We start from the raw sequence: 72,089 nt of genomic DNA, 5'->3' as shown, positions 1-72,089 counted from the left end.
GCACTGTTTTTACTGTTTGCAATTTTCTATTTCAATTTATATTCTGTGTTGTACATAATGTATTTTATATCTCGTCATTTATCAATGCTGAGTTTTTAAATATTGTAATTTGTTGTGTCTAATCTTTTATTCCAATATTATTTGTACTTTTATGGTTTTATTTCAAAATCAAATAAAGATTTTAAATCAAATAAACAAGATCCTTCTATGAAAATATATGTAACATATGAGTGTGTGAACATATAATAAGCCTTGATATTTGCAAAGGTTCAGAGAATTAGCCAAGTTCCGTTGATACTTGGGTCAAGAGCTCTCCTTTCACCTTCTCCCATGATCTAGCAGCTCAGTCCACAATTATGAGATACTGTGGAGCTCCACTACTACTTCTCTATGATCTAGTGATGATGAGAGAAGAGCCTCAAGGGCTCTTGTCCCTTTCCCTCATAATACAGCACTTTACCCTACAATGCAGGCATTTTGTGGGGTGGGAGCACTATGGACCTTCATATACGACCTTAATACTGGTGTGCCAAGACTAGAGCCTAAAGATTTCTGGACTCGTCATCCATAAACCTGCACTTCACTCATCAGTCTAGGCATGTTGCGACAGAAAAGAGGATTCAAAGAGCCAGATGACCTGGTGAGAGGAAATTTCATAGGTGTCTCTTGCCCTAAATCCTGTTGTGCAGGGGCAACCTCTAAAGGCCATGTTCAGAATATATGAACGAGAGATTTGTATGGTATCTCTGCCTTGCTGTCAGTGGCATGGCAGAGTAGAAGACCCTCCATCTCTGGACAATCCTGACCCTAAATAGAGTGGGGGGAACATGGGCTTGGGGGTGGGAGGACTACTGTTTTATTGAGTTCCTCATGCTCTACCAAACACTAAATAAGACAGTCTTTGTTTTGTTTGCTTCCCCTGCCCTGGGTATACCTTCCTCTTATTTCTTTATTTTAAAATATATGTGCATGAAATGGGTTTTTATTACTATTTTAAGCATGATAATCATGTTCATGATGTATGATACCCCAACTTGAGCAAATACATTTGTGCTCGTTATTGCATGAAACATAGAACTGTACTTGCTTGGGAGTGGACAAAATCTTTTTTGTGTCTCCCATGGTAAAGAGGATGTTTCCTCACCTCACATAACACTGTTCCACGAGCAGTCTGGAAAATATGGTTATAGTCATGTTACTTTACATTTTAAAAAACCTCAGAAATTGACTGAAAGGAACAAATCTTAAATGGACGTTATATTTAGGTGAAAATGTCAGTTAAAACATAGCTTTTAAACTACAAAACCACTAAAATTCACCAGCTATCTCAATCAACTATAACTCATGTCTTAAAGTAACTATAACTTGCACCCTCACCAGGGACTGCTAATTACCTCATATATTACAGTACTCATTACATGTTCTATGACACCATTGAAAACAATACTGCAACATCTGAAATGACATCAGTGATGACAGCACTGTGAATGGTGGATCAGATTACTTGAGATAACTATAGTGGGTGAAATTCATGGTTTTGTTAATTTTAAATGAAAACTTTTAACTGACATTTTCACCTATTCTAATGAAGAGTGATTTGCATATCGCTATGTCTGAACTGGGGTGGCGGAGTAAACTAAAGAATGATGATGGATTAAACCCAGATCAGTTGACTGGGGGTGAGTGCTTGCAATGTTCAACACTCCATCCATCATCCCCTTTGGTTTTGCTTTGTTCGCCCTAAGTTGGCAGGGTATGCCCAGATGTGGGTCACTAGCTCACTTTGCCACTGGGTTCAAGCTAGCCTGGCTGATGACGGCTGATTAGCCAGAAACCGGTCCCAGGATGATTGTTTCCGATCCAGGGAAGACATGGCTTGGCAGTTCAGGTTGGACTGTTCCCATGAGGCACAGGGGTGACGGAGTGAGCTAAAGAATGATGATGTATTTAACCCAGATTAGTTGACTGGGGGTGAGTGCTTGCAATGTTCAACACTCCGTCCATCATCCCCTTTGGTTTTGCTATAACATCACTTTAACCTTTCTTATTCCCAGCGAATATGTATATATATTACCTACTGGCGGTTGCCAGTAGGTAATTATATTTAGAATCATGTTTCTATTAAAAGCAGTATTTTTTGACTTGCCTATATATTTGGCGTCGTTTGACGAATCTTCAAGCGAGGGCTGAGAAAAAGGGGGGTAAAAAATATGTTTCCCATGTTCATTCCCATAGGAGCTTTGAACACGACAGCCAGAGCCACTGACCAAAAATGCACAAAAGTTTGCAGAAAGGTAGAGTTTGGTTCACAGATGACACTTTCAGCTATCCAGTGTAAATCTGTTCAGTAGTTCTTGAGAAATTCAAGGGAAAGCAACTAAGAATATCTGGGTGGAGCCTAACCACAGATTTCATGGTGAGATCTGATTGGCTGCCAACATGAAGTGTTGGCAGCAATCTTGAGACTCAGCTTCAGTCGAGTCCCACAATAAATGGTTAGAAAAAGAAAGGGGGCAGAGTAGGAATATCCTGAGACCCTAGGGATGGTGGTGGGGTACCGTGTGACCCCAACTGGACCAAAAATCACTTTTTAGAAAATATTTGCTACAAAACGCGACAAAGCTGAGCTGCGAATCCACAGCAAAAAATAAACAAACGTGGGCTTCCACGCTTGTTTTGAATACAGCTTCCAGGTGGGCCAGGACCCAGGCATTTTTGTGAAAAAGGACAGGGAGGCCCGTGGTCCCCCTCGTAAGGCTCCCTGAGCCCCAAGGGACTCCACCTCCTTGAGGATTTAATGATAAAAAAGCCGGGGGCTCATGGACCCCACTTAATTGGCTCGATAAGCCCCCTGGGAGCACCACCTCCTGAGCCTAAAGATAGATTGATGGGGGGTGTGCAGACCTCCGAGTCCTAGGGACCACCACCTTCCTGGGGCTAAGTAAAACCTAATGGTGGGACCCTGCAGTCCACCCCACGATCACTACCTCCCATGGGCAAAATATTGGGGGGAAATGGAAGAGGGGCCATGCGGCCCGCCCTCTCGGGCCATATACGGCTCCTGGGACCACCACCTCCCTGGGGTCGGCTCATGCAGATCAAAGAAGGGGGCACATGGCCCCCCTCCTGGAGCCAATAATGCTCCTGGTGGCTGCCACCCCCCAGGGCCAGCTCCTGTTCTGTCCCAGGGTGCCTACCCCCGGGACATAGCTGTTTGCTGTGACATGGTGGGAGCTTTAACAGTTCCCGCCTAGTCAGAGTAAACAATCCGCTTCAAGCAAGACAGAGCTGATAAATGCTCTTGCTTGCTGGAAGCAGAGTTTTTGCTGTCAGTCGAGCAGGGAAACAGACAAAAGGATTGCTCTCATAGAAAGGAGCAGCAGGATTAGCAGCTCTTCATCTGTGAGAGCAATGCCGGCTCCCGTAGGAGGTGAGCAGCCAGATAGAACCGTGGAGGCCTTGAGACTCCCCTCGCAAAAGACAAGAAAGAGACCAGATAAAGTTCACATACAAGCAAAAAGAGGCAGCATAAAGGTCAGGCACAAGCTGAAAGAAGTAGAATAAAGGTCAGCAAGGAGCAGAAAGAGGCAAAATAAAGTTGAGAAACAAGCAGAAAGAGGCTTAATAGAAGTGAGAAACAAGCAGAAAGAGGCAGAATAAAGGTCAGAAATTAGCAGAAAGAGGCAGAATAGAGGTCAACAACTAGCAGAAAGAGGCAAATTAAAGGTCAGCAAAGAGTAGAAAGAGGAAAAAAAAAAGTCAGAAACGAGCAGAAAAAGGCAAAATAGAGGACAGAAGCAAGCAGAAAGAGGCAAAATAAAGGTCAGAAAAGAGCAGAAAGAGGCAGAATAAAGGTCAGCAATGAGCAGAAAGAGGCAAAATAGAGGACAGAAGCAAGCAGAAAGAGGCAAAATAAAGGTCAGAATTGAGCAGAAAGAGGCAAAATTAATTTTCAGAAACTAGCAGAAAGAGGCAACATACAGGTTAGAAATGACCAGAAAGAGGCAAGATAAAGGTCAGAAGTGTGCAAAAAAGGCAGAAAACTAGGGGTGGGTGGTAAACTCTGCTCCGCTGATGGAGTTTGTGGAGTTTTACCACTCCACGCTCCACTTGGAATGTGGAGTTTGCCCAAAACTCATCCGACCTCTGGCAGAGTGGAGTTTATCGGTGCGTTTATTGGAGACTTCATCCCCTAACAGTAGTGCACCAGGAGGCCCCTCTGCAGAATGATCGAGAAAGGGGGTGGGGCCTTCAATGAGGTCCCAGCAATCCTGCTGTGGGGGACTTACATGTGGCAACAATAGGGGTGCTTGGCCCCCAACGACCCTCATCAGCCAAGGGGTGTTCATCATCCAACCAGTAGTGCAGTAGGGGGCCAATTTGCAGAGTGGTTGAGAAAGGGGACGAGGCCTCTGATGAGGTCTCAGCAATTCTGCTGTGGGGGACTCACTTGTGGCAACAATAGGGGTTCTTGGCTCCCAACTATCCTCAGCAGCCAAGGGGATTTCATCCCCAACCAGTAGAGCACCAGGAGGCCCCTTTGCAGAGCGTCTGAGAAAGGGGGTGGAGCCTCTGACGATGTCTCAGCAATCTCACTGTGTGGGACTAACTGGTGGCAACAATAGGGGTTCTTGGCCCCCAACAACCCTCAGCAGCCATGGGTGCTCCTCCTTCAACCAGTAGCGCGCCAGGAGGCGCGTTTGCAGAGTGGTTGAGAAAGGGGCGGGGCCTCCGATAAGGTTTCAGCAATCCCACTGTGGGGGACTTACTAGTGGCAATGATAGGGGTTCTTGGCCCCAATGACCCTCAGCAGCAAAGACACTTCATCCCCCAACCACTAGGGCGCCAGGGGTGTGTTTCCAGAGCCATTGAGAAAGGATTGGGGGCCTTTGACGTGGTCTCAGCAATCCCGCTGTGGGTGGCTGTGGCAACAGTAGTGGTGCTTGGTCCCCAATGATCCTTACCAGCCGAGGGGACTTCATCCCTGAACCAGTAGTGTGCCAGGAGGCTCCTTTGCAGAGTGGTTTAGAAAGAGGGCAGGACCTCCGATGACATCTCAGCAATCCCACTGTGGGGGACATAGTTGTGGCAACAATAGGGGCTTCTTGGCCCCCAACAACCCTCAGCAGCCAAGTGGAGTTCATCCCATATCCAGTACTGCACCAGAAGGCGCGTTTGCAATGTGGTTAAGAAAGGGGGCGAGCCTCCGACAAGGTCTTAGCAATTCTGCTGTGAGGGACTTACTTTTGGCAACAATAGGGGTTCTTGGCTCCCAAAGACTCTCAGCCGCCAAGGGGAGTTCATCCTCTAACCATTAGTGTGCCAGGAAGCACATTAACAGAATGGTTGCGAAAGGGGGCAGGGCCTCCGATGAGTTCACAGTAATCCACTACAGGGGACTTTTTCTTTGTGGCAACAATAGGGGTTCTTGGCCCCCAATGACCCTCAGAAGGCAAGGGGACTTATACACCAACCAGTAGTGCGCCAGGTGGCCCCTTTGCAGAGAGGTTGAGAAAGGGAGCGGAGCTTCTGATGAGGTTCCAGCTTCCCCCCTTGTGGGGACTTACTTGTGGCACCAATAGGGGTTCTTGGACCCCAACTACCCTCAACAGCAAAGGGGATTTCTTCCCCCAACCAGTAATGTGCCAGGAGACCCCTTTACACAGTGGTTGACAAAGCTGGCGGAGCCTCTGATGAGGTCTCAGCAATCTAGCTGTGGGAGACTTACTTGTGGCAACAATAGGGGTTCTTGGCTTCCAATGACCCTCAGCAGCCCAGGGGACTTCATCACACAACCAGTAATGCACCAGGTGGCCCCTTTTCAGAATGGTTGAGAAAGGGGGCGGGGCCTCTGATGAGGTCTCTGCAATCCCCCTGTGGGGAACCAACTTGTGGCAACAACAGGGGCTCTTGGTCCTCAATGTCTCTCAGCAGCCAAGGGGACTACATTCCCCAACCAGTAGTATGCCAGGTGTCCCCTTTGCAGAATGGTTGAGAAAGGGGGTGGGGCCTCCAAGGAGGTTGCAGCATTCCTGCTAAGGTAGGCTTACTAGTGGCAACAATAGGGGTTCTTGGCCCCAGTGGCCTTCAGTAGTCAAGGAGAATTCATGCCCCCAACCACTAGTGCATCAGTAGGCCCTTTGCAGAGTGGTTGAGACAGGGGGAGGGACCTCCAACAAGGTCTCAGCAATTCCACTGTGGGGGACTTAAATGTGGCAACATAGGAGTTCTTGGATCCCAGCAAACCTAGCAGCCAAGGGAGTTCATCTCCTACCAGTAGTGCATCAGGAGGCGCATTTGCAGAGTGATTGAGAAAGGGGGTAGGGCCTCCAACAAGCTCTCAGCAATCCCACTGTGTGGGACTAACTGGTGGCAACAGTAGGGGTTCTTGGTCCCCCAATGACCCTCAGCAACCAAAGGGACTTCATCCCTCAACCAGTAATGCACCAGGAGGTGCATTTGCAGAGTGGTTGAGAAAGGTGGCAGGCCTCCGATGAGGTCTCACCAATCCTGCTGTTGGAGACTTACTAGTGGCAACAATACAGGAACTTGGCCCCCAACGACCCTCAGCAACTAAGGGGACTTCATTAGGGGTAGTGGAGCAATACTCCACCGGCTCATGGAACTCTGGAATTTGGTGGAGTTTTTGGTAACTCTGCAGAATTGAGTCCAGGCCTACAGAAAACAAGAAGAAAATGAGCAGACCCCACTCAGGCACTCATGCACCCTCTCACAGACAAACTCAGACATGTACAACCACTCACAGACACAGTCAGACACTCATGCACCCACTTACAGAATCACTCATACTCTCTCTCACCCACTCACGGATCTACTCAGAGGCTCATGCACCAACTCACAGACCCTCTCTGAGACTCACACACGCACTATCAGCACTTACTGTCCTACTCATACTCTCCCACACCCACTTACAAACCTACTCAGACACTCATACAGCCACTGAGACACTCATACACTCACTCACACAACGTGTCAAAGGATTACAAAAAAAAAACATTTATTGAGTTTCCAAACACAAAAACGACCGCATTTGTCCTGCATGATCAGACACAGTATGGTACATAGTTACAGCAGCCAGCACATCACAACGTGTTCTTCTGCATTACACTTTGTGTGCACCAATGGTCCTTTTTGACCCGCCATAGCCCTTCCTCCACCCATGATAACATAACTTGATAATAGACATCCCTTGTCGTCCTGCAACAGGACCAACCCCCAACACCCCGCTCTGGGCTCTGTATATTAGTGTGTGTATGCCTGATCACAGTGCCCGCGTTTCTGGTGATCGTGTCTCACTGCAAGTGCAGATTTGGCCATTTTGTGAACACGGCAGGGTTTTACGAGTCTAGACTCATGTGAACCTACACACATTCAGATGTATTACTGTTCAGTGAATGAAGCCAACAAGCGAATGTGGCCAATATATCTTCAGGTCTGGAACTGATTGACATAAGCTCCCAGAAGCATGTTAACTGTTCTTTGCTGTATGCAACATCTTTCAGTCAGGTTTGTACATCAGGTGCGGACCCGCCGCCCCAGTGAATGGCCACTCAATCCTTTGCCAGAAGAAGTAACATTGCCATGAGTCATCAGCTAGACTTGGGAATGTCCCGCACATAACCCAAAATTGCCACCAGGGGTGACCTCGTTATCTCCTGACCAATTACGTTTTCTATTTTGTCTAAAACTACTCCAATAGCAGACAACACAAGGGCAGTCCCAGGCCACATGTAAGAAGGCCACATTAGGAGCCCCACAGCGCCAGCTCCTGTCGCCCGCATGCACTCCCATATGGTGGAGTTGTATTGGGGTGCGGTAGATATGATGCAGGAATTTGAAGTGTATTAAACGTAGACAGTAGTTTGGGGAGAGGTGCTCAAGCTGACCTCAGCAAAAAGCCCATTGTGAATCTTGCATGGGAGATCCAAATCAACGACCCAGGAGCAATGTGATTTAGGAGTAATAATCAGTGATGATTGCTGTGTACTAGTGTAGATGCCTGTTGTTAATTTCTGTGCAGATGATTCTGTGATCATGTGCTCTAGTGCCGGTAGTGGCTGGGGAGTATCAGGGAATGTGTCATGTAGCGCTCTGCAGGCGTCTCACAGCTGGCGGTATAATAGTGGGTCCAGCGGTGTAGCCTGGGGAGTTTTGGTTAGTTGTTGTAAGGTGAGAAACTTGCCTTCTGGGTAAAGATCTGAGATTGTGCTGACGCGCAGCTAGTGTCCGCGAGCTACCACACCGCACTCCATCATAGGGGAAATTTGTGGCTTGTGGGCTAGTGGGATGGATGATGCATATAATCTGCCCAGTCTCGCCCGCTTCTGCAGTCCCTCCCATGCCCATCTCAGTGCCTCTGTTGTGTCTATTTCTTGTCTAGGGTGTTGATAGTCTTTATATAAGGCCATGGATAGTGGCAGAGGAGCACTCCTGTTAATGTCAATTGCCACATGCGGCTGAAATGGCGTTGGGTGTTGCCAAAAATGTAGGAACTGGGCTTGTGCGCGGTATGCGTATAATGCGAAGTCTGGGGCGCCCAGACTGCCCTGTGCTAGTGGTGTTAGGAGCTTCCATGACACTCTGGGTTGCTTGTTTGCCCATACTAGCTCTATAATAGCTGATTTAATGTGTTTCAGAAAGCGTGCAGTGAGTGGCATGGGGATATTGATGAAGAGGTACAGCAACTTAGGGAGGATTATCATTTTTATGAGAGCAATGCGCCATACTAGGGATATGGGCATCCTCCTCCAAATGGGGATTCTTTCCTCTGTCCAAGGCATTACTCTCCCGTAATTTCCATTCCAGATTTCTTGCACATCTCTGCTTATACAAATGTCTAGATATCTCATTGGGCCATTTGCCCATGGGATGTATGTGGGGGGTCTGGAGGTTCTCAGCAAGTTCACCAGTGTCTTGCCCGGCTGATCGCCTTCTCCGTGTCACTGAGCTTGTGCGTGTTTGTGTGAGAATTTAGTCTCTCTCTCTGCTTCCTCATGAAAGGCCGTTAGTTTCCCCTTGATTTTGGCTAACAGGGCAGGACATTGGGTTAGAAAATATTTGCTTTCTAATTTGCAAATATCGCCCTCTAGCTTTGTTAGGTGAATATCCCTGAGAACCCCGGATTGCGTGGCTATACACCCCCCGTATCACAACCTTGAACGCCTCCCACAGCGTGCCAGACAAATCCAATGAATTTTCGTTTAGCTCAAAATATTCAATAATATTTCTTCGTATGTCTGCATTAAATGGGGCGTCTAGTAGCGCAGTTTGGGGCAAGCGCCAGGTGAATGCTCTTGCGGGGAATTGCGGAATTTGTAGTGTGATTAATACCAGCACATTATCCGACAGCGTGCATGGTAAAAGTGAAGCTGCTGTGGTCCAAGAGTGTATGTTGCTGGATGTCAACCAGAGGTCTAATCTGGACCAGGTTCCATGTTGATGTTTTATGCAGGTGACCTCCCTATCTTCTGGGTGTAGTGATCTCAATGTATCCACTAAATGGTGGTCCTCTAGCAAAGCACTGAGTGTAGCTGTCACCTGCTGGTGGTGGCTTCTGGATGCACCTACCCTATCCATCTGGTCGGACAAGGTTACATTGAAGTCCCCTCCCCAGAGCATGGCAGCATTACCTAGTGACTGTATCCCAGCCCCTTCAGTAGAATATATCTGCCGTCTGGGTCAATGATATTGCGGTTGAGTTTCCATGGGAGATCCTTACGGATTAGTATAGCCACCCCCCTTGCATAATTAGAATAGGCAGATGTGTATATGTCCCCCCATTTTCCCGCTTTTAGTTTTGCCACGGAGGTTTCTTTCAGCTGCATTTCTTGCAATAGACAAATATCCACTTTGTGCCTTGCTAGGTATGAGTGAACACGCCGCTCTTTTCTGTGGTCATTTAGACCTCTAATGTTCTGGGTGATACAGATTAAAGTTGCCAGGGTACTAATCTAGAAAAAAGCAGGAGGTGCCGTACATGGGCCTGCGGTCTGTTGACCAATTGCGTACATTGGGTGTAGGTTGAGCGGAGGTGTGCATGGCAGTTGTGAGGGCAGCCGTGATACATTACACCATTTCTTGTGCTATGAGGTGTCTGTGCTGTGTTTTCGTGCATATAGAGACAATTTGCGGTGTGAAATAACAACAACAATTTCTCTTCCCTCCCCCCACCCACTCCAACCCCCCCAATTAGGTTGTAGTAAAAGCCCAGCCATTACACAGAGCAAGTCAATGGCAGTAATAAGCCCTAAGGCAACAAGGGAATTATCCCGGGAGGGAAGCTAGGTTCACTGGCGAACGTCCCTGCCAGTTACGGCTGGGTGGCCGAGTCATAAGTATTTTGGTTTATATTTGCAGCTCAAGATATGGATGAGATGGTACAGGTATATTGCTGCGGAGTTGTCATATCAAGGCCTTCCATGTGCCCAACCTGAAACTACAGAATACATAATATAACGCATGAGCTAGCATTTCTTTCTTACAAAGAGGAACTCTTTAACAATGATAAGAGATAAATAACATTGCACTTAGGCATTGTCACTAAGATGGGACTACACTGGGGTTCTGCCTCCTGGCGCTGTAGACTTCCTGGAGCCTTTGGCCTGCTTGGCAAATTTAAGAGTGACTTTTGCATCTGTTAAGAAGTGAGTCTTGCCTTCAAGAGTGATGCGAAGTTTCGCCGGGTATAACATCGAGTATTTTGTCCCTTCTTTTTAAAATAGCTTTTTAGCTGGTAGGAATTCTGTACGGGCAGCCTGGAAAAGTGGGTAAAGTCTGGGTAAAATGAGACCACGTTGCCCTGGTATTGTATGGAGTCAAGTTCATGTGTCCGTTTAAGAATGGAGTCACGGTCACTCTAGTTTAGAAGTTGGGTGAGAATTTGATGTGGTGGAGCCCCCACCTGCGGTTTTGGATTCAGAGTGCGCTTCAACAGGAACACAGTGGAGAGATCCTTGTCAAATAGCTCACGTAGCATATTTTCCACAAAGTTCTCCATATTAGTTATGTTGGTCGTTTCTGGTATTCCTGTGATCCTGATGTTGTAGCATCTGGATCTGGCCTCTAAATCTTCATTTTTGACTTTAATTAAGTGCAGTACTTTGTCCATCTGTAACATCTGCTCTTTTGACTCTGTTTGGCGGTCTTCTACATCTGGCACTCTGTTCTCAAGGACATCAATACGCGTTTCATCTTTTTCTACTCATTGCTTGATGTAATCTAGGCGAGCTGTGAGGCTGTCGATGTTGGAGTCGATTGCTAGCAAGCTGGCCCTGCCCTCTTTCAGCATGGTGCGTATGTCTTCCTCTTGCAATGTGTTTCCCTCCATATCTCCTTTGTCCTCCATTACAGGGTCCACCTCAAGGCCACTGTCAGCATGACGGGTGGGTCGCTTGTCGAATGACAGTTTAGCTTACTTAGCGTTGTTTTTCCCCATGTCTCCGATGCTCAGACAGCAATCTACAGAGTATAAGTAGTTCACAGCTTCCCTGTAGATGCAGCACCGCGTGCAGTAGGCTGCTCCTGACTGGCCATGGGTATTGGGGCTGAGGACTGAGTGGCACTATTTGTGCTCGTTATCTGAGCCATGGCAATAGTCCATATGAGGCCAAGAGGCAGCTCGGACTGCTCTAATATATTGATTGCACCTTTGTGAGCTGTCCGTCACCATGCTGTATATAGGTATTTTGTTTTGTTAAAGTGATTTACGTTTTTGTGCGCTCACTTAGTGTAAAAGTAGGGCTGTGCATCAATTGAGCTTATTTCCTCTGCATATGAGTGAGGATGGCCCAATAATTTTTTGCCCACAGCTCGGGGTACAGAGACTTCATGTTTTCAATGGGACTGACATGCCCTGCCATCCACTCCAGGTGTCAGGCAATACGTGGCCTGGCCGTACAGGCCCGACCCGTGTCTGTTCCCTTAGGGCTGCACGGCAGGTCCTGCAGGCCTCCCCAGGGCATGGGGAAGGGCATGGGGAAGGGCAGCTCCCAAGCACCACAGCTCTGTGGGAGCCCCCCCCCGGTGAGGACGCAAGGAGGAGGTAGTCATGGCCGCACATCGGGCTCATTGGTGCCACAGGCTCTCAGCCGCAGTAGTTCTGCATGCCGTCCTCAGTCTCGGTCAGTCCTCTGATGCACCGGGGGTCAAGTACCACAGGTCGTGTCCGGGACCAACGCCTCACCCCTCTGGAGCCATGAAGCGCAGTAGGTAATCAGCCATACAGCCACTCACACATCCACTGTGTATTTTTGCATAGGTTCTTCTGTCTGGGTAGTTGTCAGCAACCTTATGGGTTTCACTCTTGATCCTATCAACCTGGGGGAAGTTGCTGGAAATCCCTCTTCCTTTCAGAACTACGTTCATTTTGGCAATGGTCAATCTGTACCACCAGATCTATCAGCTCAGAAATTTCTGTGGGTCGACTGGGAACTTGTGCCAATGCGTCATTTAATTTGTCTTTCAATCCACGATAAAAAATTGATGCTCTTTTTTCATTTGGCCAATTAGTCTCTACAATCAACTTATTAAAATGGGCTATGTATGCCACAAGATCTCTGTTTCCTTGTCGAAAATCCAGCAATTCATTATCCATTGCTTGTGAGGCTGTGCAGCGATCGAATATTCTCAAAAACTCTGTCTTAAAGTCTTGAAAGTTGTACAGGACCGGGTCATTACTGTTAACGATGGGCATGGACCAGGCTGCTGCATCCTCGGTCAGATATGACAATATGAATGCCACCTTAGATTGATCTTCAGAAAAAATAACTGGACGGCACAAAAAGTGTAGGGAACACTAAGTAAGGAAGATTTGGGCCTTATATGGATCACCTCCAAAGCGCTCTGGTTGGGCCAAGGGAATAATTGGGGAGACTGCATGTATGACTTGGGTAGATAAGCCTGCAGGTTGGGAAACACTGGAAATGTTCGCTGCTCCTCCTGATTGTGACCCTGAGTGGTCTGAATTGGTCTAGACAGCAGAATTTGCATGCAATAACTCTATTCATAGTTCAACTGGGTTCACCCCCTTTTATTTAAATCATGGGTGGCATCCAAATGTTTTTCTAGGACAAGAGGGTGAGTCAGTTCCAGCAGCAGAGGAGTTAGCATAGGAATTACAGAGGTCCTTTTTAGCAGCCAAGAGAAATTTAGTGAAAGCAAAGGAAACTTTCAAAATTCAGGCTGACAAGAAAAAAGAGTCCTGTTTTTCAAAAGGGAGATAAGGTTTAGTTGCCCACTCGTCATTTAAGATTAAAAGGGAACAGAAAATGTCAGCCAAGGTTTGTAGGGCCCTTTAAGGTGGATCAGATGGTAAACCCAGTGGCAGTTAAAATTCAATTACCTTCCTATTTTAAGATGCACCCAGTGTTCCATGTGTCATTATTAAAAAGAAACCCTTCAGATGTCAGGTTGAGCTCTCCCCCGATTCCAATTCAAGTAAATTCTGAAGAAGAGTTTGAAGTCAATCAGATTTTAGATTCAAAATTTTAAAAAGGTGAATTGTATTATCTAATTGATTGGAAATGATTCAAGCCAGAAGAAAGATCATGGGAGGCCAGTTTGTATGTTCATGCACTCAGATTAGTTAAGAAATTCCATGAGAAATACCCAAACAAACCAAAAAGAGGGGACCTTCTCTTGGGAGGGAGTACTGTCAGAAACCAAAATCTTGTTCGGCTACAATCCAAAAGCATAAGAAGAAAGGAGTCAAATACCATTGGTTTAGCCGCTACCCCAGGTGGAAGAAGCTGTACCCGTTCCAAAGGTTGCTGGACAAGGTTTTTCTATAGACCTACCAAGCTCTCGATCGTGAGAATTACAAGATGGCCGCTACCGTTCGAAAAAACGATGGTGAGCGGTCTAGTGTTCCAAAATTTAGAAGAGACAAGTGTGTGCGAGTGACTAGCACTCCTCGCACTTCAACTGTAGCAGCTGAGGAAAAAGCAGCGTCTCTTCAGTGCGCCTGTCAACAGTAAGAACATTTGTGAGAGACACATTATAGAGTTTGCACAAGTGTCGCTGAGGAGTTTTAGAGTTTCTGTGAGTAGCGTTTCAGTTCCTTTACCGAGTGGCAGGATTTTGATAATTTCTTGAGAGGAAATTCAGTCAGTCAAGTTTTTGGAAATAACGAACTTCAAAAGACTGTTCTGTACTAGAGTTCTGTTTGTAGCAGTGATAAGGTTGTACATAAACATCACATTATCTACCTGACAATTTCGAATTGTGCCAATATAAGACGTACTAAGCAATTATTCAAAATTACACTACCAAAAAGGGGAGAATAGAAAAGCATCAAATATTTAAGCTGAGGTTCATCAAAAGGAAAAAACTTATAAACTTCATAAATCTGAACCTCATTTGACATCTGGAAATTCTTCACTGTAGGATTGAATCTCAATCTAAATATATATATATATATATATATGTATCTAGCGACACGCAAAAGAAAACTAAAAACTGAAAATCAGCAGCAAAGCCTTCTTAACGGAGTTGAAAGAACTAAAAAAAACAATTGTCTGTTATTGACATTTTACTCTAATATCCAGGCAGATCCGAAATCCACAAGAGCGAGGATCTCCTCCAAGGGTCAAAAGGTAAAAGGTTCAATTTAATGATAGAGTAAAGGTATTTGGGAAAAGGCTAATAGAGGGTGTGTCCCTAATAATTCTTGGGCTAATTCATTACAGGTGCCTCTTTATCCTAACCAGAAATAGAGTAGGAGAAAATCCCAAGAAGCACCAGGACTGGAGGAGTCTCTCTTTTCTTCTCATTCCCCTTTCCCCTTTGGTTAGTGCTTTGATTGAGGGTACTGACGAGGGGGACTGGAGATATATCTTCTGCTCCTGACGAAGTCGAATTGAGGTACCTTGACAGAATGTCACTGACCATGTCATGAGTGATGAAATATGTGAGGTCATAAGCAGTACATGCTGGGGGTGTAAGTTACATTTAGCTCAGGTAACTATAACTGCTGGATTTGACTGGTTTTGTATGAGTGAAATCTAAGCCTAACTATAGCATCCCTGTAACCTTTGGTTTTTTCCAGTGAATAAATATTTATATACTTATACATACTCTTTTCAGCTCACTAACCACACAACATTAGCTATAACTCGCCACTCTACAATGCACTGTGTTGTGATAAATAATATAATTTGAGAAGTTATAGGTGTTGGTATGAATTCTATCATTTCACATGCTAGAAGTGATGTAGTATGCAAGGGTAGAAACAGTGCAAGGAAAAGGCATGTGTTATAGGTAATGTGAGTGAGGTGACAAGACTGTGTTCAGAGGTGTGCGACATAGTAATTTGAAGGTAGTTCGTCAATTATACATTGAAATTATAGTTATAACATTACATTATTTTGCCCTCAGTTCGGGGCACAGAGACTTCATGTTTTCACTGGGGCCGACATGGCCCGCCACCCACTCCAGGCCTCAGCCATCAGGCAGTACGTGGCCTGGTCGCACAGGCCTGCCCACAACCCGTATCTGTTCCCTTAGGGCTGCACGGAGGGACCTGCAGACCTTCCTGGGGCACGCAGGAAGGGCAGCCTCTAAGCACCACAGCTCTACAGGAGCCCCCCCCAGTGTGGATGCATGGTGGAGGTAGTCGAGGCCACACCTCAGAACGCACCGGTGCCGCAGGCTCTCAGCAGCAGTGGTTCTGCCCGCCGTCTTGAGTCTCGATCAGCCCCCTGATGCACTGGTGGTCCAGTCCCACAGGTCGTATCGGGACCAATGCCTCCCCCCTCCAGAGCCATAAAGTGGCCCAGGCACTGCGACAGTCCTGCAGCCAGCACAGTAGGTGCTGAGCTGCTCAGCCCCCAGCCGCGCCACTGGATCACTCCATCATAGGCCGCTATAGGCCCGATTTAGCACAGCAGCAGATGTGGGTACTCTCTGGCCTCAGGAACATCACCAGAAGCTTTCGGCCAGTGATGGTTGAGTGAGCCGCATGTTTATGTTTGTTGTGCATCAGTGAGCTAGCTGTTTAATGCATTATTTTGGACTTGGCCGGCACAGCCCTCTTAAAGAGTGACCATCTTGCTGCACAGCTAAGCCACGCCTCCCCTCGGTGTCAAAGGTTAGTGGTTACAGTTAGTAAATATAAAACACCTCACAAATTCACATACAAAAGCAAAGGTTACATGGACTTTATAGTTAGGAAATAGAATTGAAAAAAAAGCTAAAATTCACTGAAAAAAAACAAAGGTTACAGGGACCTTATACTTAGGCTCAGAAATTACTCGTACAAAACCAGTGAAATGTAGAAGTCACAGTTACTTAAGCTACCTGTAACTTATGCCCTCAAAATGCACTGCTTAGGACCCCACATAATACATCACTCATGACTTGGTCAGTGACATCACTGATGATATCCCAAATGACATCTCTGATGACACCATCCACAGAACCACTCACACGCCCACTCATACCCCATACAACCTCTCATACACCCACTCACACACCCACACAACCACTCACATACCCATTCACAGTCCCATAAAAGTACTTACACAACCACTCACTTATCCATAGAGCACTCACACACACACTCACTCATGAAGCCTGATCATACAACTAGTTACTCACCCATACAGCCACACACTAACCCATACAGCTACTGACACACCCAGTTATTCACCTATACAGCCACTCACACACCCACTCAATTACCCATACAGCATCTCAACAGCCCCATGCACTTACCCATACAACTACTCACACACTCATTACACACCCACACAATCACTTACATACCCATTCACACATCCATATAACCACTCACATAGCCACTCACTCACTCATACACCCAATCCCACAGACACTCACTCTTCCATACAGCCACTCACACACCAACTCACTCACTCATACAACCATTCAGACACCCACTCCCTCACCTATACAGTCACTGACATACCCACTCATTCACCAATACAGCCTGTAACACAGCCACTCACTCACCCACTAATATAGCTACTGATACACCCACTCACTCACCAATACAGCCTCTCACACAGCCACTAAGCTATCCACACAGCTACTCAGATACCCACTTATCAACCCATACCCACTCACACATCCACTCACATACCTGTATAGTCACTCAGACAACCGCTCACAGTATATACATTTATAGTACAAAAACATTTGGAAAACACTCACAATCACTGGATGATGCCATTAGTGATGTCATTTGAGATGTCATCAGTGATGCCACTGACCATGTCATGAGTGATGTCATGAGTGATGTAATATGTGAGGTCATAAGCAGTGCATTCTGGGGGAGTAAGTTATAGTTAGCTCAGGTAACTATAACTGCTGGATTTGACTGGTTTTGTATGAGTGAAATCTAAGCTTAGCCTATAACATCCATGTAACCTTTGGATTTTTCAGTGAAGAAATATTTATATACTTATACATACTCTTTTCAGCTCACTAACCACACAACATTAGCTATAACTCGCCACTGTACGATACACTGTTGTGTGACAAATAATGTAATTTGAGAATGCTATGATTTCACATGCTATAAGTGATGTAGTATGCAAGGAACAGTGCAAGGAAAAGGCATTAGTTATATTTAATGTGATTGATGTGACAAGACTGTGTTCGAAGGTGTGCGACTTATAGTAATTTGAAGATGGTGCGTCAATTATAGTTATAACATTACAATTTTTAATGTTTGCGGATTGAAACTTGGATTTGTATGGAAATAATACATAAGGTATTTCTAATTATCCTTAGTCTTTGTTTTTTTCATAATATGTTAATGGCTTTTATTTTTTTATAAAAATGTGTTTCAAATCGCAATGTGGAGTGTCATTGATTGGAGTGTCATAAAGTGGAGTGTAGTACAATACAGTAAAGGAGACAGTCGTAGAGTCTAGTCTTGTAGAGGTGAATATTGTAGAGTGGAATACAGTGGAGTTGAGTAGAGTGGATTGATGTAGCATATAGTGGAGTAAAGTCCTATACAGTGGAGTGGCATGGTATGTCATATTGTTGAGTGCAGTATCATAAAGTATAGCAGCGTGTTGTACAGTGTAGTGCTGTGTTGAACAGTAGAGCTGAGCGTTTTATAGTGGAGTGTTGGGGACTGAAGTGTCATGAAATGGAGTGTGGTGGAGTAATCGAGTAGAGTGGTATAGAGTGTAGCAGAGTGTTGTAGAGTACAGTGGCATAGAGGGGAGTTCAGTGGAGTAGAGTGCCAAATAGTTCAGTGTGGTTGAGTGTATTATTGTACAATGGAGTATCACAGTTCATAGTAGAGTGGCGAGTTAAAGTTAGTGTTGTCTGGTTAGCAAGCTGAAAAGTGTGTAATGAGACCTGCTACTTATAATAATTTAAAGGTGGTAGATAACTTGTAAATGAAGGTTATAACTTTACCTTTAGAATTTTTAAAGTATGGGTAGTTTAAATTTGGTTTGTATAGGGAAAACAAGTTTTCCTAACTATAACTAAGCTGTAACCTCTGTTTTTTCCCATTGAATTTCAATGTTTCTTTTTACATTTTTAATAAAAATGTGTTTCAAATCGTAGAGTCCAGTATCGCAAGTGGAGAGTTGTTATGTGGAGTGTTGTACAGTACAGTGGAGGAGAGTGTTGTGTAGTCTATTGTCAAAGACTAGAGTATTGTACATTGGAATTGAGTGAAGTAGAGTAGAGTTATATAGTGTAGTGGCATGGTGTCTCATTTAATGGAGTCAAGCATCGTAGACTGGAGCAACGAGTTGTATAGTGGAATGGCTTGTCGAACACTAGAGTAGGGTGTCGTAGACTGTCATAGAGTAGAGCGGAGTAGGGTGATGGGCATAGAGTGTATCTCACAAAAAGTGATGAAATGCTTATGTCCTAAGAGGGAGACATGTGTGTATGAGGAAGGGAGGCCAAGAAAATAATTCTTTTAAAGACGAGAACCCTCACTCACCCGAGGGTGACATGCTTCATCATTGGGTCCCCTCTTGCACACTGTAACCGCAAGGTATACAGTGTGAGCTACAACTCTCAAAAAAGGGACAAGAGAGGAGCGTGAGGTGTTTTAATGGGGATATCCAAAGTGACAGGGGGAGTAAGGGGCAGAGTGTGAAAAGAAACAGTGTGTAGGTAAGTAAAACTAGCTACAGGGTAACAAAATCAATTTTAATAGTAGTTCCCATCAGCTAGGATTAAAATGAGGTGATCTAGGATTAACAAAATATCCTAGTAATTGGTGGTCGACATGTTTCTGCCAGATGACTTAATTGTTCGCGGCATTCATCAGGACCTCTCAATATATCACTCTGCTCGTATAATCAAAATTAATGAGTTACAGACCATACTCGTTGGTAGGTAATAAATGACAAAAGGACCAGCTGCAGTCCGGTACAATGTCTCTGAAAAAAATAACAGTTCATTGTCATTTATACCAACTTAAAAGGTCAACCTCCACATACCAAAAGAAACACCACACACGTGATATGTGTTGCACACGTGATTAAAACACAAAACATTCTGGTGAGTAAGTATTATCTAGGAACTCACCTAGGGGTAATATTAATTTACCTCTACCTTGCGACGAATGGTGCTAAAGAGCACAGATTGCTAAAAAGATAAAAGACTGGTTCAGAATGGTTTGCACAAGTTGCACGAAAAAACATATAGACTAATAGATAAGTATTGCTCTCAATCGATGTAGTATGGCGAGCACTATCTAGAATTCACCCAAACAGCAGTATTTCAAATAAAAATAGGCTTATTCTCATGTCCCAAAGGAAAGGGGAGGGGACGATGGAGGGGTGTGACACGCATTCACTTCATGCCACGTCTCACATGTAAATGTAAGGGACATATTGTGTGCCAAATCACAATCGTATGTATGTAAAAACACATAAAAATCAATCTTCCCAACGAGTGGGTCCAGAGCGTCACTCGCCCGCTCCCAGCTCTTAGAATCATAAAGTTTGACACTACAGGTAAAGTTAGTGGAAACTGCGCTAACCCGCTTTGAAAATGCCCTTGATAACCCCGACATCCATGACCTAACTGGTTGTACCCACTCACTCCAGGGCGTCACTCGCCCGCTCCCAGCTCTCGGAATTAAGGGGTTCCACAATGCAAGTAAAGTAAGTGACAAGGCACTCGATACCTCCAACACCCCTAACGATACCGGTTTACAACAGTCACTCCTTGAATTACCTTTCGTTAGTCTGGCTCAGCCTAATTAGAGCACCAACCCGCTGGGGAGAAGCTACGCGTCTCGCAGTGGTTATGAGCGTTCCCGTGTATCTTCGTGAGTGCGCGAACCCGGAAGTGCAGCAAATAACTTCCGGGCAGCGCAGAATCATGGGAAGTGTAGTTCGCTGTAAGGCGGAGGCGCCAGACGCGATTGGAATACAGCACTATGCGCCGTATTGAGGCTATAGTCATGGTTATCACCAGTTTAACAAAAAATGTGTCGAAGTACAACAGAATGCCAGACACAGGACGTCTAGTGTTGCCTCCGTGTGGTATGCCATAAAGTCAGCAAAACGAGAGCTCTATACAAAAAGGGGGGGCTATATGACCACAGTCATACTCATGCAGATATGGTGGCTAAATACATAGGAAGCACTCCATAAAATCGTTCCAAAATGCAGAGCCAGATACCAATTCCAAAACACATAGTATTGGTAATTACATATGTAGTGCATGTATTAGGCTGTCTATCCCAAAGGGAATCAGACCAGTAACGCAACATAAATGTGTGGTGTTGTGCGGCAACTACAAATGGGAGAAGCTGATACAGGAGACCCGGATGAGGTTACACAGAACACCAGGGAATATCTTCATTCAGACCCCTCAAGTGGCTTTTGAGACGGAACACCCACCGTTGTTCACGGCGGAATAGAACTTGTTCCAATGGTCCCATATTAATATCATAGTGAGGTTTGTCAATAATGACCCACTGAAGGTCGTTTTCTGTGTGGCCCTTCTCAAGGTAATGCCTAGTCATTTGTGTATTCGATTTTTTGCATCGGATGGTACTACGATGCTCAGTAATTCTTTGTCGTACCTTGCGACATGTCATTCCAATGTAAATCAAATTACAAGGGCACTTAATCATATATATAACCCCACTGGTGTTGCAGTTGGTGTGGTTATTCAATTTCCATGGTCTCCCCGGTAAAATGTCCAGCTCTGTGGTGTGACTGGTGAAGGGACAGCACGAACAGGATCCGCATGGAAAATGACCAACCACAGGATTAGTGTTCCATAGTGTTGTCTGGCTGTTGTGATGTACAACGGTTCTTGGTCGTGTATGTACCATGAGGTCCTGCAAGTTACTGCTCCGTTTCAATGCAAACAGAGGTGAGTCCAATGTCAGCTTGCCTGTATTGAGTATGTGCCAATTCTTGTTGATTGCCCTTTTTACATTTGTAGTTAAGTTGCTGAAAGTTGTCACACATACCAATCTGTCTGATTTTGGTTTGGTGTATGTTTCCAGGAGTGCCCCCCTATCATTGTTGCGTGCTCTTTTTGCCGCTCTTTTTACCAATTGTACTGGATAGTGTCGTGCAGCTAGTTCATCAGTTAGTTTCTTTGCATGTTTATAATACTGCACCAATTCTGAACAGTTTCTCCTCAGTCTAAGAAATTGACCGACTGGAAGGTTGGTAAGTAATGCCCTTGGGTGGAAGCTATGAAAGCTCAGTAGGGAGTTACGGGCCATCGGTTTCTGATATAGCTCAGTATGGATCCTCCCATCTTTGGGGTATAGTCGGAGGTCCAAGAAGGGAATGGAGAAGTTATTATTCTCACCAGTAAACCTCAAGTTAGTATCCCGTGTATTGAGCCATATAGAGAAGTCTTCTAGAGACTCCTGGTCACCTTCCCAGATGACCAGGATGTCATCTATATAGCGTTTCCACAGTTTCAGTTGGTCATGGTAAGGATTGTGTAGAGGATAGATGTGTTGAGTCTCAAAATTATGCATGTACAGATTGGCCATACTAGGTGCACAGGTACTCCCCATGGAAGTACCAGTTGTTTGCCAATACAATTGGCCTTCAAAACTAAAAAAGTTTTCTTTTAGTGCCAGTGTCGCACATTGCATAACAAAATCATTGGGTGTTTGGTCATCACGTGGATTACTCTCTAATAGATCCCGTATTGTCTCTAAAGTGGCATCCTGCGGTATGTTCGTATACAACGCTTCCACGTCGTATGTGGCCATCAGTTGACTATTGGGGTCAAAGGAGAGGGATTCAAGATGTTGCAAGACGTGTTTGGTATCCTGTAGATACGATGGCATTAAAGATACAAATGGACGGAGGAAATGGTCCACCTCATGGTACATACACGACCAAGAACCGTTGTACATCACAACAGCCAGACAACACTATGGAACACTAATCCTGTGGTTGGTCATTTTCCATGCGGATCCTGTTCGTGCTGTCCCTTCACCAGTCACACCACAGAGCTGGACATTTTACCGGGGAGACCATGGAAATTGAATAACCACACCAACTGCAACACCAGTGGGGTTATATATATGATTAAGTGCCCTTGTAATTTGATTTACATTGGAATGACATGTCGCAAGGTACGACAAAGAATTACTGAGCATCGTAGTACCATCCGATGCAAAAAATCGAATACACAAATGACTAGGCATTACCTTGAGAAGGGCCACACAGAAAACGACCTTCAGTGGGTCATTATTGACAAACCTCACTATGATATTAATATGGGACCATTGGAACAAGTTCTATTCCGCCGTGAACAACGGTGGGTGTTCCGTCTCAAAAGCCACTTGAGGGGTCTGAATGAAGATATTCCCTGGTGTTCTGTGTAACCTCATCCGGGTCTCCTGTATCAGCTTCTCCCATTTGTAGTTGCCGCACAACACCACACATTTATGTTGCGTTACTGGTCTGATTCCCTTTGGGATAGACAGCCTAATACATGCACTACATATGTAATTACCAATACTATGTGTTTTGGAATTGGTATCTGGCTCTGCATTTTGGAACGATTTTATGGAGTGCTTCCTATGTATTTAGCCACCATATCTGCATGAGTATGACTGTGGTCATATAGCCCCCCCTTTTTGTATAGAGCTCTCGTTTTGCTGACTTTATGGCATACCACACGGAGGCAACACTAGACGTCCTGTGTCTGGCATTCTGTTGTACTTCGACACATTTTTTGTTAAACTGGTGATAACCATGACTATAGCCTCAATACGGCGCATAGTGCTGTATTCCAATCGCGTCTGGCGCCTCCGCCTTACAGCGAACTACACTTCCCATGATTCTGCGCTGCCCGGAAGTTATTTGCTGCACTTCCGGGTTCGCGCACTCACGAAGATACACGGGAACGCTCATAACCACTGCGAGACGCGTAGCTTCTCCCCAGCGGGTTGGTGCTCTAATTAGGCTGAGCCAGACTAACGAAAGGTAATTCAAGGAGTGACTGTTGTAAACCGGTATCGTTAGGGGTGTTGGAGGTATCGAGTGCCTTGTCACTTACTTTACTTGCATTGTGGAACCCCTTAATTCCGAGAGCTGGGAGCGGGCGAGTGACGCCCTGGAGTGAGTGGGTACAACCAGTTAGGTCATGGATGTCGGGGTTATCAAGGGCATTTTCAAAGCGGGTTAGCGCAGTTTCCACTAACTTTACCTGTAGTGTCAAACTTTATGATTCTAAGAGCTGGGAGCGGGCGAGTGACGCTCTGGACCCACTCGTTGGGAAGATTGATTTTTATGTGTTTTTACATACATACGATTGTGATTTGGCACACAATATGTCCCTTACATTTACATGTGAGACGTGGCATGAAGTGAATGCGTGTCACACCCCTCCATCGTCCCCTCCCCTTTCCTTTGGGACATGAGAATAAGCCTATTTTTATTTGAAATACTGCTGTTTGGGTGAATTCTAGATAGTGCTCGCCATACTACATCGATTGAGAGCAATACTTATCTATTAGTCTATATGTTTTTTCGTGCAACTTGTGCAAACCATTCTGAACCAGTCTTTTATCTTTTTAGCAATCTGTGCTCTTTAGCACCATTCGTCGCAAGGTAGAGGTAAATTAATATTACCCCTAGGTGAGTTCCTAGATAATACTTACTCACCAGAATGTTTTGTGTTTTAATCACGTGTGCAACACATATCACGTGTGTGGTGTTTCTTTTGGTATGTGGAGGTTGACCTTTTAAGTTGGTATAAATGACAATGAACTGTTATTTTTTTCAGAGACATTGTACCGGACTGCAGCTGGTCCTTTTGTCATTTATTACCTACCAACGAGTATGGTCTGTAACTCATTAATTTTGATTATACGAGCAGAGTGATATATTGAGAGGTCCTGATGAATGCCGCGAACAATTAAGTCATCTGGCAGAAACATGTCGACCACCAATTACTAGGATATTTTGTTAATCCTAGATCACCTCATTTTAATCCTAGCTGATGGGAACTACTATTAAAATTGATTTTGTTACCCTGTAGCTAGTTTTACTTACCTACACACTGTTTCTTTTCACACTCTGCCCCTTACTCCCCCTGTCACTTTGGATATCCCCATTAAAACACCTCACGCTCCTCTCTTGTCCCTTTTTTGAGAGTTGTAGCTCACACTGTATACCTTGCGGTTACAGTGTGCAAGAGGGGACCCAATGATGAAGCATGTCACCCTCGGGTGAGTGAGGGTTCTCGTCTTTAAAAGAATTATTTTCTTGGCCTCCCTTCCTCATACACACATGTCTCCCTCTTAGGACATAAGCATTTCATCACTTTTTGTGAGATACATTCATTTGGAGTCAGTGATGTCTGATGCTTTATTTTTCTCCATTATTCGTACCCCTTAGTGTGATATATATGATGGGCATAGAGTGTCATAGAGTGTAGCACAGTGTTGTAGAGTGGAGATGCATACAGTGAAGTAGAGTATAGGACAGTGGAGCGGCGTAGAGCAGGGTATAATACTGTTGAGGCCTGTAGCGCTTGTGCCTATATCACGCCAGCACAACAGAACAATGGGATGAAAATGTGCAGGAAGAATCACATTCAATGAGGCTGTCCGCGGTGGAGTTGTAAATGAGCTCTGTGAAGACTAATCTGGTTTTAAGATGGCCGTCGGCATATACAAAGAAAACCAGGAAGTGATGTCATCGCTATCCCTGCCTCTAATTGGAGAGTATATTATGACGCTTAGATGTTTGGCGTGTGTCTGCTATTCTGTTTCCTGTCAATGTTCGTGACTGAGCCTCGGCGAGTGTCTATGTGCATCAGCTTCTGATCTAGAGGACGGGTTCTGTGGAAGAACTGGCCCACATTTCGATGAGGAGCTGAATCAGATAAGTGCAGTTCGGGACCATTTAGTTCTTGGCAGCGAACAGGTCATTTGCCGAGTTTAGACTCAAACTGTTCATTATGTGCTGGTTCGGCCGGTGTGCCAGCAGGGACTTTGTTGCTTTATCAGCAGTACCATTCCTTTTCAAGGACAGTTATACAATGAGTATTTTGTAGAATTTTCACAGACTGTAAGAAGGTGGTATGGCCATTGGTCTTTCCATACATCTTCTATGTGCGTGAAAAGTTTCCCAAATTTCGAGGGTCTGTCGCTTTTCATTACATTTATCAAATACAGGAAAAAAGAAGCAACTTTTTATATATTTTGATGACTCTTATGCATTATTTGTAAAGCCAACTCTGTGTAACTTTGATTCTTGATCTCTATTGGAAACCTTTGTACTGAATTTACCAAGTGGTACTATTAAATTCTGCAATTAGTAAAATTTTAAAATGTTGTTTTGTTTGTCTGAATTCTGTCTTGTGACATTTATTTCTATTGATATATAAATATATATATTTAGTTTGTAGGTACATACATTTGAATGTGCTTTATATAATTATGTTTACCTTAGTATTTTGTTTATGCCCAGCATAAGATTTAATATGCTTTAATAATCAGCCGTTTCGCTCCTTGCTGTTTCGTTCAATCATTTGTGTGCTCTTGTCTCTCTATTTTAAAGCATATTTGTTTGATCTGTTTGATTATCATTTTCTTTCTTCTAGGCCTCCCTCCCAGGTGTACCTACTCTATAACCCTTCCCCCAATTGAGCTACTCAGATACTCTGGAGTTTTATTTTTATTTTGCAGAGTCAGAGTTGCTGGAAGGTGGGTCTCTGAGAAGTACTGTTCCTGAGGATCTTGGCACTGACAAATATAGTGGTATAGAGCGGAAGAGAGTGTAGTAGAGTGGAGTATATAGAGGAGTGGAGTACACTGGAGTTGGGTAGTGTAGAGTTGAGTAAAGTGTCATATAGTGGAGTGGCGTGTCATAGACTGTAGTGGCTTGGAGTGCTGTAGAGTGGAGTGGCACAGCAAACAGTTGATTGAAGTGTCATAAAATGGAGTACCTTGTTTTACAGCAGAATGTAGTGGGGTGACGTACAATACTGGATAGTGATGTAGACTACAGTAGAGTAGAGTGGCATACAGTATAGTTGATTTTTTCAGAGTGGAGTGGTGTACAGTTCAGTACAGTGTGTAGAGTGTGGTACAGTGTATTGGCATACAGTGTTATAGAGTACAATGTCATTGAGTGGCGTAGAGTGACGTGGCGTACAGTGGAGTCGTGGAGTAGAGTGGAGTACTGTGTCAGTAGAGTGGAGTAAATTGAGGTGCAGTGGCATACAAAGAGTAGCCTACAGTGTTGTATAGTGGACTGAAGTATCATAGAGTGGAATAGAGTGTCATGCAGTGGCATTCAGTATAGTACAGTGCCGTACAGTGGAGTGAAGGGGTATAGACAGTAATAAAGTTTCGGCGAATGGCATACAGTGTAGTAGAGTGGAGTTGCATAGAGTACAGTAGTGTGTGAAACAGTGGAGCTGCATAGATTGGATAGTTGTAAGGTAGCGTAGAGTGACATAAAGTCTCAAACAGTGGAGTAGAGGTGAGTGGAGTTGTATAACGTGTGGAATATAATACAACAGAGTGTATTGGTGTGTCATGGAGCAGGGTGGCATTGAGTGAAGTGTACTGGGGTAGCATAAGTAGTAAACTGTTATAAATTGGAGTGGGGTCTCATACAGTAGAGTGGAGTGTTGTGTTGTATAGAAAACTGCTGTATTATGGAAAAGAGTACTGTGCATTGGACGGTATGGGCATAAAGTGGAGTATGGAGGTGGATAGTCGCGTATACCTGGATAGAGTGGAGTAGAATGCCATAAAGTGTCGTAGACTTTTATAGAAAGGAGTTATATAAAGTGGAGGAGAGTGGAGGAGAGTGTCATACAATACAGAGGCGTAGTGTGGAGTGGAGTGGCATACATTGTAGTGGCATAGAGTGGATTTCCGTAAAGTGGAGTAGCATACCATCTAATAGTGTACAGTTGAATAATGTACAGTGGAGTGTAGAAGAGTGAAGTGGCATAGAGCGGAATGGCGTAGAGTGGAGTGGTGTAGAGTGGAGTAGGGTACTGCGGATGAGTGTAGAGTGGGCTGGCATACATTGAAGTGGCATAGCATAGAGTTGAGGAAACTTATACATTGGAGTGGATTCTCATACAGTAGAGTGGAGTGCTGTGTCGTTCAGTGTTGGACACTGTTGTAGTGTAGAGTAGTGTTCTGTAGTCTCAATTCTCCAGATCCTTTAAACAACTTGTAGGGGCATAGAGTCTTAGAGGCAAAGAGGCAAGTGCAAATTTGGACAGTGAAGTGTACAGGGATAGAATGGAGTAACGTCTAGTAGAGTGGCATAAAGTGTAGTAGAGTTTTGTAGAGTGGAGGAGAGTACACTGGAGTGGCATAGAGTGGAGTAGCATACAGTGGTTTAGCATACAGTGGGGTAGTGCAGAGTGAAGTAGCATAGACTTAAGTGGTGCACAGTGGAGTGGTGTAGAGTGTAATAGCGTATAGTGTAGTAATGTACAGTGGAGGGGTGTAAAGTGTAATAACGTACAGTTGAGTGGTGTACAGTGAAGTGGTTTAGAGTGGAGTGGTTTATTGTGGAGTGGGGCACAGTCATATCATACAGTAAAGGGGCAAAGATTGAACTTACGCACAGTGTAATAGCATAGAACAGAGTGGCGTACAGTGGAATACCATAGAGTGGAGTACAGTGGAGTGGCATAGAGTAGAATAGTGTAGAGTGGAATAGAGAAGAGTAGAATAGCATAAAGTAGAGTGGCGTACAGTGTAGTGGTATAGATCAGAGTAGTGTACAGTGGAGTGGGGTTGAGTAAAATAACATATAGTGAAGTGGCATCCAATGGACTAGTGTAGAATGGAGTGGCACAGAGTGGAGTAATGTACACTGAAGTGGTGTAGAGTTGAGTAGCATATACTGAAGTGGCATACATTGTAATATCATGGAGTGGAGGACAGTAGAGTGGCGTAGATTGAAATAGTCTGTAGTGGAGTATCGCACATTGCACTAGTATACAGTGAAGTGGTGTAGACTGGAGTAGCATTCACTGAAATGGGGTACAGTGTGATAGCATACAGTGGAGTGCAGTGGAATTGCGTGGAATAGAATAGCGTAGAATGGAGTGAGACAGAGTGGAGTGGCATACACTGAAGTGGTGTAAAGTAGAATAGCATATACTGGAATAGCGTGTAGAGGAGTGGCATACAGTGAAATGGTGTACACTGAAAAGGCGTAGAGTGTAATAGTAAATAGTGGAGTAGCATACAGTGGAGTGGCATATAATGGAGAGGTGTAAACTGGAGTGGCATATAGTGGCATGGGGTAGAGAGAAACAGCATACAGTGGAGCAGCATACATTGGAGTGGGGTCTAATCAAATAGCGTAGAATGTAGTGGCGTACAGTGAAGTGCCATACTCTGGAGAGGAATAGAGTGGAGTAGCATAGAGTGGAGTGGCATACAGTTTAACAGCATAGAGTGGAATGATGTAGAGTGGAATAGTACATACTGGAGTAGCGTATAGCAGAGTGCCATACACTGAAGAGGCGTAGAGTGGACTTGCATACATTGTAATACTGTTGAGTGGACTGACGTAGAGTGGAGTTGTGTACAGTGTAATACTGTAGAGTGGAGTGGTGTAGAGGATTTTTGTACAGCGGAGTGACGTACAGTGTAAAAGTGTATAGTGGAGTAGTGTATAGTGGAGTGGTGTATAATGGAGTGATGTAGACTGGAGTTCCAAACACTGGTGTGGGGACCAGTGTAATAGAATACATTGGAGTGGCGTACATTGGAGTGGATCCAATCGAACATCATAGAATGAAGTGCCGTAGAGTGAAGTGCCATACACTGGAGTAGCATCCAGTGGAGTGACGCAGACTGGAGTGGCAGACAGTGGTGTTGCATACAGTGTAATAGCATAGAGTGGAGGGGCGTAGATTGGAGTCTTGTACAGTGGAGCGGCATAGAGTGGAATAGCGTAAAGTGGAGTGGCTACTATGAAGTAGCATATGAATGTGAAATTTAGCAGCAATGTAGAATACGTTGTGTAGAGTAACGCAATTCAGCTAATTGTGCTGCTTTTCATCTCTCCAGATGTACCAATCAATGCATGGCCATGCATGGTGGCCTTGCGTTCCTTTGTAAATCTGACTTAAGTATTAAATTGCCAATGTGAAACCGTGAGTGGCTCAAGGGTACTGCAATCCAATAATAAAGCTAGGCCTTAGTTATATTTTGGGCCATGGTATACCATGATAACATCACAGTATACCGTGGTACATGGTGATCACAAGCCAGTATATAATTGGGTAATGACTGTTCTTAGAGAATGAAGAGACAGCCATATTGTTCCTACTACACTGTGGCTGTGTTCAGTGTTAGAGTCTAGAGTCTTAGATATAGGTAAGTAGTTGATCCCTTCCTGTTACCACTTTATTAAAGTGGTAATGTATTTATTTTTTTAATATATTTCTAAATATGTTTACGGCCAAGTACCGAGGTAGTTTCACAAACATTTCTGAAATTCTGGGAAGGAACTGTGGTGACAGTCACTGAGTTTAAACGTGTTGTAACTTAAAAAATACTTAACTTACTTGATTGCAGGACCCAAAAAGCATAATCTCTAAACCATACTGTATAAGCCTGCCAAATTTAATGTAAATCCATTCAGCCCTTTTTGTGCTATGTCAAATGCATTAGTCTATGGAAAATGCAATTGTGGAAAACACGTTTTGGGACCCCCTTTATCTTTGCACCCCGTTAACGATTTACCACACAAATGAGCATCATCTCAAAATGAAGAAAATGCTTTAGGTCTGGAAAATTTTGTGATGATTTGTTAAACGGATGGAAAGTTATTAGGGAGCTAATATCCAAGGAATTTCTATCTTTGGGAATTCTAACTATAATTATAGAGTAGCAATCAGATTGAATGTGATTTCTTTCTTTTTATCTATTGTATTAGTTGTATATTTGTTTATTGGTTCACAGAATCATGTGACCATAAATGTGTCTTATAGTTGTTTATGTAGTAATTCCATAACTTTACATTCCAGAACTTTACATATGCTGTCTAGTTTACTTTTTTGGGATTCCCTGCTAATTTTAGTAGGATCGTGCTGCATATGAAGTCCAAAGTGAATGAAAGCCAATCATTGTTGTTATGAAAATGAAGATTATATATTTTTTCTAAGATGACAATTCTTATAACTTAAAAAATACTTACTTTACTTACCTGCAGTGCCCAATGAATCATCTCCGTGTCCCAGTATCTTATGCTGCCAAATTTCAGCAAACTCCCACAGGCTGTTTTCACGCTACACAAAATACAAAAGTCTAGGTAAAATGCATTGGATATCAAGCCCGTTTTGGGACCCCCCTATTTTCGTTGCAATCCCTTGACCAAATGCTGCAAAACTTTTAGTCCTCTGACAACGAAACGGGCACAACAGGTCTGCAAAGATTCGCATACATTCGTCAAACGGGTGCAAAGTTATTAAGGAACAAAAATCAAAACAATCACTATCTCTAGTGACCCTAACTATAACTATAGAGTAGATACCATCACTCTGTAATAAATATGTATAAATATGTGGTTAAGATCGCATTCCTGCGATCAAAACGCGTCAATGGCAGTCATTGGCCTGATGGACACTAAGGTTTATGCATTGGAATAAATCATTTTGAAAAGAGCAACTTGGACTCTTTGCGTGTTGTGGTCCGTACCTGGGTGGCTCCATCGTACAAGGAGGTGGGCCAGGATTGTACAGTTTATATATATGTATATATTGAATTTCCCCTTCTTTTCGACATAGGGGATGAAGTACGAGCTACTCCAACCAGTTTGTTTTATACAATTTTATTTCAGCAAAAGAAATATGCACGTTTCGACCCTCTCTGTGTTTTGTTGACATGGCCAATGATGATTGTGCATTCATTTTAACCCCTTCCCTGCGGGGTTAATTCCGGGGGGTGGGGGGTCCGCGGCGCCGCTGTGCTCGTGACGAGCTCAGCTCTTCATGACTCACAGTGGAGCTGTGCTCATGAGGAGCTGAGCTCTTCACGACCCCGCCCACTGATTAATTCTCCCGCACAGGTGGGGAATTTATCGCGCGTGGGCGGGCCGCGGCCATTATGATGAGCTCAGCTCGTCATGAGCACAGCTCCACTGTGACTCATGACGAGCTGAGCTCGTCATGAGCATGGAAGGGGTCAAGTACACAAACAGTGATCAACATTAAAAAAACGGACTTCATTTTCAGTCCAGTGAAAATACCAAAACACCCATAGTCCCACACAATGATGTGAACATACTAAAAACTGATTTATACATCCTCATGTCCTGTGATGTAGTGCAACTTTTTCTTTTCCTTTGTGTTTGTAAAGCGCTCTGATACCCACGGGTCTAGCTAGCGCTATATAAAACTTTATAAACGAATAAATATATAAACTCAGTTGTGACAATTTTATATCAATCATGCTTAATTATTACCAAAGTTTCATTCATTATTGTGTCCATCACTTCTTTGCATTGCCTATTAACTTCCTCTTCGCGTATATGTATACACTACATTTCAATTGCACAGATATGGGGCAGCATTTTATATGGAGGGAGCATTTTCAAAATTCCTGCAATGCAAAAGCAAATACCAAGTCTGCTCCCATTGGGCGGGAGCTTCAAATACGTTCCCGCCTGCTGTGAGTGGACTTTTCATTTGTTTCCCTGACTGAACTGAAGCGGGCAGGTAAACAGATGAAAATATTGCCCCCGCCTGCAGGGAGCAGCATCAGTCGATGCCCCCTGCAGACGGGATCAATGCCGACTCCTACTGGATGCGGGGCATTGGCTGAGGCAGCAGGGGCTGCTGGGGCCTTGGTGCTCCCCCTGCTGTGCTAAAATGACACTATGCTGGATGTCCTGTTTGGTCACAAGGGCACCCACCATTAAAGGGTGAAGGTCCTGGGAGATCGGTTCCCTGGGGTCAAAATCGATCTGGGGAGGAGTGGGCATGTACCCCCCTCCTCCTGCAAAATGCTGCAGGGACCCGGGGGAGGAATGGAGTCACCGGGTCTGAAATTGGTCCAGGGAGGGGGCCACATGCCCTCCACTCCTTAAAAATGTTGTCTGAACCTGGGGGATGGGTTCCTAGGGGTTGAGAATGGTCTGGGAAAGGGGTCTTTGTGCGCTGCCTCCCCTTCAAAAGGTTGCCGAGCCCCAGGGGATGGGGTCCTCTGGGTGGAAATCAGCCTGGTGCAGGGTGTCCTGCATCCCCCTCCCTCTCATTATAATGTCAGGCCATGGGAGATGGGGTGCCCGGGTCCATAATCAGCCCAGAGAGGGGGTGTGTGACACCCTCCCCTTCAAAATGTTGCCAGGCCCCAGGGGATGGGGTCCATGGGCGGAAATCAGCCTAGTGAGGGGTGCCCTGCACCCCCTCCCACTCATAACGTGGTCTCCTGGGCCAAAATTGGACCGAGGAGGAGGGTCACATGCTAAGCTCCCAGGGGTGGGGTACCTTTGGGCTGAAATTGGCCTGTGAGGGGGTCATGCGTGCTCCCTTCCCCTCAAAATATCTCAGGACTCAGGAGATGGGAGAGGGGGGACCACACGTGCCACCCTCCCCTTTATACACGAGAGTGGCCCTTGGGGATTGGGTCTTCAGGGTATAATAAGGGTTGGGGAGGGAGGCCATGTGGCCCCCCTTCACTTTATTAAAATAAGTGACCCAAGGGGGATGAGGTTCTCAGGGACGATAAGGCTTGGGGAGAGGGCTGCACGGCCCCCTACCCTTAAAAAAATTCATAGCCCTGGGTCATGGGGTACCCAGTGCCTAAAGAGGCTTCGGGAGGAGGGCAGCATGCCCACGCAGCGACCCTTCCCTATAAAAAAAAAGACCTTGGTGATGGGCTCCCCATGGCCAGGCGCTGAGGCCTTCCCTACACTGCACACGGCTGAAGGCAGTGCACAGCATGGGGTTGGCTGCATGTAGGGGTTGGCCGTCCTGCAGCCAACCCCTTGCTGCGCACGCCCAAACGTCATGTGTGGCAGGGGGTTGAATTCACATTTGGTAATTAAGTATTACTTTAAAGTAAGAAAAAATAGAAATTCACTGAATAAACTAAAGCTTAAATTAACTTTATATTTAGGTGTGATAAAAAGATCGTTTTTTGTTTTAAAAAAACATTAGAAATTTCCTGAAAAAAAGCAAAGGTTACGTTATAGTTAGGTGAATTTGAATTGTCAATGTCAAAATTAACGATTTGGACAATAAAAACACACAGAAATTTCCCAGTTATAGTTAGCAGCACTAACTATAACTTTCTCCCTCGCCATGCACTGCTTATGACCTCATATATGACATCACTTACAACATGTTCTATGACGTTATTTATGACATCACTGATGACATCATACTTCTGCAGGAACCGGTGCGGCTACTTGTGAGGTACCATGGTACACCCGTGGCAACCCCGGTATCACAAGACCCAGCAAGCTTCACTAAAAAAATTAAAATAAACAAAGAAGAAAACTATAGGGTGGGGACTATGTGGGAGGCCACTCAACGGCAGCAATTTGCCACCGGCACTTGATAGACATATGTTGGCCCTGATAGCCTCCTGTCACTTTGCTAGGATTGTCAGAACATTCCTTAGAAATTTGGATGCAATCTAGTTTAAAGTGATACATGTTTATGATTAGCCCTTCAAATGGACAGGTTTTAGTAAAAAGCAGTGGCTGCCTCACACACCATGAGAATGCTATATGCACAAAGTATGTTTGTGAAACCCTCGAAGACCTTTAATATTGGTTATGTCTTGCAGATCAATATTATTCCTGTACTGCTTTTACCTCTCCATAAAGATTCTCTATTAGGGTTTCCGACAGAAACCCAAAAGGCAACCAGATCATACAACTGAGATCGTCATCATTTCACTTCATCATAAAATGAGTGCCAATGCCCAAGCCGAACGTTCTTGTGGTATAAAAACAGTTCGAAGAACTTTCATCACTGACCAAATACGGTGTCCTTTTATTAGTGTAGTGGTGAGTGTGAGAGCCGACACACCCTGTTGTATCTACAAGCACCTCAACCTCCAGGTGGGCATTGCTGAGGTGATCTACAGTCTGTGCAGCTCAATCTTCACTTCTGCAGTTGTTGCTTGGACCAGTAGTGCTTTGATGAGCGACTGGTTTTGTCCCTCCATCACCACTGCTGAAGTATTGAGACAGTAACCTCAGTACTTACCCAACATTATCAATTTATGCTATAAGACTTCCTGACGTTGCTCTGCATATTTTCTTCATGTAAATAAGGTCTTATTTCTTTTTTTTAAACGATAACACTGCTTGGACATCATATTTATGGTATGTCATACATGCGTTTGATGCACTAGACCTTGCATTTCACAACATCCTCAAAAAAGAGGTCTTACATTTTCAGTCTTGCTGCACCCGGAAAGCTAAAACCTAAAGAGGAGCTACTTGGTAATTCAATGACCTCTGAGTAGTATCTTGCTTATGTGGTCATAGAGACAGTTGCGATTCTTCTTCTAATGATAGCGTGTTCATTGATGACTTCCATAGGACATCATTAGCTGCCATGAATATAAATTGTGTCAGTGCAAATCTTTGATTCTCACTAGATAGGCAGGCAAGCAAATAAAAGGAAAGTAAGAATAGCAAATTCATCCGGATGGTAGGGACAGGCAATATTTAGGAGATATTGCTAGTCAACTTTTATTTTCTGGATAACATACGGCTGTATCCTCAAAAAATACAATTTTCTCTTCTAGTTCTTATCTTCCACATTTGGGCAGACAAAGTGGAAATATAGGAACAGCGATGTTTGGTTGACTTTTTTTGGTGCCCGGACACCAGCTTCCACTTTTCTGGACTGGTCCTCCGACCAGTCTAAGGCCCTTTCGGACCTGGCCTTGCTGACTAGAGGCCCCACCTCATTCTTTCGCACTTCTTCTCTGTCACTCTCTACTCCTTCTTCTTGCCCTTCTATCAATACTCTTCTCCCTCTTTTAGCCCTTTTTCCACTTTCCACTCTTGCTCTTTGGGCCTTTTTGTGTCCATTTTTCCACTCCCTCTCTCTTGTACCTCTCTGTGACCATTTGTACACTCTTCAATCTCTCTTTGTTTCTCTTTGTGCCCATTTTCCACGCTCCACTCTCTCTCTCTCTCTCTCTCTCTCTCTCTCTGTGCCAGTTTTCCTCTCTCCAGTCTCTCACTTTGGGCCTCTTTGTGACTGATTTTCAACTGTCCACTCTTTCTCTTTGTGCCTCTCTGTGACTGTTTTTCCACTCTCCACTCTCTCTCTTTGTGCCTCTTTTTGTTGTGCCCACTTTTTCTTCGAGCCCGTTACTCCCGCAATTTGCAGCCTCCCCCTCCCGTGCTTTCTCACTTCCCCCACTCCTTACCTGCATCACCGTCACATGCCTTCTCCCAGCTCATGTGTCCTGGCCTTGCCTAGCCCCACCTCTGCCATCCCCTACCCACCGGGATCTACTTAATGGTGGCTGCTACACGACTGTGCAGAAGGCATGCCACTGGCACATCGAAGGCAAGCCCATCTGCACCCATCCACACTTGGACCATGCCCAGTCAGTGGCTTGGACCCTGGTCTGACCGAACGCCGCCACTACATAGCCTCCAGCCTGCATGCACTCAACACCAGACATCGCCACATCAGCTGCTTCCAAGCCTCACCTCGTTCCACAGTAGGACCTTTTTCATGTACTCAGTGCCATTTCACCTACACAAACACGCACTCCCCATGCGCCACACATGCCTCACTGTTAGACCTGTCAGCCCTTTGGGTGGTCCCTCCTCATCATTATTTATTTTGTCCCACTTTTGCCTCAAACCCTGTTTGAATTTTTCCTTTTTGGGAACCACCAGACTTTTTCGTGTTGCTACAGATTCAGGGAACCATTTTAGTTACCCCTGAAACTTCTGTCTGAGGGCCTGAAGCACAAAATGGTGGCCTCCCATGACATCACCAGCATCCACTGGAACCTACCAGCACCTTCCAGAACATTCCAGGAGCTTCCAGAACCCTGTGACCGTTGGAGGCGGTTTAGAATGTTGGGAGGATAAGAGAGGCAGTTGGCAGTTGGAGCTGGCAGTTGGCACCTGACTGGTGAAGAGAGAGGAGCACAACAGTGAAGGAGGAAGGAGTGAAGCAGCAGGGGTGGAAACTTGTGCCTGGAGTGGGGTCCATAAACCCACCCTTGATACTTGTCCCTACTGATGGATCCCAGCCTATAGCCCTGTGTGGGAAGAAGACAGAAGAACACCATCCTAAGGACCTGGACAGCAGGAACAGGCCTTAGAACCAAGAAAGCAGCAAGATTCTGACCTGAGAACTGGTTTCCCTGGAGCCTGGCGTCGAGTAGCCGAAGACCTGGAGCCCGAGGTGGAGAAGCGGCGCTGACTGAGGTAGCAGACGTCGTACCCGGAGCCGCCTGAGGTCGTAAGAGGGCGCCGGCGGAGGTCGAGAGGAATACCAAGGGTCGAGAAGGAGGTGAACCGAGGTCGAGTGAGCGGCGTCATCGGAAGGGTGAAGTCCGCCCTCCGGAGTCGTCGGAGACCGAGGTAGAGGAGCACCGGAGGTCGGGAGTGAGGATCGCACTCCGGAGTCGCCCGGAACCTGTGAAGAGGAGCACCGGAGGTCGGGGGTGAGGATCGCACCCCGGAGTCGCCGGAAGTCGACAGCGAGGCCAGGCCGGCCGACGTCATCGGAGCCGAGAGCGTCATCGGACCGGAGCCGCCCGAAGTCGACATCGTGAAGAGACTGCCCGACGCCATCGAATCGGAGGTCGAGATCGAACCGAGGCCACCGACATCGGACCGGAACCGCCTACCGGCGTCGACAAAGAACTGACACTGTGCCGAGGCCGCCGAGACCGAACCGGAACCGCCTCACGGCGTCGACACGACTCCAGCGGCGTCGGAACATCAGAAAAGGGCAGTAAGTGGAGTAGAGGGCGCCTAAGGCCCTGTGGAGACCTGAGAGACTACTCTAAGGGGCTAGGGAGGTGCTGAAACCCACCTGACTGTGCCTGGGGTGAACTGGGACTAACCTAGAGAGGTTGTGTGGAGAGGAAAGCCAGGGCATTGGAATTCCCCCCTTTGATCTACCTCAGTTTAGGCCTCAGCCTTTGCCTCAGCCAGGGAGTAGAACCCCCCAAGCCTTCCACACCCTACAAGCTGTGCCTGGGCCAAATCAGCCCTTAAGTATTGGAGTGTCATCTGATTCATGAGTGTTACTGTATACTTCCAATTATTTATTGAGGAAACTGTATTTATTAAGTTCTTATCTATTTAATGCTGCACTGTATTTATAGGTCCACAGGACTTGTTGGTGTACAGTATTTATTGGTACAGTATTTATTGGTACAGTATTTATTACCTCAAAGTATTTAATTGTCTGTATATATTGCACTTGTATTTATGCCCGGTTATTTATGATCACCCCTATTTATTTCAGCAAACAGCAAATATTTATTTGACCTGCTCTATTTAAGAATTTGTATATTGTGATTGTTATTTATTTTCCCAATCAGCAACTAAGAGAAAAAGATAAAGAAGAATATTTTCATAATTTTTACGGTGTAGAGTCGTTTTTGGAACGGATGCACGCATGGTTATTGTATGGGTATATTGTATGCTTAGCACTGCGACTGTTTCCTGACCACTCGAGCCAAGCTACCCCATTGTGTCGGGAAGGCCCTCCACCACCCTGCGGAGTGGGAGTGGGGCTGTTTCCAACATAAATTGGTGTTCAGCGGTGGGATAGAGCTGTGCCTACATATACTCAACAATAACTGTGGGTAGTCCATAGGCCTACACCGGGAGTTTTCTCACAGCGGCCTTCCAAATTGTGGGTTTTTGTTTTTTCCAAATTTACTCTGGTGGTGGGAGGAGGTATTATTAAAGGTACCCCCCTGCATTGTTACTGCACAAAACCTGTCCTCTAACCTGAGTGGGCAAGATGGAGTTTGTTCTTGAAAATCTAGACACGTACACTGTGGCCCAACTCAGGGAGTTTTGCCAGCGAGAGGGGGTGTACTGTCCCCCAGGAGCAAAGAAGGGTGCACTTCAAACCAGCTTAAGGGCTTGGGGGGAGGCACGCAGGGAAAGCAAGGCTGAGGAAGAAGACAGGGATGGAGAGCCTGACCCCGAGGGGGCTGAGATGTACCAACCTGAGGTGGGGAACCTGTCCGCAGGGCCCAGGACACTTTCTAGGGGGGGCAGCCGTGCCTCTAGCGGGGGCTTGTCTGAAGTGGAGTTAGCAGACCGGAGGGAGAAAAGACAGCTCACATGGGACTTAGCAAAGCTGGAGAAGGAAAAGGAGGAGCAGAGGATGGCCCATGAATTGCGCCTGAAAGAAATAGATCTTCAGATTTTGCGAATCGGGGCACAACCTGTTCCCAATGGTGGCAGCCAAAACCAAGAGTCCACCAGGGAATCCAAACCTTACCTGCCAAAGGACATTGTAGCGAGCTATGGGGCAGGTGACGACATCGCCAAGTGGCTAGCAGCCTATGAGGTCTCATTGAGGGCCCATGGGGTTCCAGCGAAGTATTGGGGAGGGGGACTGTATAAATACATGCCTCCAGCTGGTAGGGATGCTTTATTGGCCCTCGAAGAGGATGAGCAAACCCACTACCCCACCATGAAACTGGCGCTCATCAGGAAGTTTGGACTTACTCCGGAAAAGTACAGACAGAAGTTCAGGGGTAGTCACAAACTGGGCACACAGAATTGGGTGGACTTCCTGGACTATGCAAAGAAGGCACTGGAAGGTTGGATTCAGGGCAGTGAAGTAAGGAACTACGAGGAGCTGTTTGACCTAGTGTTGAAGGAACACCTACTCGAGAAATGTTTCCCTGAACTGCGGCAACACCTGGTGGATAGCAAGCTGACCAGTCCCCGGAAGCTTGCTGAGGAGGCGGACATTTGGGCTAGTACCCGGGTGTCCACAAGGGGGACTGGAGGGGATACTCAAAAGGCCGGACAGGGCGCCCCCCAGAAGAAAGAAGGAGGGGAAAAGAAAAAGGAGTTCTCCAAAGGCCCCCAAAATAACTTCCAAGGGAAGGGAACAGGATTCACCTCTAAGGCTAACCCTCCCAGAAACCCTAATCCTGGCCAGAGTCAGCAGCCAAGGGTTGTCCATTGCTACGAGTGCGGTGGCGTTGGACACTATAAAGGAGATCCGAAGTGTCAGAAACGCTCACCCCCTCCCACTGGAGGAAAGCCCCCCGGAGTAGCTAGTGTAGTGCTCGGGGAGGAGATGCCCTTAACTAAGGGAAGGGAGTGGGCGGGTGTCACTTTAGTGTCCCTGGGAGAACGGGAGATGGTTCCTAAGATCCAGGTGCCCGCAAATACTGCAAAGTATGGGCAGTGGATCACCATCAATGGCCAAAGAGGGGAGGCTCTGAGAGACACAGGAGCCAGTATGACTATGGTACGTAGCCAACTGGTGTCTCCAGAGCAACTCATTCCCGATGTACTCCACCCAGCCGCGATGGCTGACGGCAGAACCGGCCACTATCCCGTGGCTGAGGTTCCCTTTGAATGGGGGGGGGTTGCAGGTTCACTTCGAGTTGCCGTAAGCCCTGCCGTGCCAGTCGATTGTCTGCTGGGCAATGACATGGAGCACAACGCTTGGAAGGAGGTGGAATACCGGACTCATACCGAGATGCTGGGTACACCTGACTGGGCCTGTGTTAGCACAAGGTCCGTGACTACCCGAAGAGGGAGTTCATTCCGGCTGGAGCCTGGAACAAAGGCCCAGCCAGCTGCCAGTCAAGGGAAGAACCGAGGACAGGAGGAGCCTGCCTCGGCGTCTCCACCCCGTAGGACGGATAGGCCACCGGAGGTGGTGGACCAGGAGTCTGCGGAGGGGGTCGTTACCAACCTGGAGGACCTACCCATCCCGGCCGAGTGGCACGTGGAGGGAGGCCCGTCCAGGGAGGAATTCTGCCAGGGCCAGAGGGAGTGCCCTACCCTTGAGGGGCTGAGGCGACAGGCCGAAGCCCAGGCAGCAGGGAACGTTGAAGGGAACTACAGTGTTTACTGGGAGGATGGCCTCCTCTACAGTGAACCCAAGGCACCCCTACATGGATCGTCACGAGCCTTGGTAGTCCCTCAACGTTATCGAGCCTTCCTTTTAGAGTTGGCTCACGAGATACCATTGGCAGGACACCTGGGGCAAGACAAGACCTTCGCCCGTCTTGTCCCACACTTTTATTGGCCTCAGATGAAAGTGTCGTCCGATACCTACTGCCGGACATGTGTGTCTTGCCAAGCCAGTGGGAAAACAGGGGTGAAGCTGAAAGCTCCCCTGGAACCACTTCCTGTCGTTAGCACCCCCTTTGAAAGGGTGGGCATCGACATTGTGGGTCCGTTAGATCCGCCAACATCAGCTGGTCACAGGTTTATCCTGGTTCTGGTGGATCATGCCACACGGTACCCAGAGGCAATACCTCTGAGGACCATAACAGCACCTGTTGTGGCCAGGGCCCTGATGGGAATCTTTACCCGAGTGGGTTTTCCCAAGGAAGTTGTGTCCGACAGGGGGACCAACTTCATGTCGGCATATATGCGGGCAATGTGGAAGGAGTGTGGAGTGACCTACCGGTTCACAACTCCTTACCACCCCCAGACCAATGGTCTGGTGGAGAGGTTTAACAAAACCTTGAAGGGCATGATCCGAAGTCTGCCTGAAAGCCTGCGGAGGAAATGGGACGTCCTCCTACCCTGTTTACTTTTTTCTTACAGGGAAGTGCCACAGAAGGGAGTGGGCTTCAGCCCCTTCGAGCTTCTGTATGGGCACCCTGTACGTGGACCTCTTAACCTGGTGAGAGACGGATGGGAAAGAACTCCCAGAAAGCTCCCCCAGGATGTGGTGAGCTACATGCTGGCCTTCCGGAGCCAAATGGCTAAGTTGTGGAAGCAAGCTTCTGACAACTTGGAAGCCAGCCAAGCAGTAATGAAGGCGTGGTATGACCACAACGCTCACCCGGTGGAGTTGGAGCCTGGCCAGAAGGTGTGGGTGATCGAACCCGGAGAGCTTAGTGCCCTCCAGGATCGCTGGTCAGGACCCTTTGAGGTGTTGGAGAAGAAGGGTAAGGCTACCTACTTGGTGGACCTGAAGACCCCTCGTCAGCCCCTGCGGGTGCTGCATGCCAACCGCCTCAAACCCCACCACGAGAGGCCCGAAGTCATCTTGATGATGGTGACTGACGGAGGAGAGGACGTGGAAAGCGAGCCTCTCCCTGATCTGTTTGCGTCTCAAGAAAAGGATGGGTCGGAGGAGGGAGTGATTCTCTCCCCATCTCTAACTCCTGAACAGCAGGAGGACTGTCGCCAGGTCCTGGGGCAGTACTCCTCGTTGTTCTCCCTTGTCCCGGGTAGGACTCACCTGTGCGTCCATGACGTGGACACAGGAGACAGCCCACCTGTGAAGTCCAAGATCTACCGGATGTCAGACAAGGTGAAGGCCAGCATTCATAGTGAGGTCACTAAGATGCTGGAGCTAGGAGTGATTGAACCTTCTAGCAGCCCCTGGTCCAGTCCGGTGGTGCTAGTACCGAAAGCTGCACCACCGGGTGCCCAACCAGAACTGAGGTTCTGTGTGGACTACCGGGGACTGAATTCAGTGACAAAGACTGATGCACATCCGATCCCTAGGGCGGATGAATTGATTGACCGGCTGGGAGCTGCCCAATATCTAAGTACCTTTGACCTTACTTCAGGGTACTGGCAGATCTCGTTGACTGATGGAGCAAGGGAAAGGTCAGCCTTCTCCACACCCAATGGCCACTACCAGTTCTGTGTGATGCCCTTTGGGCTCAAGAACGCACCTGCCACGTTTCAGCGCCTGGTAAACCAGATCCTCACCGGAATGGAGAGTTTCTCTGCTGCTTATCTGGATGACATAGCCGTCTTCAGTAACAGCTGGGAGGATCACTTGCGTCACCTGCAAGCTGTTCTCCAGGCCCTGAGACAAGCTGGATTGACGATCAAGGCCAGCAAGTGCCAGATCGGGCAGGGGTCGGTAGTGTACCTTGGACACTTGGTGGGTAGGGGAGCGGTGCAACCCCTCCAGGCGAAGATCGAGGCCATCATGGCCTGGGAACCCCCCAAGACACAGACTGAGGTCCGAGCATTTTTGGGCCTCACGGGATACTATCGCCGCTTCGTGAAAGGGTACGGTACCATCGTAGCCCCTCTCACGGAGCTCACGTCCAAGAAACAACCTCGACGGGTAGTCTGGACGGAGGCCTGTCAGCAGGCCTTTGTGAGATTGAAGAAAGCCATGTGCGAGGCCCCGGTCTTAAGGGCCCCAGACTTTTCCAAGGAGTTCATTGTCCAGACAGATGCATCAGAACATGGCATTGGGGCAGTGTTATCGCAACTCAACGAAGAGGGTCTGGATCAACCCGTGGTCTTCCTATCCAGGAGACTACTTCCCAGGGAACAGAAGTGGAGTGCAATAGAGCGTGAAGCCTTTGCAGTGGTATGGGCTCTGAAGAAGTTGCGGCCATACCTGTTTGGATCGCACTTCCTCGTTCAGACCGACCACAGACCCCTTCGTTGGCTGATGCAAATGAAGGGGGAGAATCCCAAGTTGTTGAGGTGGTCTATTTCCCTACAGGGGATGGACTTTCAGGTGGAACATCGGCCTGGAGTGGACCACGCCAATGCAGACGGTCTCTCAAGGTACTTCCGCCTTAGTGATGAGAACTCCCAAGGGGTTGGGTAGCTCTCCCCACTTTCAGCTGGGGGGGACGCGTGTTAGACCTGTCAGCCCTTTGGGTGGTCCCTCCTCATCATTATTTATTTTGTCCCACTTTTGCCTCAAACCCTGTTTGAATTTTTCCTTTTTGGGAACCACCAGACTTTTTCGTGTTGCTACAGATTCAGGGAACCATTTTAGTTACCCCTGAAACTTCTGTCTGAGGGCCTGAAGCACAAAATGGTGGCCTCCCATGACATCACCAGCATCCACTGGAACCTACCAGCACCTTCCAGAACATTCCAGGAGCTTCCAGAACCCTGTGACCGTTGGAGGCGGTTTAGAATGTTGGGAGGATAAGAGAGGCAGTTGGCAGTTGGAGCTGGCAGTTGGCACCTGACTGGTGAAGAGAGAGGAGCACAACAGTGAAGGAGGAAGGAGTGAAGCAGCAGGGGTGGAAACTTGTGCCTGGAGTGGGGTCCATAAACCCACCCTTGATACTTGTCCCTACTGATGGATCCCAGCCTATAGCCCTGTGTGGGAAGAAGACAGAAGAACACCATCCTAAGGACCTGGACAGCAGGAACAGGCCTTAGAACCAAGAAAGCAGCAAGATTCTGACCTGAGAACTGGTTTCCCTGGAGCCTGGCGTCGAGTAGCCGAAGACCTGGAGCCCGAGGTGGAGAAGCGGCGCTGACTGAGGTAGCAGACGTCGTACCCGGAGCCGCCTGAGGTCGTAAGAGGGCGCCGGCGGAGGTCGAGAGGAATACCAAGGGTCGAGAAGGAGGTGAACCGAGGTCGAGTGAGCGGCGTCATCGGAAGGGTGAAGTCCGCCCTCCGGAGTCGTCGGAGACCGAGGTAGAGGAGCACCGGAGGTCAGGAGTGAGGATCGCACTCCGGAGTCGCCCGGAACCTGTGAAGAGGAGCACCGGAGGTCGGGGGTGAGGATCGCACCCCGGAGTCGCCGGAAGTCGACAGCGAGGCCAGGCCGGCCGACGTCATCGGAGCCGAGAGCGTCATCGGACCGGAGCCGCCCGAAGTCGACATCGTGAAGAGACTGCCCGACGCCATCGAATCGGAGGTCGAGATCGAACCGAGGCCACCGACATCGGACCGGAACCGCCTACCGGCGTCGACAAAGAACTGACACTGTGCCGAGGCCGCCGAGACCGAACCGGAACCGCCTCACGGCGTCGACACGACTCCAGCGGCGTCGGAACATCAGAAAAGGGCAGTAAGTGGAGTAGAGGGCGCCTAAGGCCCTGTGGAGACCTGAGAGACTACTCTAAGGGGCTAGGGAGGTGCTGAAACCCACCTGACTGTGCCTGGGGTGAACTGGGACTAACCTAGAGAGGTTGTGTGGAGAGGAAAGCCAGGGCATTGGAATTCCCCCCTTTGATCTACCTCAGTTTAGGCCTCAGCCTTTGCCTCAGCCAGGGAGTAGAACCCCCCAAGCCTTCCACACCCTACAAGCTGTGCCTGGGCCAAATCAGCCCTTAAGTATTGGAGTGTCATCTGATTCATGAGTGTTACTGTATACTTCCAATTATTTATTGAGGAAACTGTATTTATTAAGTTCTTATCTATTTAATGCTGCACTGTATTTATAGGTCCACAGGACTTGTTGGTGTACAGTATTTATTGGTACAGTATTTATTGGTACAGTATTTATTACCTCAAAGTATTTAATTGTCTGTATATATTGCACTTGTATTTATGCCCGGTTATTTATGATCACCCCTATTTATTTCAGCAAACAGCAAATATTTATTTGACCTGCTCTATTTAAGAATTTGTATATTGTGATTGTTATTTATTTTCCCAATCAGCAACTAAGAGAAAAAGATAAAGAAGAATATTTTCATAATTTTTACGGTGTAGAGTCGTTTTTGGAACGGATGCACGCATGGTTATTGTATGGGTATATTGTATGCTTAGCACTGCGACTGTTTCCTGACCACTCGAGCCAAGCTACCCCATTGTGTCGGGAAGGCCCTCCACCACCCTGCGGAGTGGGAGTGGGGCTGTTTCCAACACTCACCCTGTCTTGCATGCATGCTCCTCAGCACCAGATCTCTTAGCAAACACACCACCAAAATCTGGGACACCATCAAGACGCACTTCCCAGACCATCTCTTCATGACAGAGACTTGGCTAAACTCCCAAATCGAGACCCACCATTGCTGCAGCCTTTCCACCGGGCTGCAAGATAACCCGCCAGGACAGGCAGAACATACCAGGAGGAGGACTCGTCGTCATACTCCATCACTTGCACCACCTCCACCAACGAGGACACAACCTTCATGGAACACATGCGCTTCTGACCTCAGACCAGCAATCAAATCTCCATCAAAGGCACCGTAGCTTACCGGCCACCCAGACCACCTGCCACCTTCAGCAATCTCCTCACAGACTTCATTGCCGCCATCAACTCAAAGAAATTCTTCTTACTCATCAACCTCAACTTCCATCTTGGAAAACAAAAAAGATCCCAACTCCATGGCCCTACTCGAGAGCCGCCAGATGCTAAGACTCACCCAGATCTTCCAGGGACCCACCTACGATGCAGGTCTCACCATTGACCCCATTTTCACAGCAATGAACAAGGTCAAGTTCAGCCACCTTACTCCGCACACCTGGACAGACCACTCCATGGTCCACTTCTTCATTGATGCATTCACACCCCCCTCTGCCAAAACTACCTACAAACTCAGACGCTGCTGGAAGATAAAGGACACAGACTGGACCAACACCCTCATTGATCACCAACCAAACCTCATTGGTGACCTGCATGCCAACATTAAAGCCTTCAACACCTGGATCACTACCAGCGCAGACACCCTAGCCCCACCCTGAAGAATGTCAGACACTCAAGAAGCAACACACGAGCAAGCTGGTACACTGAAGACCTCCGAAACTCCAAACGATTCTGCAAACAGCTGGAGAGAAAATGGAGACCCATTTGGGACACCACCGCAAGAAACACAAACAAGTCTATGCTCAGGAAATACCACACCAAACTCAAAGAGGCAAGAAAGACAGCCCTAGCTCTCAGACTGGAAAACAGCTCCAACAACTGCAAAGAGCTCTTTAACATTATCAAAGAATTCTCCAACCTCACTGCCCCACCAACTCCATCACCCCTTAGCAAGACCTATGTGACAGCCAATCCAATTTTTCCCAAAGAAAATCTTCAACATCTACAACAACTTAGAACCCCAACGCAAGACACAAGAACTCATCAACAAACTGCCCACCAATGCCAAATCTGATTACCAGATTACAAACTGGAAACCCCTCACTCCAGTAGACACCGCCAAAATCAAGAGTACAGTCCACTCTAGGGCCCCTTCAATCCCTACCTCCACCATATCTTCAACCTAGGAGGAACTCTAATCAGCTCTCACCTCACCACCATCATCAACACCTCCTTCCAACCTTTCCAGGCAACTGCAAACACGCAGAAATCACAGCTCTCCTGAAAAAACCCACGGCAGACCCAAAAGAGCTCAGGAACTACAGACCCATGTCACTCCTGCCCTTTCCATCCACAGTTGTGTAGAAAGTTATCAATAAACAATTCTTCAACCATCTCGAACAACAACAACAGGCTGGATTGCACAAAAACCACAGCACAGAAACCGCTGTCATCGTAGCAACTGATGACATTTGGACCATCATGGGAACAGGAGAAACCGCTGCCCTCATACTACTTGAACTCTCCTCAGCCTTCAACACCATCTCCCGTAGCACCCTCATCACAAGATTCCACTACTCCGGATTACATGGTCCTAACCTGAGCACACTGATTTCCTTCCTCTCCAACAGAACCCAGCAAATCAGGCTCTCGCCATACACCTCTGAATGCAAGAACCTCATCTGTGGAGTCCCTTAGGGATCATCGCTGAGCCTTACTCTTTTCAACTTCTACATGGCGCCACTCGCCAGATGTTATTTGATCTCATGGAATCAACATTGTATCCTACGCTGATGATACCCAGCTCATCCTCTTCCTCACAGGCAACAGTCATACCACCAGTACCAACTTCAAGACCTGTATTTTTAATGTAGGAAACTGGATGAAACAGAACTGCCTAAAGCTCAACACAGATAAAACTGAAGTCCTGATCATCGGGAATAAGAGCTCTGCAAGGGACTCCTCCTAGTGGCCATCAGACCTAGGATCCATGCCCACCTTCATCGACCACGTCAAAACTGTCAGCATCAGCAGACTCACGAAGGCCAAACAAGTGAACGTGTTGATCTCCTGCTTCTTCATGCTACGTATTCTCTGTAAAATATTCTATTGGCTCCTAACCAACACAAGACATACGGTCACCCAGGCCCTCATTACTAGCAGACTAGATTATGGCAACATGCTCTTCTCCGGCATCACAAAACAAATCATACAAAGACTCCAGACCACCCAGAATGCCGCCGCCAGACTCATTCTCAACATACCCCGCAATGCACACATTACGCCCTACCTCAGAGAGCTACACTGGATACCAATCCAGAAGCAATTCCAGTTCAAGCTGCTCACCCAGGCGTACAAAGCCCTCCACAACATTGGACCTGTCTACCTTGACCACTGACTCGCCATCCACCAACCCACCAGGAAACTGTGCTCACCCGACATCCGCAGGAGCAAGTCATGAGAAAGCTCCTTTTCCTACATAGCTGTTGAATCCTGGACTACCATCCACACCACAGCAGGACTTCCACATCCGTTCTTGAATTCTGCAAGAAACTGAAGACCTGGCTCTAGGAGCCTGGAAACTAGGAGCCTGATTGGCCTCTACATCTACTCCAGCGCCTGAATAGGCCTCGGGCGATAAGCGCACTCTCCAAATTCACGACATAACATTTCAATATGACCATTCTCACTATGTCAATTTGATTGAGGAATAGCTGTCAATGTCTCCTTCATGTATCAGAGAAAAGCTGCATAGTGTCCATGGAGCCAACTTCCGGATTAGATTCCAAGTTACCCTGCATGTGTCACCTTATCACCTGAACTCTTACTTAAATCAACACCCAGTATTGCATTTGAGTTTACATATATATTTTGACAGCTGTTTCAAAATATAATCATCGGAAATTCCTGGTAATCAAAGAAAAAATGGGACCTCACTTCTTGTACCCAGGTAAACCCAATGCAAGCCGATCGATGTTATAAGTAATGCACAAGGCATACAGAGACCTGGTGTACTTAAGATGTACTTATTTCGCCAGGTTACAAATTGCAACATTTGAGCTGGGAAAAAAGCCCAATATTCCAGGGTTTACAGATCGGAATGGGGGAAACATTTGGAATTACTGTTTAATCCCCCATTCCAACCTGCGCAGCTTAGAATAGTGAGGTAATACAACAATGGTTACCGACCAATGGCTCCCCTCACGGCAGCTGCGAAGCTAAGGAATGGTGGTATTTCTGGAACATGGCTGCGAACAGCCCTGGATGCTCGGGCATCTCAGACTCGGACTTTCACCTCGACGGCAGCGGCGGGAGGTCTGGGAGGCACGAGGCTGACTCCGAAGGCCTCTAACGCCAAGCAAAATCTCCACGAGGACAGCTCCATATTAGGAGAAGCGGCCCCGGCGCGCGGGCGAGAGAAGACAACGGAATCACTCGCGTGTCAAAACACTTCTAAATCCAGTGCGCCTTGTAAAAGTTTCCAGGGCTGCCTTCTTCGGCACAAACCGTTCTGTGAAACGGTCTTATAAATTGTATTAAAATTCTTTTGACATCATGAGAGCCCTTCCGCCACAAGAAAAGGGGCTGTGGGGCAAGGGAAACAGAGATTTAATTTAGAGATAGTTTTTTTCCACGACTTGTATGTACAAGTGGACCTGTACTGAGAAAAATAAACCCTATCCCTCTGAAAAGTGAGCATTTAATCGTGGACAGAATGTATCTGTTGCTGCCGTACGAGCTATAGGCCAAATTCACGAAGATGTTGTGCTAAATTACTCTTGTCGTACTCCTGATTTAACTGTGAGACAAGAAAGAACACTCATGGCTTACTCCTGAAATTCATGAGTAAACAATAAGTACTACGGGGCCGATTTACAAGCCCCTTGCGAGACATTTACGCCGCCGTTGCGTCACTTCTGTGACGCAGCGGCGGCGTAAACCATGCGCCATGTTGCGCCTTATTTACAACGTGACGCATCTAGGGAGATGCGTCACGTTGTAAAGCCCTGCGCTACATTAAACCTGCGTCAGGTTTAATGTATGCAGGGTGGGCGTTCCGTCGGAAAAAGCCTCGGAAAAGTGATGCAGTGAAATCTACAAGATTTCACTGAGTCACTTTTCCGATGCTGCTGTGTCAAAACACTGCGCCTGCTTGAAGCAGGCGTAAGACATGACGCAGCATGTTCGGTATGGGCAGCCCCTGAGCATTGCTGGAGTTGCGTCGTGCTTGCGACACGACTCCAGCAATGCGCCGCCCTCATGCCATCAGATGCGTGACGTATCTGTTTATCCTTGCGCCATGATGCGCTGCATTGTAAATGCAAAACCAAAGGGGATGATGGACGGAGTGTTGAACATTGCAAGCACTCACCCCCAGTCAACTGATCTGGGTTTAATCCATCACCGTTCTTTAGCCCACTCTGCCACCCCAGGGGAAGACATGGCTTGGCAGTTCGGGCTGGACTGCTCCCATGAGGCACAGGGTCAGACTGATTTGCATATGGCCATGTCTGAACTGGGGTGGTGGAGTGAGCTAATGAATAATGATGGATTAAACCCAGATCAGTTGACTGGGGGTGAGTGTTTGATTTGCTCTAACGCTCCGTCCATCATCCCCTTTGGTATCGCTTTGTTCGCCCTAAGTTGGCAGGGTATGCCCAGACGTCGGTCCCTTGCTCACTTTGCCACTGGATTCGAGATAGCCTGGCTGACGAGGGTTATGAACCCGAAACCAGTCCCAGGATGCTTGTTTCCGGACCAGGGAAGACATGGCTTGGCAGTTCGGGCTGGACTGCTCCCATGAGGCACAGGGTCAGACTGATTTGCATATGGCCATGTCTGAACTGGGGTGGTGGAGTGAGCTAAAGAATGATGATGGATTAAACCCAGATCAATTGACTGGGGGTGAGTGTTTGATTTGCTCTAACGCTACGTCCATCATCCCCTTTGGTATCGCTGCATTGTAAATGCGGTGCATCTGTGGTGGCGCAAGGGTAAACTTGTGTGACGCATCTTTCCTGGCGCATCCCTGCTTCGCCTGCCAGAACGTGAGGATTTGGGCGGACTACAGATCCCAGGGGGCCTGCTGCCATCGCCCGCACCTGGTCTCACTTTGCATTCCTGCCGGCGCCGATAAAGCGCCTCGCCGCTCCCGCTGTCGCGGGAGCCGCTTCGCCTGCCAGAACGTGAGGATTTGGGCGGACTACAGATCCCAGGGGGCCTGCTGCCATCGCCCGCACCTGGTCTCACTTTGCATTCCTGCCGGCGCCGATAAAGCGCCACGTCGCCTACGCGCAGCGGACGCGCGCGGACGCTGCCGGACGAAGCCCGGACAAAGGGCGGACAGTCTGTGACAGTCCGGGACTGTCCGAGGCTGGGCTGGGCCCCACTCTTTTCATCGAACCAAGGAGTCCCAGAACGTTGAAGACATCTAAGCTGGTAACTCGTCAAAGGGTGGACTGCACAGTCGAATTACCAATTAAGTTTAAAACCTACGGTTATTGATATTTGTTAGCCTGTTTTGCCTTGACAATGCCTATAAGTCAAAGAGAACCAGGTTTATCGGGGTCAGGCCCTCTTGACAATTACTTAGTAAAAAAGGTCAATAAAATTAACAGTGACCGAAGGGCTTCCTTGGGGATGGATAGCCTCCAGGAGAATCCCCAAAACCCTTCAAATGCTGAGAGAGCCCCATCGGACAAAGGTATTTGTGTCTCCCCTTCTCATATACAAGCCAACGCTACTGTTATGGCCACAGCTCAGGTTTATATGGACCCTCTAGATGCGGATCTAAATTCTGCAAGTGATGTGATAGACGAGGTTACACCTGTTCCCAGACCAGTTAGGAATTGCAGAAAGCAACAAAGTAAAAAGGGGGGGCTTCCACCAAAGGAAATAGAAGGGGCGACACTGTGGAAAAAGCTCACATCGATCCGGACGAGCCTTTAAACAACAGTTTTGGTGCAATGACCCCTTTATTCCCTGACCATTTTTCCCAATTACTCAGTTCCTTTGAGGTTTTACTTGACACAAAATTAGATCTACTCATGCAACCTCTGGTATTGAAACTTGACATGGTCGCTGATGAGGTTAAAAGGTTGGGAAGATTATTAACAAAACATTTAAACTGGGTAGACAGCAACAAAAAGAAGGGGCAGTGTGCAGCTGGGCAGGATAGCCTAGTTAGAGTTGAACACCTACAGATTCCATCTCAGCCCGCCAGTAATAATGCTATGGTCACGCCTACTCCTCCCGTGATTACTTTAGCCACAAACTCAGCTAGCCCAGTAGTAAAGGAGCCGGTCCCCGCACATAAAGTAGAGGTGGTAACGAAAGCTAGATTTATTAACTTACCCCCGGCATGCTCCCCTTACGTTGTGATTTTAACCAACGTCCCACCCCAGGACAGGCACGCAGTCCCCTTGCACACGGAATCGCATGACTCCCTCAAGCAAAAGACAGTTTCGTGGTTACATAGGAAGTGTGGGTTCCCTCTTAACATGGCCAATGACGTCTTAAGTACTCGAAGAGTAAATTGGATTGGGCCCTCCAAAAAATCATCTACTGGAGATTGTGTCATAGCCAATTTTAGACACACACAACACGTGGCTACTGTCTTACTGAGGGCAGCATCCTTGGCACAAGATGCTAATAGTATTCAGGCGCGTCCCCTTGGTTTTTTTTACACCCACCTCCCCCCTAGAGATTGTTTCCACCTGACTAGACAGAGAAATCTCATTCCAGCAACGGAATTGATGCCTTTTCCCCATCAGGGTGTAGGTGCTGTCCATCAGTTTACGGGTGGGCCAAATATACCCACATCTAATCGTTTTGAGGCACTCTCTCTGTTGGATATGTGCGATTGACGGGAGGCTGGTTTTCATGGGGGGGACGAGTCATCTTTGGTTCAGGCCCTTCATGAAGAAAATCAGCCTCCCGTATCACCCGCATGTATCGATGTTAGTCATCTGACTGCCGATAACTGTAAGGGGGGTTCACCTAAAAAGTTAATCAAAATGTTAACGTGGAATATTGCGGGCTTACGTGCCAAGAGAGACAATTCATCCTGGTTAAGTTTCTTGAAGGATTATGACATTCTGGCACTCCAAGAGACCTGGGAAACTGAATGTAATTTTTGGTTAGATGGTTATACATCTCATTTTGTTCCAGCATCAAAATCAGTTTCTGGAAGGGCCTCAGGTGGTTTAGTGGTTCTGCTTTCGGTGAAATTAAAAGGTACCGTTAGCAGGATAACTTGTTCATGTAATAATTTTCTTGTAGTGGAATTTAAACTCTCCAATAATATAAAATTACTATTGGTAAATTGCTATAATTCCCAGCAAGAGGACTCGCCGAACGCTCACTTACTATGGTTGGCGAATTTTTTAAATACTTATTCTTTGAAGCAAACCACTTTCTGTTATTATATTTTGCTAGGTGATTTTAATGTACACTTATGTAGTCAAAATTGTTGCATATATGATATTGACGGACCAGATCTGTCATCCCCTCAGCATTTTGAGCACTCAAGTAAGGGGGAAGCTCTGGAAAAACTTCTTACCGAAAATCAGTTGTATGATCCAGGCTTTCATGAACAAAATTCACGGGTGCCCACCTTTATTGGAAGGGATAGTAACACCATTATTGACTACATATTTCTTTCTTCTGGACTTTTAAAATATGTATGTTTCTATAACGCGATTCCCTCTATTTTTAGTGACCATAACCCTGTGGTAATTGAAATGTTAGATGGTCTTTCCCTTTTAAATACCTTAACCTCACATATGATGGACACTGAAGTTAGGGTAAAGGATCAGGGAAGAAGGCTAAACTGGTCTAAGGTAGTCCCGGAGGAATTTTTTAACTCAATCAAGTTAGAGGCGGCCCTGGACCTGGAAATCTGTGGAGACCAACATTCTACGGGGAAGGAAGTAATTTCCTCGTTTGAAGCCATATGCTCCCTAGTGTCAAAGGACCTAACTAGTAAAAGTAGTCCAGGACCTAAGAATGTAGTTTCCGGCTGGTTTGATCATAACTGCACCAAAGCTCATATTAACCTTAAAAAGGCGCTTCAGGCCAGTCCGAGGAATAAAATCCTGGTGTCGCAGTTAAGAAGCGACTATAAAAAAGCATTGATGGCCCGGAAAAAAGAAATTAAACACAATGCCTGGGCCGATCTTATGGATAAGGCAACCTTAAAAGACAGTGCGAAATTCTGGTCTATTATCAACACCCCTCTTTTTTCCGACGTTAAAAACGGAGTGTTGGAAACTAATATAGCAGAGGAGGATTGGTTGAGTCATTTTAAAAACATATATGGTAGTCACTTAGACTTAGAATCCCTAAACGGGCAAGTCGCGCCTTCTACTTTAACACCAGTTAGATTTCATATAGGAGAAATCACAAAAGCAATCGAAGACTCTGCAGGAAAGAAGGCTCCTGGCCCGGACGGTGTCCCCACCGATTTGTATAAGGCAAACCCGGAGTTCTGGGCCAATATACTGACTAATGTATTCAACTCCTCGGCTATTGTGGGTTTTCCTAAATCCTGGTCTCATTCTATCATAATACCGGTGTTCAAGAAAGGCCAAAGGGCTGACCCTAAATGCTATAGGCCCATATCCTTGATAGACTCCTCTATAAAAATCTTGGGGAAAGTCATACTTGCTAGGATAACAAAGTGGGCCTCGGATAATAACATCTTGTCCGACGCACAGTATGGCTTTAGAGCCGGCCGGAGCACGGAGGATCAATGTCTGAATCTCCTCTTAATAATAGATAAATACACTAAGGCGGCCGGGGGCTCCATATATCTGGGATTTATGGATTTGTCCACGGCCTTTGATCTCGTAAATAGGTCAAAGCTGTGGACAATGCTCCTGGAGATGGGACTTGACCCACCCCTTGTGTATTTCCTCTCAGAGCTCCACCAAGACCTGAATGCATCGATAAGGATGACGACTGAGGGGAAGTGTACGGCCAGCTTTAAGTCTAGCAGAGGGGTACGACAGGGTTGCATTCTAGCGCCCATGTTATTCACCCTTTACATAAATTCCCTGGAGCAAAACCTGCTGGCTGCTACGCAGGACATCCCGCGTATGGGAGGTACCCCGATCCCGGTCCTCCTATACGCGGATGACGCTGTCCTGCTGGCCAGGACTCCCCGGGCGCTGCAAAGATTGCTGGACTCGTTCGGGGACTTCATGCATAGCCTGGACTTGGTGGTAAATAACGGCAAATCTCATACTATGTCGTTAGGTCACGCGAAAAATAAGGTAAAGCCTTTTTTCTGCAGGGGAGCAGAAATCTCAAGAGTGAAGATTTTCACTTACTTGGGAGTAGTCTTTGATGACAAAGGCTCATGGTCCCCTCAGCTTTCTATAAAGGTAAATTCCACAAGAAGCTCATCTGCGGCCGTACTTGGTTTTGCAAAAAGGTTGGGAGGAAAACCGTCAGAGGCAATATTAACAATCTACAAAGCTAAAACAGTTTCCATTGTAAGGAAATCTGGGGTTACATTAAACACGACGCGATCCAAACAGAGGAAAACAAATTTTTGCGCTCCCTCCTTGGCCTCCCACAATCAACCGCTTCTTTTTCAGTCCATTTGGAACTCGGGATAGGTTACATAGCAGATATGATTAAATTAGCCCCTCTACTGCTATGGATCAAAATATGGCTAAACCCGAATCTTACTTTAAATCATAAAATCCTAAAGGACTGTACTCGACTTGACAACATGAATAAAATTCAATGGTTGTCAAATATCGAGAAGTTAGCTGCCTACATTGGGAGACCAGAAATCTTTTTTAACCCCGAAATTCTTTGTAAGGCAGATCTTGAGTGGGTAAAATCTAATTTTATGAGGCTAAGGGAGGCCGAGCGGGAAGAAGTTGAACTTCATAAACCCTCTGTGAGGGGACATGTCCTGGTATCCCAGCCCTCAGGGTTGTCTTTATATCTTACAGTGGTAACCAACCCTTTTCACAAATGGTTGTTGACTAAATTTCGGTTTAACCAAGTACACATAGTACTTTGGGATGTAGCTGGCTGGAATAGGCTAGAAGATGTTGCCCCTTGCAAGTGCGATGATATTTCTCAACAAGACACCACGCACTTTATGCTATTCTGCACTTTTTTCAAATATGCCAGGAAGAAGTACATTATTCCTTTGCTAAAAAGTAGGAACTTTACACAGTACAAGCCAGCTCTATTGTTCCTAAGCATGCTTGAATGTCCATTAATTATGTTCTGTGTTGCTAGCTTCTTGGTGGCAGCTGTCAGAGAAAGGAGGGTCAGACTAAAACTAATACAGGATGTGGATCCTATCTGATATATGGAATTCGAACCTGTACTAAAAATTCACGTTGATTATGGTCTATTATGAAATTTTAATAGGAATTGTTTTTAACTGTAGATCTGTGAATTGCAAGATTTTATATATTTAATTGTGTAGTATACTTTTATGATTTTAATTAATCGAATAAAGTGGTTTTGAAGAAGAGGTATGGATGCTCCAGGAAACATAAAGCTGCCCCTACAAGCGTAAGTCCCACTTACTCATAAGCCAGGCCATTTGAATCGGGCAATATAAGTCTCAAGTAGGGTATGTTTAAACTTTACCATTACATGTATAAATTACACTCTATACATGTAAGTAATACACATGCGCGTGCACATAAAAACACATATCACACACCAGGACAAAAGTTTGAAAGCTGGCACCCAGTTTAGAATATGCTAACAATATTTATTTTTGTTGATGAGTCAGATTTGTGCCATACAGAAAGCAAAAACAAAAATACAAGGATGTAAGGAGATAGAAACACTGGATGTATGTGTGTGTGCATATATATCTATATATATATATGATCTACTGGCGGTCGCCAGTAGCTAGTTATAGTTAGGACCGTGTTTCCATAGGAAATCTGAAAATTCTATTTTGAATAACTTTGGCGCCGGTTGACGAATCCTCGCGAAATTTTCAAAACTAATGGGGCGCTCCACTCAGCTCCTACCCTGAAAGTCTCGGGGTGATTCGTCAAGGGGGGGCCGAGAAAAAAGGGGGGTCTCAAAACGCGTTTTCCCCATGCATTTTTCCATAGGACCTTTAGTCGAAGGTACACCCCGAACGGCTGAACAGAATTACTTGAAATTTGGCAGAGAGGTAGTCCTCAGGTCAGGGAAGTGCCTTTTGCAGGTCTGGTGTCAATCTGTTCAGTATTTCCTGAGAAAATAGCATTTAAAAGCATATAAATATCTATACGCGCGCACCGTGCGCGCACTGTGCGCACGGTGCCGTGCGCGAGCGAAATTCTGATTGGTTGATCGATGTCAGTAAACATTTGAATCGGTCGAAATCAGGAAGTGTCGGCCGCCATTTTGTCTGTCGCACTGAAAAGGAAAGGTGGAAAAAAGGTGGAAAACGTGAAAAGGGGGCAGGGAAGAGAGTTCCTGACCCCCTAGCGTTTGTCAGTCGGTCACAGAAAGACCCCCAAGGGAGAAAAAAACATTTTATTATTTTTGGAAAAAATCGCGGGGTGCGCGCACGGTGAAAAACCTTGAAAAATAAATAAATTAATAAATACATAACTTAGCATTTAATAAACCGTACAAATTCACTTAAAAAACCATAGGTTTCACACACGTTATAGTTAGGAATTAGCATTTAAAAAAACCTTGCAAATTCACTTAAAAAACCATAGGTTTCACACAGGTTATAGTTAGGTGGACATTTCACTCGTAAAAAAACAATGAAATTCCCCCGTTATAGTTAGTTCAGATAACTATAACTCGCGAGACTGCCACTCTATCACAAGGATGATGTCATCAGTGATGTCATGAGTGATGCCATTGACCATGTCATGAGTGATGTAATGTGTGACGTCATGAGCAGTGGATTGCGGGCGTGCGAGTTATAGTTATCTGAACTAACTATAACAGTGGAATTTCATTGGTTTTTTACAAGTGAAATGTCCTCCTAACTATAACCTGTGTGAAACCTATAGTTTTTTAAGTGAATATATATATATATATATAGATACATATGTGTGTGTCTGTGTGTGTATATGTGTATTGTCAGAAATTTGGTTGTTGGTTGACAAACACAATACAATACAGGGTATGGCACAAGCAAACCACTAATTAGCCTGTGCTCAACTGCCTGGTAGCTTGGCACAGAGCAGTCAGGCTCAGCTTGGAGGCAAGGTTTAAAGCATTTGTGCAACACTTCAAGCAGTAAAACAGTGAAAATACCAGACGACACAAAAAGATCTCACACCACGTTAGACAAATAGAGAACACTTTAATAAATAAAACAAGACCAAAATGACAAAAAGCACAAAGCACCAATCGCGACTATCTGGTCAGGCAATGAGCAAGGAGAGAGTCACAGGCAGTTGTAGGTCTGGCACAAAGATCAGGCCGGGTGTCATGGACGGGCAGACTGGAGTTTGGGCAGACTGGAGCTTTACGCTGGTGGTCCCCTGCAGGCTGTCGATGCTACTGTGTGAAGAGAAGGGCGGACGGCAACTTGGGGGGGATTTCTGTGTGAGCGGCGTGGTCTTGGCATAAAAAGGCCCATTCACGGTCGCAAAGAGCCCAAAAGCTTGATTTGTGAGCCACACCAAGGTTCCAGGACCTGAGAAGCACCACTGCAGGGGCTGCAGCTGAAGTTGCAGGCCCAGTTATTCTTCCCCAGTCATGAGGGCAGCAGGCCAGCACAGCAGGGCAACTGTTCCTTAAGAACAGTGGTCCAGCATAGTGGCAGTCCTTGTAGCAACACAGCAGTCCTTCTTACTGGCAGAGCATGCACAGGTCCAGAAGTGAACTGAAGAGGTGTTGTCTAAGATTTAGTATTTATGCACAGTTGTGACTATGAAGTGGGGAGAAGCTTCTTGAGGCATGCCTTTGAAGTGCACAGATGCTCTATCTACCCTGGCCCTCACTCCAGGCTAACTACAGGGGTTATGCAATCCTTTGTGTAGAGCCAAATATAAGTGGTGCCATGCCCCGCTCCTTCCTTCCATCCTACCAGTGATGGACCAACGAGGCGCACCTAATCTCCCATTGTATGTGGTTGTCTAGGAGGAATATATAAAGCTCAACCGTTACCAACACCCTGTCATGTGATCCAGAGGCAGCCTGCAGGCAATAAATCGCTAAGGGAAAAAAATCCCAACTTTCTTAATGTGGCATTTTCAAAATTGTAACTTTAAATCCGACTTTACCATAAGTTAGGATTTTACATTCAATTTTCAGAGACACCAAACATGAAGGAGTCACCTATTCCTATTTGGAAATTACACTTATAAAATGTAATAAGATAATTCCAATGTTATCCTGCGGGCGAGGTAGGCCTTGCAGTAGTGAAAAAATGACCAAAATGTACGTCTTACTTTTTAAATACATTGCAACCTACTCTCTGGGCTGTCACAGGATTACCCTTGGGGTGACTTATATTAACAATCATTGAAAATGCCATAGGTCTCGCCTTTTGCTTTTCTAATGATATTCTATAGCAAAGCAAAATGGCTTTAACTTAATCAAAGGTGAGACCTATTGCATTTTTAATGCTTGTTGGTAGGGAGAGTAAGTGATTTGCCCAGTATCACGGGATGTTGAGCCAACGCCGATGCTCTATCCTTGTTCCCCAACTCTGGCCGTTAGGCCACATCCTCAAATTCTGGGAGTTCAGACTAGATTAATTTCAGCAGAAACAAATCGGCATCTTATAACAATGTAAGAGTGGGGAACATGAAGTTATCCGGTGACTTTAAATACAAAGTGCCCCGTTTTTGCCGCCCAGCCTTAGATTGTCTCAAGCGCATATTTAGTTTTACCGCTGCCTTCGATTGACTCTGACCGGCAGGCATTACTAATCAATCAATCAATCAATAAGGACTGTGGTAATCTAACTAATACAAGAAACAAACCAGCAAACGCTCGTCTCTGTTGTTGGCCAGTGGGGACACCTCGTCCTCCGAGGGAACACTTCTTACAACGTTTGGGGTGGCCATGCTGCACTATGAGAACCATGCACTACTCGAAAGAGCCAGCCAGCTGGAAAGGCCACATCACCCGCAGGGGGGTGTTTACAGAAGATTTCCCCACTGTCCAGGAAGGAAAGTCTTTTTTCAATGGCCATTTGGCCCCTCAGTCTAGCCGCAGTCAGGGCGAGATCTCTTACCCCAATCTCCCAGAGCGATATCTAGCCCTGGATAAAGTTGGGTATTCACGAGGGCTCACTCGCTTGGTCATCCTTGGTTTCTGGCTAGTTTTCATTCCACCTCATATCTATTTTTCTAAACACCATACACTTTAAGTGGCCTTTGCTCACTCACTCTAGAAGTTCTAGAGAAAAACACTTTCCCAACAACAGATTATTTGTTAAAGAGTCATAGAGCCGCACATCCCAGCCATGATACCCTGCATTGCCCGTAATTTTGCTACATAATGCCCCCACCTGAAGCTGCACTCCGTGTCTTGACGTTTGTGCAAACACAGGCCCCCGACTCGACCCTGCACAGTGCACTGACCGTCACTTAGTTTACAGGCTGTTCTCGTCTGTGTTAAATTGTTAACACGGTCACTGTCTATCCATCTACGTAAAACACTCCAAAGTAAAAAAAAAACACATAGGTGTTTGGGGACGGCCCTTTGGCTTTGTTTTCAAAAGTATGTATTTGTTTAGGCCTAGATTGCTCCCCAGAGCAGATGTGTAATGCGATCTGAACTCTGTTCCTAGATGCGTGTCCTCCGTCGAAATCCATGCTTAAGATTCTCTGTGGCTAAAAATACACAGTTATGACTGTTTACTCGTGTAATTGATTGCTTTTAGTATAAAAGTATAGTATTGCTTTCTATAACTTACTACAAAGTCAATTTTGAAGTCATAATCCTTTCGGACTCTGGTGTAAGAACTGTGAATACCACGTGACTCAGTGGCGTCAGTGTTTTCATGTCTTCGGTTCCCATTCAGCAGCCCAGTGCATTTTTTTGTTGTTGCATATTTATATAGCACGAACTCAACCCGGAGGTATTGGAGCGCTTTACATGAGCACCAGTTGCATTACACAAGGACACACTCCTTTTTATCCGGTGACCTTAAATAAAAAGTGCCCAGTTTTGGCCGCCCAGCTTTAGATTGTCTCAAGCGCATATTTAGCTTTACCGTTGCCTTCGATTGACTCTGACCGGCAGGCATTACTAATCAATCAAACGCTCGCTAAGGACTGTGGTAATCTAACTAATACAAGAAACAAACCAGCAAACGCTCGCCTCTGTTGTTGGTCGGAGGGGACACCTCGTCCTCCAAGGGAATACTTCTTACTACGTCGGGGGTAGCCATGCTGCACTATGAGAACCATGCACTACTGGAAAGGCCACGTCACCCGCAGGGGAGGGGGTTACAGAAGACAGCTCCTTGATGTTTTCCCCACTGTCCGGGAAGTAAAGTCATTTTTCAGGTAGGGTTACAATTTCGTAAAATGTTATCACACCTTTCTCCTTTCCCTTAATCCGCTGGCAAAGTTACTTTGTTTAATTAAAAAAAGAGGGAGAAACGTCCCCACCCCTACAAACCAGGCTAAACGGCCCCTTGATAATTATTCCCGGGTCAGGCTTTAGCGGGGCATTACGGCCCGCCGGAGCGTGTGATATTCGCTTTGAGTTTTCGGGCTGTATGTTTTTTGCTGCCTGTTTTGTTTGGGGGGCTACTTTGAGTTTCCAATGAAGGGCGTTGAAGCGCCCCTGGACAGGGGTGAACAGCAGCTTGGCCTGAAAGGGGGCCGTGTGTGTGTTGTTTTCACCCTCTTTCCTCCCTTTGTTTGGGCCTGTGTCTGCCCAGCCGCCTCGGAGCAGCTGTTTCAGCACATGGCGTAGGACCCCCATGGGCTGGTGCCCGCTCCGGAGCCTTTGAAGGGCCTGCCAGGCTTGTGCTGGGGTGCTGTGGTCGAGGGAGGGGGAGACGTGGGGGGTTTGATTGTGAAGCTCAAGCCGCAACACGCCGCGCCAGAGAAATTAAAGTTTCTCTTGCAGGACACTGCGATTATTTATTTTCTAACTTTAACACTGAGCGGGGGGGAAGGAGGTGGAGGACTCCATCATACGGGAAGGCACCTTTACATCTCATTCCTTATTTCAGTTTGGAAAGGAAACGTTACAGAGATATGACTTTTGCAGAATCAGTGAGTGAGAACCAAATGCGCAAAAAAGAAAAAGTGAAGCCGTGGGCTTTCGCGCCTCACTGCACCGCAATTTCCGAATGACCGGGGTGAAAGTCGACGAGGACGCCTAGAATGGAGTTTGCTGCACGTGCCTGTCCTCGACAGAGACTTTTCTCTTTTGGAGCCCTCCCACTTGGACGGACTGCCCTGCTGGCGTAAAATGTTTATTATCTTCTTTATGGGGCCATCTGTTTCGCCCCATAAAGAAGATAAGAAACCTTTTACACCAGCAGGAAGTCAGACGAGCCAGTCCAACTGGGACGGCTCTAAAAGAGAAAAGTGTACGTCACTGGAAGCTCTTTTCCAATGGCTGGCCACCGTTTAGCATAAACGGTGACGCCAGCCAATTGAAAAGAGGGGCGGGACTTAAACCCCGCTAGTGAAAGCTACCCAAAAACATAAAACCTTGCCAGCGATACTGCGCATGTGCGCCGCCTACGCTAGCCGAGACCTAAAAAGGAAGGTTTGGACCTGGAAAAAGGTTTATTTTGCCAGGTCAAAATGGCAGTTTAAAACTGCACACACACAGTCGGCAATGGCAGGCCTGAGACATATTTACAGTGTTACTTAAGTGGGTGGCACAATCAGTGCTGCAGACCCACTAAACTTTTGTAATCTGCAGGCCCTGGACACAAGTAGTGCACTTTACTAGGGACTTATAAGTAAATTAAATATGCCAATTGGGTATAAGCACTTTTACACACTTTAGCACTGGTTAGTACGGGTAAAGAGGATAGAGTCCTAGGGCCAGCAAAAAGAACTCATCAAAACCAGGAGGTCTGAATGCAAAAAGGGGTAAGACCACACAAAGGATGCCTGATCTAAACATCACTATTTCTCATTTCGCACATTAAACATTATCTTTTTAAACAATTGATCATGATTTCATATCCCCAACTGGGCTAAATCTTATCAATTCATTGCCCTCTTATCAGATGATATTTACTTTTTGGCTGCATGTCTATGATATATCTAGACTCGAGTCTGCAGAGTTTTAGTTCTCTGTCCACTCCTCGTACATCATGTGGTATGTGGTCCAGGGAAAAGAACTCAAGTAGGTTCCTATTGCTGTCGTGGTGTGACTCAAAATGCCTTGCTACTGGATATGAACTGTCTCTGTTAGTGATCACTCTCATATGTTCTAGGATATGTATCTTAGTGGGATGGATGGTACTTCCTACGTATCTCAGTTGACATGGACATATCAGACAGTACACCAAATGGGTTGTGTTCCAATTCATGAATTTCCTGATCTTCTTGGGTTCTCGAAGACCGGGAATTTCATAAGTAAGCTCTCTACTGCTGGTAGTGCATGCTTTGCATTTGTAGCATGGGTGGAACCCTACGAGTTTTGTGAGTGACGTCTCAACCTGGTCTCGGTGTAGATGGCTCTTCACTAGGGGGTCTTTGACCAATTTCGATTTTCTGAATGTTAACCGTGGATAGTTTGGGAGATCCTTTCCAATGATGGACTCTGATTTCAAGATTCGCCAATTTTTTTGTAAGATACTCCGTACATTACTTGCCGCACTTGAATAGTTTGTGACCATTCTAAAGTTATTCGATGTGACTCACTCCTTCTTTCGTGGTTCCTCCTTCAATAGGTCTATCTTGCTTTTCCGATCTACTCTCTGTTTGGCACCTTGCAGTATTCCTCTGTTGTAACCTCTCACCTCAAACCTTTTTATGTTTTCCTGAGTGGCCTGTTGGGAATCTTTCTCCCTTGAACTGTTTCTTTTTATACGTATCAGTTCCCCATATGGTTTACTGTTCACTAGTTTCACGGGATGACTACTTTTCGCATGCAGCACTGCTCACCAAGCAGCAGAGGCATCCACTCCAATCAATTTTCAGTTCCCTGAGTGTTTGGTAGGGGGGTTTACTCCGAAAGTCTGTCAGTTAACACAGAGGGAGCATCCTAAATTGGAAAATGCCTGCCGACCTTCAAGCCAAGGTGGTGCATCACAGATGGGCGTTAATTTTTTTCACTTTTCAAGCACGAACCTTCATAAAGGGGTTTTATTTTGAAAGATGAAAAAGCAATGCCCGTGATATACTCAGGGTTTTCTTGCAGTGCGTGGATGGCAATGATTTTTTCCCCTGTCCACATTCACCACTGCAGACAGGATATCAATAGGCTTCACTTGAATAGGGAAGGCCTTTCGACGCCATGTTGGGTAGCAGACCGGCCCAGGTCCCAGCATGGCTGTTATAGCTTTTCCAACAGCGGAGGCGGCTGAAGCTCTCTCATCGAAAACACAGTGGTTCCGCCATCTTTAAATGGTCACGGGACCTGAATGATAGATAGCTGTGAATTGCTAAACTATAATAAAAACACACGTAGGGGCATATTAGCAACGCTTTGTGTTAAATTTCAGCACGCTTAGCGTCAATTCATTTACCGCCGGCTATCGCTGGTCTTGATCACGGAGATAGCGCGTTATTAGCAATGCGTATCTCCAAGGCGATACAAAATCCAGCGATAGCGGCGAAATGACTGGTCATCGCTGGAAATCCAGCGATGTGATTACTGTGATAGTGAAATCCTTTGTAATAAGCCCAGGTGGCCTCAGCCTGACAATCCACCTCCCATTTAAAAGGTGGCTAAGTCAGGTTTCAATCAGGTGTTAGGAACCAGAGATAATCGCGGTTAGCGCAACTTTTTTTATCGCAACGCGGGCATTGATAATAGGGAGAAGTTGTGTTTGCGAGTGTTTCCATTTACTTTTAGTGAGGAAAGCCTGCTTTGCATGTCATTAGCGATAAATATCGCTGACATGCAAAGCGGCAAAACAACGGGCACTATTGCCATTAAACTGTCGCTAACAACTGTTAGCGACAGCTTGCTAATAGGGTGATAAAAATATCACCGCTAAGGCGGTGATATTGCCCTTGATAATATGCCCCTGAGTCTTCAGGTAAGTGCTTCCACCATAAGGGTCTAGATTTTGTGACTTCTTGTGTTTTTGTCTGTATTTTGTGCTTTTACCGTGTTTGAACTTAATGCGTGTTGTTTCTATGTTGCTCATCAGCGTCAAAGCCCGCCATTTGGATGGAGATGGTTAAAAAACAATGTCATCTCCAGCTGCCTAAATGATTACACATTTGCAATCTACCCCTAAACGTGTTTATGAGTTATCTGGTGCTCATTCTATGCGTATCCTTTTTTCTAGTATAGCTTGATAGGAAAGGTGTGAACTAAACTGGGTTCCTTAGTACAAGAACCGCGGTAACACTTCTAAAAGAATCAGCGAGAAAGCCCTCTTAATGTTTATTCGTAAGTTCCTGTCAGCTGCTTCACACCCAATCAATCCCTGCTTGTTTGAAAAGTTCAAGGACATTGAATACACTTGAAACACCTCTCGGCTGAGCCCCAGATCCAAAGAGAGGCTAAAAGAGAAGAGACCAGGGGGCTGCTTTAGAGGGAGTGTCGACCGCCACAGAATCTACAGCAGAATTTCAGGTTTTTGAAAAGGAATTGAATTCCCAAGTCCCACCTGTCAACAATCAGGATATTTAATTTCCAGAACTCCATAATATTTTTGGAGGTGTGATTTTTGGTCTTCAGCAGCGAATTGTGAAGTCCACACATGTCTCCAAGGGGTAAGGGACTTTCCCAGACTACCAACAGTGGGATTGTGGATATTGCATACATAAGGCTGAATGTGGCAATTCCCTTACACACGGTTTAGTTTAGGGCACCAGTGTAATGTGTTTTATAAGTAAATGTCCCAGTAGGGAAATAAGGTAGTACGGGCATAACATTTAAAAATGAATATCCAAAAGAAAGTTTGTTTTACATCCAGGATACTCGGGCGATTTACTAAGATTTACACCGTGTTTGCGTCACAAAGGTGACGCAAATCGGCGCAAAATATATTTTTTCAGATTTACTTTCCAGCGCTAAACTTGTTTAGCACTGGAAATAATGGGAAAGTAAGGCTAGGCAGCGCATAGCGCTGCTTTGCATTACTTAGCGCCAAGGGGGCGTACCATGGGTGGAGCATGGGCATTCTCATGCAACCACTTAAAGTTTCTGACCCTAAACCCAATTTTCTAAATTAAATAGACAGGGTTTAGCGTCAGAAAACTGCGCCCTTTTGAAGTAGGCAGAAGGAGAAATGCTTTAATTTCTCCTTTCTTTTCCGACTTTGTACATGTGCTGCACTGTACAGCACACATACACAGAGGGAAAATAGTTTAAATCAGTCTATGAATAGTATTTTGTACTGGAAGGGTACCCTTCCAGTACAAAACCTATGCCAGACTCACAGAGACACACTTTCACCATGACGCAGAAGATTTTTCTGTGGTTTCTCTGTGGGAGGAGAGTGCCATATTTCAGTAAATTTGGCTCTCTCCTTTTCACGCAGCGCAGCAATTGCAGCTGCCGCACTGCGCTGCATGAAAAAGTGATAAATCTGCCCCTCAGTATCCAAGTACTTGCTTGGATGCTTCCTTTTTTTTATATTTATTTATTGGCATTTTCAAACAATGCTGCAAACATTACAAACACCAAGGCAGTTGCTAATCATTACAGGATTGTCCATATATTGGCATACCACTTGACTTACAGATAATATTTCAAACGTGCGCGTCCATCTGTTCAGGGAAAATGAAAGGAGTAGAAGCCCTCAAAGCACTATATATCGTCTAACATAAGGGTAACAGTTTAGAGTCCACTATATCTCTACGCCCAATTTGTATAAATCTTACTGGTTCTTTCAATGTAAAAACTGTGCCACGTGTGCTGTATCCTTCCACCACAGTACTCCATCCTCCCCCTAGACTACTTGTACATGTCTACAATTCTACAGATGCCTCTGGAGATCTTCTCTCCTCTTCCTGTTGCGCTCGGGCCCATACCAAAAAAGGCTCCCATATATCCCTAGGCCTGGATGCCGACGGCATCAGTTCCCAAAAGGTGTTCAATTGCGTATGACCAAATGTTACGTCTTGGATCCAGTCTCTTACTGATGGAGCCCCGTCCTCCCCCAGTGCATGACCACCCGGAGCTTAGCAAACAGAAGTAGCAATGCATGAAGTTTCCGCGCTTTAACTGGCGTGTGCTTTACATGTCCTAGTAAGCCCTGTAGGGGGTTTGGGTCGTCTATTGTGCCTATTATATTGTGGATTGTAGTGAAAATTGTAGTCCAGAATGATAGCAGCTGTGGACAGCACCATGCCATGCGTAGAAACGAGGATGGGGCGAGGCCACATCTCCGGCGGCTATCATCTTCCTTGAGTCCCATGCGGTGTAAGTGGGAGGGGGTCGTATAAAACCTGTGGAGGTACTTAAAGTGTATTAAATGGAGCTCATAGTTGGGAGATAAGGCCGCAAGTTGGTTGCAACAGTAAGCCCATTGTTCCTCTGAGATTGAGGTTTGCAGTTCCTCATTCCATGCCTGGAGTGCCCTTGGTTGAATCAGGGGGGCTGAGTTTTGCATTTGGTTATAAATTTGTGTGAATAGTCTGCGCGGTGAGTCTGACTTTAGCACATTCTCCAATGAGGGAAGAATGGGTGGGAGGCTCGAGAAGGCATCATGTAGGGACCTGCATGTAGCCCTGAGTTTGTAGTATAAAAAGAGTCCGAAGAAGGGTGCAGCGAGCTCCTTTATAGGTTCAGGAAGAGACCTAAATGTCTCATCCGCATAGAGGTCTGCAAATGTCTGAAGGCCCATCTTTTGTGCTAACGTTCTACTTATGCCTTCCCCCATAGTGGGTACCATGGGATTGTGCGCCAAAAGCATTGACAGGGCATATAGGATTTTGAGATTAGCTCTTTTCCTTAGTTCATCCCATGGCCAATGCAGGGTCTCAACCGTGTCTATGCCATCTCGGGCTCGGTTGTAAGTTTGATATAACGCTACTTGCAGAGGGATCGGTGCCGCAACATCTATGTCCACAGCTGTGTGAGGTTGAAATGGGGTCGGGTGTACCCAGTAATGTAGGAATTGAGCCTCAGTGCTCCATGCATATAATTGCATGTCCTGGGGTCCCAGACCACCCTGGTGCAGAGGAAGGGTCAAGAGTTCCCACGATATCCGTGCCTGCCTACCCGCCCACACCAAGGAGATCAGTAGAGATCGAAGAGATTTAAAAAAGGCTTGGGTGAGAGGAATTGGAATATTTATGAATAGATATAGCAGTTTCGGCAATACCAGTGCTTAATTTGTAAAATATGAAGTCCAGGTGCTCAAATATTTGTTGGAGGCCACACCCACTTCCCCCTGGCTCCACCCACTTCTTCCACAGTGGGCCCTTACCTCCCCTCTGTTCCCTCCACCAGACCTGCAAACGCCCTTACACCTCCCTCCCTCCTGCTGTCTCCACACACCTGCACACTTTCCCCTCTTGCGCTCAGCCTCTATCTAGACAGGCTCTAACCCCCCATACCCTTCTGATGTCTCCAAGGCCTGCACACTCACCCTCTTCTGCTGCCAGTCCCCATCTCTTCTGATCTATCCTTGAGGCCTCCTCCCTTCTCAGCCCAGAGCATGACCCCCCTGCCCATGTCAAGTTCTCGCCCGGCTGTCCCCTACTTTCCTTCGGGTCTTTTGGCTATGCCCGACACCTCCCCATCCTACACGCCTTTTTGACCCCCTCCTTCTGCAGGCCTGCACACTTGCTCCTCTCTTCTGCTTTCTAAACATAGACTCGCCCCTCTTTCCTGCTCTCTCCTACAGGCTGCTCCCCCCCTCCCTTCTGGTCACCAGTCTCCTGTCCCAGACTGACACGACCGACCCCACACACCCTTCTGTACTCTTCGCCAGGCGGACATCACCTGCCCTCCTCAGCCCTCTCTAGGCAGGCCTCCAAACCACTATCTCTTCCGCTCTCTCCTCGGTCCATGCTGGGGGGATCTACAGGCTGGCCGCACCCCCGTTTTTCAACCTTCTCTAGGAATGCACTGCATACCCCCTGCAGGGATGTGCCCCAATGTGAAGTCAAGTCACCGCCTCACTCTACAGACTAACCACTCACAAGCAAGTACATCATGTAGCATAAACTGCTTGTGCAAACAAAAGAGTGCAGAGCAATAACATAGATTTTGAAATTTGTCCATGAGATAATCCTACCGCTTCAGAGGAGATGATTTGGAAGAGGTTACACAACTACAGTGAAACTACTCTCTACACAAATAAAATAATGAAGGAAACAATACCTTGAAAAGGGTGCTGCTGAAAAAAAGAGAACACTTGTGCGTGCAGAAGAATGTCAGTGTGCCAGTCGGTCTGCCTTAATTATAGCGCTGATTTGAATTCGTAGCAAGACGGTGCTAAAGAAACGAAGTAGGTTCTTTAATGGATGCAGGAACAATGTTGCCGGACACCAGTGAAGTGTCAATTAGAAGTAGGCATTGTTGAGTTGGGTCTTTCATTCGCAGCACCGTTCTCATAATATGTCAGTTAGCAAATGTGCTTTCCGAAGGCCCCTAGTGCTAAAGAGTGTTCTTTAGTGTGTTTGATGTGGCACAAATGGATTTACAGTCAGTTGCAGGGGGCTGTGCAGAGATTATTCTTATTTTCGAAAGGTCATCTCGACCAGGGAGTGTTGTACATAGAAGAGTGCGTAACTTGGGGACTTTAGAAATCAGGGACAAGTGAGACGTGATTTGGCTGCACACTGTTTGTGTCACATGTATGTGACTAGAACGATTCTTTGCGCTGTGTCGTATCACTACACACAGTGCCCCGCCCGATGCTGGTGGCATGATTGCTGGGGCCTTTCTGACTCGGTTCAAGTGACCATCACCTCGAGCCAGTAAAAGCAGCATTGGATTTTATTATTTACTGACTGTATGCGCACGATTACTGCTCGTGGATCTTCCCACACCGTGCAAATCACATTTCCCACCTTTTTTTCTTATCCCTTTGGCTTTCAAGGATTTTTTCATTTCTTTTGAGCACTGCCAGCCATGTAAAAGTAAGTATAAACTTTAATAGACAGGGGTTAAATTAAGAGCAAGGCCCTGGGCTTCCGGCAGCCTTGGAGCCGAGCATAGCACTCCACACTGTGCCCCACCCGATGCCAGTGGCATGATTGCTGGGGCCTCTGCCTCGGTTCAGTTGACCGTCACCTCGAACCAGTAAAAGCAGCAGCATTGTTTTTTTGGGTCTCGCCTAGACAGCGCATGCGCTGTCGCAAGACCTATAGTAAACACAAATATGGACGGTAATTTCTCCTGTCGCTTGCCATTGGTTGATTCTGGCATTGGTCTTCTTATCTGGCTTATGGTTGGCTTTTCATCCGATACGTCACTTCCGTTTTGCCTCTGTTTTGCAGGAAGCAGCACCGACCAACTTCAGTTTAGTTCCGCTGCTGGCTGTTAAGTATTCATTTAGGGACTACTTGTTTGGTTATTGAGCTTCTGCAGGCACGACGACGTGCCTTGCTTACATTCGGCACACCACGCCCACTTTAATTTTTGAAGCAGTTGGGACAATGCCTCCTGTGATAAGGCAATCCAGAAGCGGGCATCCATCCTTCCCGACTGCTGCAGCCTTCATGCGCCGGACGGATCTCTGCTGTGCTGCAAGTACTAATGAAGAGCCCTTCCCTTCTTCTTTCCCTTCCTTCATTCGCTACCCCCTGTCTTCCGGCCTTCATCCTGTGCATCGATGCTGCTCATTTTCCCTGCTCCCACTTCCATTTCTCTGCCCCGGTTCCTCCTATTTCTCTCGCAATTACTCACCCATTACCATCTTGTTTCCTTCCTCCTTTGCACCGTCGCTGCTATGGTATTTCCTCAGTCCTCTTTTTCTGGTTTCCTTCCTCCCTCCCTTCCTCATTTTGCTCTCCCTACTTCCTTCCCTGTTTCCGTCCTCACTCGCAAACCTAGGTCGTTGATACTGTCGACCTCCAGGCTTTTAAACAAACACAGGGGGGCGAAACCATGGAATGTTTCACATTTTTTATAAACAATAGATCGCATTTGCCATCGTGGACTGGTAAATGAACACTACCTCGCTCTCTCTAAAAGAAGTGCTTCGAAGCACTCCCGCTGCTCTGAGTGTGTTCAGGTGCAGCACCACTTGTGCACAGTGCACTTGTGGTGTTCTCTAGTGGCAGAGACACCTCCCCCTCCCTACCCACGCACACTAGAGAACGATATTTACTACCGCAGTGTCTGATTGAATGTGTCGTGTTAGTATTTTATTTTCGTTTCACACACGCATATCACTTAGTCTTCGAAAATAGTGTGATTCTGTGTGCATGTGTGTGTGTTACTGACTCCCAAGCTTGACTCTAGGGTTTAGGTTGAACACCATTTCCTTGCTAATTGGGAATCTCGAGCATGACATACCATCTCTGTAGCTCCTTGGCTAAGAGTTTGCCCAATGCACGCTTCACAGCGCTATTGGTCACTAGATAAAAGACGGCCGTTTCAAGGGATCTAATTTGATGTGTCGTTACTCCTGGAAGGTTATGTGAGTGTGAACTGCTATGGTAGCCCTGCAAACTCGTTTATTACGGCTGCCCCCTTAAAGCCCAAAATACCGCTCGTGAAAAATAACCAAGGGCAATGTGCGCCAATGTACCCTTTTGCGCAGAGTGGGGCGGTCCGTTTGTAAAATACATTTGGAAAACCCCTGCTATCAGCTACTCGAGTGAGCCATCCCTGCCTACGTTGATAATTTGTCAGGGCGTGGCCCCTGAATGTAGTCGCTGAATGGCTAATAAATTATAAACATTATTTGCTGCGTGAAAACCATATTGTTGCGTCATCTACATACTACACAAAAAGGTGTTATTTTGGTCGACTTGTTTTCCTCTAAATTGTAATACCTTAGTATCAATAATGTAATACAGTATCTTCGTTTCCTTTGCGCCTGAGGCTCGGTACTTTTAGGGATTTCGAAAACTGAGGAAAACCACAGCACGATAATAGCATTCAATGCAGCGCTAGCTGAGGAGTGCAGCGAGCGAGATTGCCCCTACCCGTCCAATGCGTCATCAAGTATTGCATTAAATTCGCCTCCCGAGATGATAGTTTCGCAATTAGTCGCTCTCACCTTGACCCATATGTCCTGGAAAAAGCTGGGGGAATCAACATTGGGGCCATAAACTGCTATTAGTACAACCGCCTAGGACACCAAGTAGTATGATGAATCTGCTCTCTGGGTCAATTTGTATTTCGCATTCCCTCCATTCCAGTCCTTTTCTGACTAGTACGGCCACCCCCTTGAATATTTTGAATAGATGGATGAACACACATGCCCCCATCTACTATGCTTCAGCCTGGGAGAAAGTGCAACATTCAGGTGTGTCTCTTGCAAAACGCACACATCTGCATGATGCCTTATTAAGTATGAGTGGACTGGCCTTGGTTTCCTGTAATCATTCAATCGGCGGATGTTCCATGTTAAAAAAATTAAGATTTGACATATGAGGGCCAACGAGTTTTTATTGCAAAATTACAGTGTGGACACAGCACGATGCAGTAGACAATGATACACCATTGCGGTATTGTATGCTGTACA

The sequence above is a fragment of the Triturus cristatus genome, chromosome 3_1 (genome assembly GCF_964204655.1).
Source record: "Triturus cristatus chromosome 3_1, aTriCri1.1, whole genome shotgun sequence".
Lineage (NCBI taxonomy): Eukaryota > Metazoa > Chordata > Amphibia > Caudata > Salamandridae > Triturus > Triturus cristatus.
Note: the sequence above shows the minus strand (reverse complement) of the source record.